This window comes from Neovison vison, chromosome 1 (assembly GCF_020171115.1).
Source record: "Neovison vison isolate M4711 chromosome 1, ASM_NN_V1, whole genome shotgun sequence".
In the NCBI taxonomy this organism is placed as follows: domain Eukaryota; kingdom Metazoa; phylum Chordata; class Mammalia; order Carnivora; family Mustelidae; genus Neogale; species Neogale vison.
The window spans coordinates 299,872,931-299,945,019 of NC_058091.1; the positions used below are offsets into that span (position 1 = coordinate 299,872,931).

Here is a 72,089-nt window from a genome sequence, read left to right on the forward strand (position 1 = left end):
TGCCAAACTAATTAGTTTTTGTTCTGTACTCCTATCTCTTATGTCTGCTTATTTCTGCTACGTTATTAAAATATTTTGTTAGGGCTGCCACAGACTGGGTGGCTTAAACAACAGAATTGTATTTCCTTGTGGTTCTGGAAGCTGGAAGTCCAAGATCAAGATGTCAGAAGAATCGGTTTCTTCTAAAGTCTTCTCTCTTTGGCTTGTAAATTTTCTTTCTCCTTGGCTTGGCCATTTTCTGTGTCTTCATATGGTCTTCCCTCTGTGCTAATTCCTCTTCTTTTAAGGGCACCAGTCATACTGAACCCCCTCACATGACCTCTTTTTAACTTAATTAACTCTTGAATGTCCTATCTTTAAACACAGGCATATTATGAGGTACTGGTGATTAGAACTTCAAAATATCAGTTTTAGGGGGACATAATTTAGCCCCTAAAAGCCACACAGATGTTAACAGTAAATTAAATATATATATGTATGTGTACACACACATATATACACATTTGTTGTAAATTATACACACACACACACACACACATATAATTTACAACAAATGAGGGAAAAAGTTTGAAAGAAATAACATCAAATGAAAATAATTTCAGGTACAGTAGGAAATCAGAGGAATGATATGGTGAAAAGAGGTCTCTTGGTGCTCATAAATTGGAATTATTATGGGTTATCTTTTAGAGCATTCAACACTTGTATAATCTTTTTTAATCTTTTAAATTTTTAAATTATTTTTAATCTTTCTTTCAATTTTTAATAAACAGTTCCTGGCCTTCCTTCAGGAATTAAACAATACTTTGAAAAGGATTAGAATTTACATGGGGAATTTTGGCTGTTAATAACAATCATATAAAACTTCTGAATTACATCGTAGATTTACCTTTACAGAAATATATATGCACATACTATATATAACATATGTATGATATATATATATATATATATATATATATATATAATGCAATCTTTGTGCTCAAAAAAGTATTAGATCAACATATAAGAGTGAAACAGTATAATATACTAAAAGTAATTTAAATTTCTTTTGTGGCATATTCTATCACTAACTGGAAATGTGCTATAGGGTAAGCACCTTTGCCTCCATGTTCTAGTCTCTTTGGCAAAATTAGTTTGTTGCCCTTGGTATTATCTAAGTTTCTTCTGTAATATCTTGATGCTTAAGTTCTAGCTACAATTACAGGAGTCTATTAAATTATTTGCATACTGATTACATAAAATTATGCAAAACATAGGGATTTTTAAGATATAATTAACAAAAATATTTGAAATATGGATTTAACTAATTATGCATTGGCTCACCATGTACCACATGTGGAGAGCTGGAAAAATATTTCCTAAGTTATAATTGTCAAAATTCTTCAGCAAAACAATGAAAGAATGCTTAAAAAGAGAAAGGTCCTTAGCCAAAGAGGAAAAACAAGTGATGGGAAGAAAATATTAGAAGGATGTGTCTCTTGTTCCTTGTCTTTAAGAGGAGGATATTTTAGAAATCTTTGGCAAAGTTTTGGTAACTAATGTACTAAAATGGGTATTTTTAAAAGCAGGTATAAAAATTCAGGGATATTTGAAGTGGGCCCCAAAGTATGATGAGGTATGAAAAGAGTTACTGAGATGTCAGTAACAAGATCAGTCTGTTTCCCAAGAAAAAGAGGAGTGGGAAGGTGACAATTTTACAACCCTATTTTGAAAACTTCTCTTGCCTCCTCCCCTAATTCATAGTTTAGCTAGCTATGCAATTCTCATTTGGATTTAAAAAAAAAAAACATTTTGGAGGTGTTTTCTATTATATTCTGGCATCTAACCCAGAGATGAATGTATCACTCCTTCCTTTTATGTGATATGAATTTTTTTTATGATGATATTCAGATTTTTTTTTCTTATCCTTTGTGTTATGAAATTTCACACTAATGTGTCAAGATAAGCCTTTTGTCATTCTCAGGACTAGACGCCCATGGTGTCCTTTCAATATAGAGCCTCAGATCCTTCAGTTCTGGGAGATTTTTTTTATTTATCCTCTAATGGGTTCCCACCCAATGTTCTCCTGTTCACTCTGGGATTTTTAATAGTTGACTGGATGTCTTAGGTTTAAGAATTAAGTGCATTATCTTTTAACTCTCACTATCTTATATTTTTATCCCATTGTCATGGCTCCCTTTTCATCTTTGTCTTCTAGGTTTTTTTTTTTTTTTTTTGCCTTCCAGTTCTGTTGATAAACTTTCCAGTGATATTTTTTTCCGATTTCAGGAGCTTGGTGGTATACTGTTGTTCTGTTCTGTCACTTTTCCTGTTATTCCATTCTTGTTTTTGGATAGTTTCTTTCTTTATTTCCTCTGATAGTATTAATTTTAGATCTTCTTAAAAATTTTTGTAACTTTTTTTCCCTCTGAAAAGTGTATATCAAATAGATGGGGTAAGAGAGAAATAGATATTCATTTTAGCTTATTCTATTTTGATTCATGTCGCATTCTAGTTCTTTGCCATATTTGATATGTCCAAGTCTTAACATATGATGATAAGACAGGTTCTTTACTGTTCTGTAACACTGGTTCTCTAATCTGCAATTTTATCCCTAATTTCATTAATCACCATTCTTTTAGCTTTCCAATAGTTTGCTCAAAATGCTGGTCTACTAATAGGCAATATGCCATTCTCTCTTTTGTTGAGGGGATGCACATACACAAACACACACACAAGTGAATACATATGTATATATGTATAATTTATAAATATTTTTCTATAGTTAAAGAATATTAGTATCTCTATAGAGAAATGATATACATATCATTTATAAATATATATATTCCCTTATCATTAAATTATGTAATTATTATAACTTTGTCTCAGCATGAAAGGACATTATCTATGTAAATGTAATCAATCATAATGACCCAAAACTTTGAAAAGAAACTGGTACTTTTTCTCATATCCATCATTATAAAGCAGATGAATTTAGTTTATACATGTACACACACACACACAAATATATATATGTAATTAGATGGTTGATAATTCCAATTTGCAATAAGTTTTGGACTGCCATTAAATTCCTTTACTCAAGTCCCTTATTTTTCTTAGTGTAATGGATTTTCATAACCGTCAGACTCACAAAATTTCTCAATAGATTTTAAACTTTCATAAGAGTTTACTTTTATTTTTTAATTGCACTTTGAAGAAATAGAAGGTAGGAGTGTCCAAACAACTTATGCAAATCCAAGAAATAGTAACCTAATGGGTGGCAAGTTCTTCAATTATGAAGTTGAAGTAAATCTTATCATTCTTTTATTCTGGGGTTCTTTCCACTGTTTTTCCAACTCCTACACTGTTACGTGTAATATTTCATTGATGAATGTAATTAACACACACTTTTGGGTATTCTGGGCCATATTACTTATCATTGTACTTCCTTATTACAAAGAAGAAAAAACCTGAATGTTGTTGATTCTATCAATATCTTACTCAAGAAACAGGGTTTTAAGACAGAATAGTATCCAACAATACAGTGAAAATATAATACAATTGAAAATATCGATCTATCTTTCTGAGAAGCAGGTTATTTAAAGCTATATCACTGTGCACCTCTTTATAAGCAACCTCATGCCTATGTATGGCTTTAACTTTCCTAAAGTTTTTAAACCAATTATTTCTTTTTTTCCTTCTTTTCACCCTTGTATACCTTAACCCTTGTTATCACTTAAATTTCCAATTTCCAAGTGCAATTCATTATGCCTTCCTTAATCCACTCTCCAGTAAATATGGTATTTGCCATGATTGAAAATTCCAATACGTTGTCACCGAAAATTATTTGAGAATTAGTCTTCCCTTTCTCCTCTTCAGCTGTGTCAACATTTTTAAAAATGTGATAACAATGACAGAAAATGCTGCTAATCACTGAACATATACTCTACTAAATATATGCGACAAACATTTAATGCTCAGAGTAACTTGGTGAGTCATTATTACCTTTATTTTACATGAGTGTAAACTAAGCTTCGACACATAAAGTAACTTGACTGTTTAGACACAGTTAACACGTGGTTGAGTCAGGACCTTAACATCATTATCATTTTCACACTCCAGTCCTTTCCAAGGGTATATGATACACTTCTTCTCCCATCCCCCACCCCCCTCACTTATAATTGACCATTTAACAACCTGAATTCTGTTTTTTCTTTCTACCATGCTCTTTTGAAGAATTGGTAACTTCATAACTGAAAAAACACCAGTGATACTTGTTTCACCTTTCTGGGATATCTTTAGAGTTAATTAAGCACACCTTCATATCTCAACTTCAAATTTCTGTTTCCACCTCTCAGTTCACCCATTTTTTCTTTAATCTTTTAATTCGTAATATACCACTCACACAGTTGATATAAATAATCCCACATAGTTCTCCCATCTGTTTTCATGTGTTTTTTTCCCCAAGTCTTTTTCATATCATTGACACTGGGAGAGCTTATTACAGTAGTGATTCTCATCTTTGTATAAATAGTTTTCAAATAATCCTTAAATCTGTATTTATACATTTCATCTTTTAACAAGGTAAAATAGTTTTACTTGCATATATTTGTTACTTTCTGAACACATACACCTGATCTATGCATTGACTTCAAATTCATCAGATCCCAATCTAAATCTTCCTCTTTCAGAGTTTAGTATATCTGTTGTTATAACACTATGTATATAACATGTTACATATAATTATATTACATTAATAATCATTTTTATATAGTACATAAATTACATATATAAAATTATTTGTTGCATTGTATTGATCTGTTTCCTCTGGGTTATTCATGATCCTCATTTCTAATTCTGTTAAACTCTTCCTGATAGACTCTTTCATTACATCACTATTTTACTACCAAAATAACCTTTTTAAAAAATAAACTTTTAAAATCACTAAGGTACAGAAAGTTCCCATGTACTTCGCACCCAGCCATACTAATAACATCTTATATTACTTTAATAACTTTGTCATAATTAGTGATAATATTTACACCTTTTCATTAAAGCCCATGCTTTAAGATATTTAAATTTTTACCTAGTGTACTTTTCCACTCCAAGATCCCATACTTGATAGCACATTACACGTAGCTATCAGATTTCTTCACGTTTTTCATGGCTATTATAGTTTCTCAGACAAGAGTTTTTTTTAAGAATTACTGATCAGGTATTTTGTAGAATATCCCTCAATTGGTATTCATCTGATTTTTTCCTCAAGTTTGGTCAAATTATATGGATTTTTGAGAGGAAGACCACAGAAGTAAAGTGCCACTGTCATCACATCATATTAAAGGAACACACTATTAAAATCATTTAATCATGTTAATGTAATCTTAATTCTCTGTCTGAGGTGTTTTGTCAATGTTTTCACTGTACATTACTCATTTTTCCCAAATCCCATACTGTACTCCTTGGAAGTAGGTCATTCTGTGCAACCCACAATTAAGAGAGTATCAGATTATGCTCCATATTTTGAGGGCAAATTATTAACAGAAAATATTTGGAATTTTTCTGCATAGGAGATTTGCCTATCCTTCATTCACTTATTTAACTAGGAATGCATAGCTGTATCTGATATTTTAGTTCATAATCCCATGCCTCTCTATTCATAGAACAATTTCAGTCATTGGCTGTGCCATTATATATCTTCATTACTGCTTAGTTTTTGTATGCCTTGAGCACTTTCTTAGTTTTTGCCACTACAGGCTTCAAGCTCATCTTGCATATTTCTAGCCCTAGATCTAGAATCTGTCCCTTCTTTGAAAACCTCCTTTCTTTTGTTGGAAAATTATGTTACAGATAAAGATCTGGATGTTAAATTGCTCCTTGCTACTGAGGTCTTTGTGTTTCTAGGATCTCTCAGATGACAGAACAACATACATGTATGTAGCAACCAGTGTGTGTGTGTAGGTAAATAAGTAGGTAGGTAGGTAGATACCTCTATATCTAACTGTCTGTACATTTATTGAGCTAAAACAGTTCATTTCATATATATACCATAATATATAATAATTATATATTACATATAATCATTATATATAGCCCTCTCTCTCTCACTTATATGTAACTTCTTATTCCAGCACTGGAAAAACCTTCTTTCCAACATTTGCTATTTATTCACTTAATTGTTCAATTCCAATATGTATGTATAGCATGTCAGAATTGATAACCAGTATTATCATGCAAAACATTATCAGAGTTCTTTTATCTTTAGTCTTGCAGACCTTACTCATTTCCAAAATGACTTGGGTCCCAGTCTTTTCACCTGCATCCCCTTCAGTAAGGTTCTTCTATCCATTTGTTAAGATTATTTTGTCACCTGCGTGGCTCAGTTGGTTGGACGACTGCCTTCGGCTCAGGGCGTGATCCTGGAGTCCCGGGATCGAGTCCCACATCGGGCTCCCAGCTCCATGGGGAGTCTGCTTCGCTCTCTGACCTTCTCCTCGCTCATGCTCTCTCTCACTGTCTCTCTCTCTCAAATAAATAAATAAAATCTTTAAAAAAAAAAAAAAAGAAAAAAAGATTATTTTGTCACAGTCTTCATTTAATCTTTGGATCCCCTAACCATCTAAAACATATTTTTTTTTTTAAAGTAAAACATATTTTTAAATTTTTCATACATTAATGTTTACATTTTCATTGTGAAGTTCAATAGATTTTGACAAATACATGGCATTTTGTATTCACCACAATAGTCCCATATAAAACAGTTTACCAAATTAAAAAAAAAAAAATTCCCTCTGTTTCAAAATGCTTAACAACTCCCTCTCTGACTCCTGGAAACCACTGTTACACATACTGTCTTTATAGTTTTGCCTTTTCCATTCTATCATCACATAAATGTAATCATACAGTGTGTAGCCTTTTCACACTGAGTTTTCCACTTAGTAATATGAAATTAAGGCACATCCATGTCTTTGTGTGGTATATAAAAATAGCTTAATTCTTTTTATTTCTGAATATCATTCCATTGTATGGTTGTACCAAAGTTTATCTATTACCTATTGAGGGACATTTTTGTTGCCTCAAGTTTTTTGCAATTATGAATAAAGCTGCTACAAATGTTTGTGTACAGGTGTTTCTATGAATATAAATTTTCAAATCACTTGGGTAAATAGGAGCTCAGTTGTTGGGCTGCAAGGTAAAACTCTTTTCCTTTGAAAGAAACTGCCAGAGTGTTTTCCAAAGAGGCATTTTGCATTTCCCCCAGCAACAAATGAGAGCTTCTTAGCTATTCATTCTTACCAACACTGGCATTAGCTTAGATGTTAGCAATTCAATGCAGTGGCACCTCATTTTTTTCTTTTAATTCACATTTCCTAATGATAGAGTATGTTTAGCAACTGTGTGTCTTTATATGTCATGCCAACTGTATGTCTTTTTTGTTAGGATGTTTATTCAGGGTTTTGTTTTTTTTTTTTTTTTGGTCCAAATTTTTCATTGTTTTTATTTATTTTCCTATCCTTTGATTTTAAGAGATATTTGTGTATTTTCAATACAAATCCTTTATGAGATATACACTTTGCAAATATTTTCTCCCAGTCTGTGGCTTGCTTTTTAGTTTTCTTAATGTGTCTTTTAAAGAGCAGACACTTTTGATTTTAATAAAGTCTCAGTAATTAATTTTTTCTTTCATGTGTCATGCTTTTGTCATTGTATTTCAATGTCCTCACCAAACCCAAGATTGCTTAGATTTTCTCCTATGTTTTCTTTAAAAAGTTTCATTATTCTAATTTCAGGTCTATAATCCATTTTGAGTTAATTTTCATAAATGTTATATTGTGTGTTAAGTGTATTTTATTTTTTAGCATATGGTCTTTCAGTTGTTCCAGCACTTTTTGTTAAAAAGTTTATCTATTCTCTTCTGAATTGTCTTTATGCCTTCGTCTAGGTTGAATGGTTATATTCATGTGGTTATGTTTATGGACTCTTCATTCAGATCCACTGATGTCTTTGCACACTTTTTTGCAAAATTAAACTGATTTGATAACTAACATTGTGTAAATCTTGAAATCTGGGAGTTTGAGTATTCCAACTTTGTTCTTCAGTGTTGACTGTTCTAGGTTTTTCCCTTTCTATATGAAATATAGATCCAATTTGTTTATATCTACAAGACAGCTTGCTGGAATTTTGATAGAAATTGCATAGAGTCTGGTTCAAAATGGAAGAATTAGCATTTAACTATAATGAGTCTTCCAATCCACAAACACACTTTCTCTCCTTTAATTTAGAAGTTCTTTGATTTTTTCATAATTTTTTGCAGTTTTCTGCATACATTTCTCATACATAACTTATTAGTTTATACCTAAATATTCATTTTTTGTGTTTTGTGAAAAGTATTTTTTAAAATTTAAAAGTCTCATTGTTGCAGATATATAGAAAATCAATTGACTAGTTTAGATTGAACCTATATGTCGGGGACCGCCTCCGCCCGGGAAAGTCCCTGCCATTACAAGATGGCGCTTGGCTCACTGCCAGCAAAATACGCTGCAAGTAAACAATGAACGTTCTGGTGAAGTTCGCCTAAAGGAGGACATAGTCATTGGCTGTTTCAAATTTAATCAGCATAGTAACTGGACTCTCATTGGCTCTCCCCATTGTTTGGCCCCTTATTGGTCACCTTGCTCACTGATTGGTCATGTAAACGTATATAAGTGTGTAGACTTGCGGAAATAAGGAGAGAGAAGAAACATCTGAACCGGGGCTTCTTGTCGTCCTTGCGGGTCGAGGGTGGCACCTATACTCTGTAATCTTACTATATTTGCTTATTATTTTAGGAGTTTTTTTTGGAGATGATATGGATTTTATACATAGACATGTCATATTCAAATAAAGTTTTTTTTTATTTCTTCCTTTCCATTCTATATATATATATATATATATATATATTTTTTTTTTTTTCCTATTTTACTAGCTAAGAATTCCATTATGATGTTGAATAACAATGATGATACAGACATCCTCCCCATGTTTCTAAACTTAGGGGTTTGTACAGTCCCTCACCATCATGTAATGTTAGATAATTATTTTAAAGATTTCCTTATCAAGTTGGAAATATTGCTTTTTATTTCTGTTTGCAAAGATTTCAAAAACCATGAATGGCTTTTGGATTTTGTCAGTGTTACTTTTTATATTGAATTTTCTTTTCCTTAAATCATTTATTTATTTATTTACTTACTTACTTTTATTTACATATTCTGTATTTTTCCCCAGGGGTACAGGTCTGTGAATCATCAGGCTTACACATTTCATAGCACTCACCATAGCACGTACCCTCCCTAATGTCCATAACCCAGCCATGTTATCCCTACTCGCACCCCCAGCAACGCTCATTTTATTTTATGAGAGTAACCATCATTAGGGTTTTTTTCCAGTGTTCCAAAATTCATTGTTTATGCACCTGTATTAAATTTCCATATAAAATTATTTTTGTTAGCTTATTGATATGGTGACTTATATTGATTAACTTTTGGATGTTGAAACAGTCTTGAACCTTGAATGAATCATACTTGATTATGGTAGATAGACATCATTCGAATATCAAAATCAGAAACTTCATTGATACAGGTGAAAAATACAAACATCCTAAATAAGTGTTAGCATATCAAATTCAGTTATATATAAATTATGGTAGTCTCTGTTTTTCTTTATATTAAACCATTTCTGGTTTTGATATTGGGGTACTCTTGGTCTCATAAAATAAATGAACTATTATTACTTCTCCTTGTATATTCTGAAAAGATTGGGCACAGTTGATATTATCTTTTCCTTAGCTCTTTGGTAGAATTCTCCAGTGATATAGTCTGGACCTGATACTTTTGTTGTTGTAGTTGGAAGCTTCTTAATTATGAATTTCATTAATTTTCTAGATATAGGGTTATCTAGTTTTTTTTTTTCTTGTGTGAGTTTCTTCAGTTGATCCATTTTATATCTAAATTATCAAATTTGTGAGCATAGAGTTTTTCATAGTACAGTAGTTCCCTTATACCTGTGGCTTTACATTCCAGTTTCAGTTACCTGCAGTTCAGAGACTGATGAACCTTTTCCAGATATATCCTCAGAAGGTCAATAGTAGCCTAACACTATGCCACAAGACTTACATCATTTATCTTACTTCATCTCATCACATAGGCATTTTAATCTACCACATCATCAGAGGGAGAAGTGAGTCTAGTGCAGTTTTGAGAGAGAGAGAGATCATGTTGACATAATTTCTATTACATATTACATATTACATATCTATTACATATTGTTACAATTGTCTTTACTTTATTGCTGTTGTGGTTAATCTCTTACTGTCCTTAATTTATAAATTAAATTATATATATATATTATATATGTGTATGTATGTATGTATGTATATATACATACATACAGAGTTTTTACAGAGTTTGGTACCAACTGCAGTTTCAGGCATCCACTGGGAGTCTCCCATGGATGGGAGGGGTTGATTCCATTTTATCATTTTGATATCTATATATCTGTAGTGATGAACCCCCTCCACTTATTTCTGATATTGTCTGTGTCTTCTCACTTATTTTTCCTGGTTAGTGTGGTTAGAATGCTGTCTACTTTATTGATCTTTTCAAAGAACCAGGTTTTATTTGTATTGATTTGTCTATTTCTTATTTTAAATTTCATTGATTTGTGTTCTAATTTTGTTTTAATTTTAATTCCAGTATAATTAACATACAGTTCTACATTAGTTTCCGATGTATGATATAGTGGTTCAACAATTCTATGCATTATTCAGTGTCAGACTAGAAGTGGATTCTTAATCCCTATTTATAATCCCTAATCTTCACCTATTTCATTAATTCTTTTTGTTCACTGATTTTAAGCTTACATTATTTTTTCCATAGTTTTCTAAGATAAAACTTCAGTTTGTTTATTTTAGATCTTTCCCCTTTTTAATCTTTGTATTACAGGCCATATATCTCTTTCTGCACACTATTTTCACAGCATCTCTTAAACTTTAATGAACACATTTTTGTTTTCATTTAGTCCACAATATATTTTTAATTAATCTTAAAATGTCTTCAATACATGTACTACTTAGAAGTGTTTTGTAACTTCCAAATATCTGAAAGATTTTTCTAGTTATATTTCTACTACTGATTTACTATAATTCCATTGTGAATTGAGAACATTTGCATGATTTTTAAAATTTATTAAAGTGTACAGGCTGGAATGAGGTCTATACTGGTGACTGTTCCATGGCACTTTGAAATGATGTGTATTCTATTGTCTCTGGATGGAGCATTCCATAAATGTCAATCAGATAATTTTGATTAATAACACTGTTTAGGTTATGTATATCTTTACTGATTTTCTTCCTGCTTTATCTAACACTTAATGACAAAGAAATATTGAAGTCTCTTATAAAAAGAATACTTTTTTTCTGTTTTTCCTTTAAAGTCTATCAGTTTTTACCTCATGTGTATATTTATAATTACAGGCTTTCTTGGAGAGTTAACTCTTTTTTCAATGGCTAGTAAATTCCCTTCTTTATTTCTGTTAAACTTCCTTGTTCTGAAGTGAGTTTTGTCCAATATTCATATAGTTACTGCAGCTTTCTTTCAATCAGTATTAGGATGGTATCCGTCTCTATCCCTTTACTTTTTTCCTCTTAGAGTCTTTATTGTTTTAACGTAGTTTCCATGCATATAAAAAATATCATTTTGTGTGTGTGTGTTTAATCCTCGCTGATAACATCTAATCTTTAGTATATTTAGAACATTATACAGGAACTTTATATGTGGTGGAAGGTGTTGAAGATGGAAAATGTTCTATAATCTCCTGATTAAATCTCAGTGTTTTAATAAGATTGGGTCTCAAGTGTGAGACCTTCATAAGTCTTTGTCCAGTGTCAGTGTCATAGCTTTTTTTTTTTTTTTAAGGTCATCCTTCCCCAAGCCCTTCAGTGTTTTCTAGTCTATTTTTTAATTTCTTGCATGAAAAAATTTCATTCCATGCTATTATATATGCTCATATATTGTTGCTATAATTTTCTCCATATAAAAATATGTAGTTAATATAAGGAACCAAATTTGCACTTCACTGAAAGAAACTAGAATAAAATTTAATGGATGAGACCTTAAGAAAAAAAAACCAAAACATATGAAACACTTAATTCTTGTATTTTTCCACATGAATTTTTAAATGTGATTGCTTATGTGTGTGTACACTTACATACATATATATCACTCAAAATATTGCAAATGGTGTATCTATCATTTGATGTTTCATATCTACTATATACATATTTTTTCAAGTCCAAAAATATAGCATATAAAGTTACCATTTAGGAAAGTAATGTGAGAATAGTCTTTTTTTTTTTTTTTTAAGATTTTATTTATTTGACAGAGATCACAAATAGGCAGAGAGACAGGCAGAGCGAGAGGAGGAAGCAGCCTCCCCACGGAGCAGAGAGCCGAAATGTGGGGCTAAATCCCAGGACCCTGGGATCATGACCTGAGCTGAAGACAGAGACTTTAACCCACTGAGCCACCCAGGCACCCCCCTCCCTTTTTTTTTAAACAAGTCATTAAGCTGATGGACACAAAGAATGAGTAGAGCAGAGGTCCTGTCTTTCCTCATTAGAGCTTATAATAAGCATTTATTATCACATCCCTTACATTCTTGAAACAGTGAAAAGATCATACACAAAATAAAATGATAAAAAATACTTTAGGTGCCTGGCATATGAGTGTTCCAGCTGTAGACACAGAGGAGAGAAATGTGAAATCATTACTTTAAAATTCTGGTTCATTATGACATCTGTAAACTAGCTTGATGAGGTAAAGTTTACATTCAGAAAGCATATTACAGATACGCTTAAATCTTCTATTCTTGTAAGGATCTTAGATTTTGGCACAGATATTTGTTCTCTTACAAATATTACCTTGTATATATTCAAGCAATATGAGTAATCTATAAAGCTTAGGGAAACCTTCTGTAGAAACAATCATGTAGTTCTTCAATTAAGAAAACTATTTAGACATTAATCTAATTCTTATTTTTATAGGTATATATACACTAAAGGAAGATTTGAATAAACATTTAGTGATAACATAATGTGTTCCTATCACAGCTATATATCTTCATATCTTTCAATTCATCCACACAATCCCTCTGAAATTATTACCTCCCATTTTATAATGCAAATACGATTTCTCAACCTAATTAAATAACATACCTGTAGTCACATTGCCTGTAGGCAACAATTCTGAGGAGAAAAGTAAAACCAAGTAAAAACAACAGCAACAAAAACAATAGTTATAAAACCACCCAATTGTTTACCTTGCAAAGAACTATTCCTGCATAAATGTAAAGGAATATATATGCTCTCATGACTGTTTTTTTTTTTTTTCAATATCAAAGATGCCTGGCTTCTGAAGTAGACCATTCTGTCAAAAGAATCCTAATTTAAAGGAAATCAGTACATTAGAAAAGTAAACCTCTTTCTTATTGCACCACAGATGTCGTATTTCACCTGGTAGTTCACTCAAAAGGAAAATGCATTTTTATCAAATTTTTAGTTATAGCATTTGAACCTTTATATATATATATTTTTCAAATGTGAACATTGAGGAACTGAGAAGTTATGTAATTTCCCATGGTCTCAGAGCTAATAAATTTTCAGAACTCTGCTGTGGACATTTGTTAGAATGACTTTAATGGTTAAGCTCTTTCTATATCATTTCTCTATCTCCTCTTGACATACCTAAGCTTGATAATCCCTTACTTATCTCCAGCCTATTTCATTTTCCATTCGTATGGAAGTTGTTTTAAAATTATCTGCTAAGTTCATTTCCAATCACTGCCACACAGTAGTCCTTCTCCTTTATAAAACTGCAGGAATCCAAGCTTCCAACTGTATGGAGTGATTATTAATTCTGTTTGTTCCACATATTTTCATCCATTCTTCTTCCCTTATCTCAGATCTTAGCGAGACTATTTACACAATTTTCTGGAATGCAACATTACAGAGCCTTGCGCAAGTGCATAATATTTGTGACCTAGAAGTGTTCTGGAATTTGAGGGATGAAGTTCCAAAGAGTATAATTTTCAGGCCAATATACTTTTTATAATTCTTCTTCTTATACAAGCTGACTTATGTATCTTTGGTTTTCTTTTGCCTATTATCAAGTTGTCAAGAATTTCAGTCTACTCTGTGCAATAATAATACATGTTTCTACTCTCTTGGTGCCTTCATTGTCATTCATTCTTTCATTCTTTCAAGAAACATTATTAATTGTGGATCTAATCTGCATTACTTAGTAACAAAACCACATGGGAGAGAATTATGTATTTTTTATATGATAAGGGCAGAATATATATTATAAAGAATTTTGAAAAAAATTCCATAGTTTCAGAAGTACTCATCCCCCCCTTTATAATTAATATAGAGCCAATTGTTCTTTCTTTAAATTACCACAAAGTGAAGAATGAGCCATTTAAACATACTTTAATATAACCCTCTTTCTTCTCCAAGCTTTCAGGGTCTGGACATTATGATTACTTAGTAAATGTTACTAGAGCATTTAAAACTAATTTTGTTGTGGGATTCATAGTGAGATGTTACAGTATGCATCAGTGAATTGGCAGTTTCCATGGCTGTATGAAATGTGAGCTCACTTACCTAACCAGATGTTAAACTCAGTTTCAAAATAATATACAGCAATATAATAATATTTCAATTTAATTATTTTATTTATACTTTTTCAACACTTTATTAAATTAGTGGGCATATTTATTTTTGTTATTACTCAAAATGCATTTATTCATATAACAAATATTTACTGATGATCTACTCTGGTTACAAACTACACTAAATGTTCAAGAAAAAAAGTTATCAAACATTTACATTCCCTGATACACACACACACACATCACATATCAAATAAAAATATAAAACTGGCACTTCTCTAAGTTCGGAGCCTTCAGAAAGGGAGATTCTTGGTCAATTCATTGTAAGAATAAAGTATAGACAAATTGTGTGTTTTCCTCTATGCATAGTACATCTCTTTAGAATCCATAAAAGGTAAATTGTAAACATCACCCAGCACACTCATTATTTATGAATTATATAGTTACATAATTAATGGGTTCCACTTTCACTTTATTATTTCAAGCTAGGACTTTTTTGTTTTTGAAAGATTTTGGTGATCCTTTCATTCAGTATAAAGTATAAATAGTATCATTTCATATTGTATCCATGAATGAAAAAGAAAGTAAATTTTAAAAGGACAAATAAACTGAGGGGTTTGAAGTGGAGGTTGGGGTACCAGGTGGTGGGTATTATAGAGGGCACAGCTTGCATGGAGCACTGGGTGTGGTGAAAAAATAATGAATACTGTTTTTCTGAAAATAAACAAATTGGAAAAAAAATTTTAAAAGGACAAATAAAACCACCAACTGTCTGACAGCTGTTTTGTGCATAGATCCAAACTTTAGTAGATTGGAAAAATAGTCAACAAAGCAATGGATTTTGATAAGAATATCTGAACAGGAAATTACTTGGCTAGCCTAGGAAGAAAACGTGATATCTGATAGCATCTCAGTTCTTCCCAACATCCAACAGTTTTCCTTTCCTTAGGTATCAACAAAATTGTCCAAGGAACTCTTTTATAGTGACAATATTTTTGATCAAAATACATTTATCAGTAACATTTTGGATTTTAAAAAGGTAGATAAAGGGGTATCTGGGTGCCTCAGTTCATTAAGCATCCACTCTTTATTTTGGCTCAGGTCATGATCTTGGGATCATAAGATTGGACCCCATGTTTGGGCTCCATGCTCATTGCAGATCTGCCTGGGATTCTCTCTCTCACTTTGTCCCTATCCCCCTGCACATACACACACATACACACACACACACACACACACACTCTTTCTCTAAGTAAATAAATAAAATCTTTTTTTTTTTTTTAAGTAGATTAAAAACACCTGTTTAGCCTAAGATGAAGTAAGAAGGTTTTAGTGATGGAACTGCAGATACCAGTATGCTGGGTATTTTGAAGTGCTGAATTTTATTTCTATAATAATAAGTAAGGGTTGTGCTGGATCCCTGATAGGTAATAAAAAGCACTTGTACTGACTCTGCATGAAATTTTTATAATGGATGAATCTGGAGAATTGTAACACTAATGACACCCAATGACATATGCTTCCCTAGATCCATGTCCTGGGGGCCTCATTGTGTGACAAAATGTCATTATTTGGAAGTTTAAAATGTAAGGCAAGCTGGGACTTGAAAATTAATTGGAAACTGGGACATGCTATTTTTTTATTACCTTTTGAATCTGATCACCATATAAAGATGCTTGGGTTGGTTCCCTGGAAACATGTGGCCAGTGGCAATTCGCTGGCATTATAAGAAAGACTATATTATGACCACCTAACCCAAATTGAATCTTCTGATAATTGCCATCTCACGAGTGACCACAGGAAACCATTTAAAGAACCAACCAGTTGTGCCCCAGGCTAAATTGCTGACTCACAGAATTGTGAGGAAATTAAATGTGGTAAGCCACTACATTTTTAGGAGTTTGCGATGTAGCAATATATTGTAAAGACTTACATTTAGATAGATTGCGTCACAAGGCCAATATGACGATTGTGGGATAAATGTAATACTAAGTAGCATCTGCATATCACTTTATACATAACACATCTTCATAGTAATTGTTTTATTTGTCCCCATGACCTTCTAAATTCCTATTGCATTTTGTAGTTTTGTTGTTCATCTGTTTCTTGCCACAACATATTCTTAAATAACTAATGATAGTGTATGACAGAGATAGAAAAAGCACTTAGTAGACCAGTTAGCAGAATCACAGTTATGTGCTAAGCTTCAATATGTCAACACTCAGACATTTGATAAATCAGCTCTTAGCTATTGTGGTAAGCTGGAAAATATCCCCCCCCCACCCCAAAGATATTCATAGACAAATCTCTGGCACCTGTGGATGTTATTTTATTTTTTAAAAAGCCTTTATAGATATGATTAAACTAAAGATCTTGATATGAGGCGAGGTTCCTAAATGTAATGACGTGTATCCTTAGAAAAGAGAGGTAGTTGGGAGATTTGAAAAACACAGGGGAGGAGGGTATGTGAGGACAGAATGAGTGAGGTTTGAAGATGCCAGCCTTGAAGACTGGAATGATGTGAGCACTGGCAAATCAGGCAGGAACCAGAATTGGGAAGAGGAAAGGAACAATTTCTCTTTTAGCGCCTTTTTAGGGAGTGTCTAGACCTTAATTCTGGGGAAGGGAAATTACTGTTGGACTTCTGGCCCCAATAACTATGAATGTAAATTTCTGTTGTTTAAATCTACCAGATATGGGTAATTTGTTATAGCAGATATAGAAAAGTAGTGGAGTTGCATTCTATTAAAATATTTCATCAAATTTGGAATTGTCTTTTAAATTTACATTTAAAAATTTCCAAAATGAATATAACCAATGACCCATTCAGGTAAGTAAACAGCACCCTGTGAATGTAAAATGCTAATAACCTGGATTATTCACCATTGTTTTAGTATTTATACAGAAAGTGTATTTGATGTCTTAGGTTCCCTTTCAATGCCTATCAATAATAAGTTCTGAGTCAGAGACACATTTAGAGTGGTGAGTCCAGTGCCAGGTTAATTATAGCCATGATATTATTACTATAGATTTTCAATAGTATTTTTAGTATGATGGAAAGCAAAAATAAAGTGGAAAGTTTTCATTGGGGAATTGACATATTTTATTTATATTTGGGAATTTTACTCTAGCTGGTATAAGAAAAATATTATATGAGGAAAGAGTGGAATCAGGGAAAATAATTAGGAGATTGTTACTGTATACCAGGTTAGGATGATTACATTTCATGAATATACCATGAGTAGTATTTTTTCCAGCTGTTAAAAATATGGGTGATTTCTGGTTTGGGGTTATTAATAAAGCTGCTACATACACTACTTAAAAACTTATTTGTGTTCTCTGTTTTCATTTGTCTTGGGTTAATAACCAAAAATAGAAATGCTAAGTCATAGGGTAAGTACATGTTTAATCGTATGAGAAACTGCCAAACAAATTTCTAAAGTTTTATACTATTTTACACTCCTAATACTCTCTCTTGTCTAAGATTCCAATTAAAAAATTAATAGTCGGGATGCCTGGGTGGCTCAGTGGGTTAAGGCCTCTGCCTTTGGCTTGGGTCATGGTCCCAGGATCCTGGGATCAAGACCCGCATTGGGCCCTCTGCTTGGCAGGGAGCCTGCTTCCCCCTCTCTCTCTCTGCCTGCCTCTGCCTACTTGTGATCTCTCTGTCAAATAAATAAAATCTTAAAAAAAATTAATAGTCACCATATTTTGTCCCACAAGTCATACAAGTTCTGTTTTTTGTTTTTTTCAGTTTTGACTTTTTTTCCTTTTGTACATTAGTTTGGATTGTCACTCTCTGATTTCAAGTTTATTGACCTTTAGTATTTTTCAATATTTAGGGCTTAATCTATTGTTTTCTAAGTTTTCTTTAGGGCCCACATCTGCTCTCAAGAAACTTCAGGGAACTTTTAAATTATTTAATAAATTAAATTATTCACTGGGAATTTCCTTTACTCATAGTTTCCATTTCCCAATTGAATTATTCTATTTTTAGTTTTTTATATTTTAAAAAAATTGAAACCTGATCACATTTTAATATTCTTTTTACATGCTGATTGTACCAACATATAAAAGATCATATCTGGACCTTTTTCTCTATTTAGTCTATCTCCTGGTTATAAGTCAAATTTTCTTGCGTTTTTAAAACTTTGATAATTCTGATTGCCTGTGGAACCTAATGAATACTACATTTTTATGCCTAGATTTTTGTAGTCTTCCTTCATAGAATGTTGTATTTTGTTCCAGTATACATTTAATTTATTTACAGACATCACATATTTTGGATGCTCATGTTTACAGACTGTTAGGACAGGTATGTTGCCTTTACTTCAAGACTAGAATAGTATATTAACCTAGGTTATTTCAGGGGTATACCAATGTGTTCCTAAAAGTCTCTTCACTCTGACTGAGTAGAACTCGAATATTCCTAAGCTTTATATGAGCTCCCCTGGTTGTACAGCTGAGAGTTACCCAGTAACGATCCTTTGCCTAGTTTTGTGAAGTCTTAATCTCTGCATGCAGAGTTTTGTGTTGTGGTAGAGTCTGACTGCAACTTTTTTTTAGATTCCTGGAAGTCTTTCTCTTTCAACTGCCTTTCCTCTGGTACCTTGGATTACACAAAATTTACCCTATTTCCATTCTCTGACTTCTGAATTCCTCTTTACTATGATCCAGCTTCAAAAATGCCTCTAAGCAGAAAACCTGGACGATGCAGGAGTCTGCTTCATTTTGTTCTTCCAGCAGGGATCACAGTCTTGCGGCTTCTTCTTCTTCTTCTTCTTTTTTCTTTTCCTCATGTCTAAAAATAGTTATTTCTCACATTTTGTCTTGGTTGTCGTGGTTTACAGTAGGAGGACTCACCTGCTACCAGCAACTCTACTGTAGCTGAAATAGCAAATCTCTGACGTAATGTTTTTGAACAAGTTAACAAAGAATGAATCTTGTGCATGGGGAAGGGGTTAGCTCTGAAAACAATCCAGAAAGACTAATCCAGAAACCTTGAACCCTTACAAAACCAAGCAAAATATTTTCTTATAAATATTTTCTTATAATCCTCCTCTGTTGTCTTGTTTTGTTTTATTTTGGGGGCGGGTCATACACTCTTTCTCGCCACAAGCCTTCTGACAGCAACCGTCATCTTTTCCTCCTTCCCTTTCAAATCCACTATCTGTGTCCTTAACATATCTGCCCCTTTCTCTACTTTTCATTGTAACTGTTTTAGCAAGGCTCTCATTACATCTTGACTTATCACTTACTTTATTATTACACTAAAAAAACATGGCTAGAATGTAATGAATTAAAAAAAAAATATATATATATGTTTCTCTATTCAGGCTGTCATAACAAAATGCCATTGACTGAATGGCTTAAAAAACAGAAATTAATTTTCTCACAGTTCTGGAGGCTACAAGTCCAGCCAGTTTAGCTCATGTTGGGGACTTTCTTCCTGGCTCATAGTTCTAGTTCTATCCTTACATGGCCTTTCCTCAGTGCTTTGTGGCTGGGATGGTGGGAGATATGGGAAGAGCTAGCTCTCTGGTGTGCCATCTTATAAAGAGACTAATCCATCAGATCACAGCCCCACCCTTAAGATATAATTTAACTTTAGTTACTTCCTTAGTATCCCATCTCCAAATACAGCCACACGGGGTATAGGGCTTCAACACATGAATTTGGTGAGGGCATGGAGACAATAATCAGTCTATAATAGACTACTACTGGGGCGCCTGGGTGGCTCAGTGGGTTAAAGTCTCTGCCTTTGACTTAGGTCATGATCCCTGGGGTCAGGCCTCGCATCAGGCTCTCTGCTCAGCGGGAAGCCCGCTTCACTTCCTCTCTCTCTCTCTCTCTGCCTGCCTCTCTGCCTATTTGTGATCTCTGTCTGTCAAATTAAAAATTTTTTTTTATAATAGACTGCTACTAAAATTAAATCCATAACACCATTAAAATATTATTTTTAAAACTAATATTAAAAAGTAAGATTTTCAATAACAGCTATATATATGAAAAGCAAAACCCAAAATTTCTTCCAATCTGTTCTATGATATTTCTTTACAAAATTGTTTATTGATTGGTGGCATAATAAATCATCTTTTCCTATAGGTTTAGGACATGGTAGCATACTTTTCTTTCATTTTGCAAACCTATTAGAAATACACATAAGTACAGAGATGGAAAGATATATAATATAAAATTATAGGTATGTTATATTAGTTACATACATTAGATACCAAATATGTAAAATCGATGTCTCTATATACCACTACCAGAATAATAAACTGATTAGGCTATAACTTTAAGATAACATTGGGAGAGGGGGAAATTAAATTATCTCTCCATGTTTACAAAGTAAAATCTTACAAATTGACATTCATAATCAGAATTATTTCTGCATGTTTCTTGTTACCTGAGCTCTGTGATAGATTACTACTAAATGAATGTGATGGACTTGATCTGAGTTCTACATAATTTATCATTGCCTAAAAATTCAAGGACATGACAGAAGAAAGTGCTGACAGTATAAAAATTTGGCATGTGCTTATCAGGCATATGTCTTTCTTATTCAGTATACCAGGAGAAATTTTATAGAACAAGATTATATGTATTACATAGCATTTTCTTCATTAAAAATTTGTAAAATAGAGAAAGAAAATCATTGAGGAACTTAGCATAATATCTCATGGAATATATTAAATTCTAACCATCAGTTTAAGAGACTATAAAACTAGAAATAAATATAGGAAATAATGAACATATCATTAGTACACATTTTCATGAAATTTTATGTTAATTTCCATAAAATGTATTAGAATAAAGACAGCTGAAGTTAAGAAAGCAATCATGATTAATCATAATAATTTATTCAAGAAGTAATACATTTCACAGATAATTTTGTATTTTGCAATTTTATTTTCACTTAAATATTTTGCAATAATTATAAAATCACATGCCATTCATGTAGATGTTGATATTTTTCATAAAATGGTAATAATGTGATTTTACACAGGTAGAAGTATGGACCCCAAGATGTGTATTACTTAAAATATATATGTAAATTAAATATATACATATACTATAAAAGAGAAAGAAATTGTGCAATTGTTAAGAAATGAAACTCATGCTAATTGAAACTGTTCTTTGCACAAAAGAACCTGATTACCAAACTTTCTTTTATTCTCTTTTGAGTATTAGATGAATTGTAACGCCTTACAAACCAATAATATTATTACATTAATATTTTTTAAATTTTGATCATTATTTGCAAATGTTGATCATCTTTTTCTCTTTATTCACCATCAAGTTAATTAAAAGCAAGTCAAGAGGGTGTTGGCTGCCAGCAGCTGTGGGGTAGGGTCTGGGGTTGGAGTCTGACCCCTGGGGAAAGGGGCTGTGCTGATTGTGTAATGCAGGACTGCATTGAGATGTCCCTACCACCTTTTCATGGCAAGGAAAATCATCTCCATTTTCCGGTGGGGAAACTTGAGGCCCATTGTAGCTAAGTGACTTGCCGGAGTTGACGCTGGGAGAGCCAATATCTGCCCGCTGGTCTTTTTGGCCACACCTGGCTGTCTGGTGGTTTTGAGACGCCAAGCCAGCTGTCAAGAGAACGCCTGTGTGCCACGGGGGTGCCACCACCAGGGACAGCAGGCCTGTTGAGGATGGAGTTCAGCTCATGGCCACCAGGGGAGGCCTGAAGGTCCTTCTGCATTGGGCTGGCCCCTGGTGGCAGCAACTCCTGGGTCACCTTCAGCAAAGCCATGCAACCTCAGAGAAGGTCTTCATCCACATTGCCCACAAAGTCGACATCACCCCATGCTTTTACTCTCTCCGCTGTCTTCAGTGCCCAGGCCCAGGTCTGGCTACGTGCAAACCCCATCTTAGAGGTCTGGGAGATGAGAACCTGATGGTGTAATTCCTTCCACGTGAGGTTTTAGTCCCAGAACTGACATGGCATGAATCCTCAGGAGCTGGCTGTGTCTGGCTGCGGGTCCACAGAGGCCAACTCTTCTATAGAACAAGCAGAGCAGGGGTGCCACTCCTGAACCCAGGCTCCTTTGAGTACCTCTCTGAGCAGGTAAGCGTGAGTTTGAGAACGGTTGGCATCCCTGTTGGCCAGGTTGTTGGAGGAGCTCTGTGACATCCAGGATAGCAGTCAGGGCCCTCCAGAGCCCAGGCCTGAGGTGACCACTGGATACCCCTACTCATGAGGTACTAGCGACACATTGGTGGGATCCAGTGGCAGTCGGTACAGGCAGAGTATCCCAGTGGGGATGGCAGCAGCAGGAATCCCCAAGCTAATTCATCTGGGAAGAAAACCAAGGCCCAAGAGGTAGGGGACCAGCCAGTGGGCAGGCTTCAGGAAGCACCATGGGCCTAGTGTATGACTTCCAGGTATCACCATGTGGTGAAAGGAAGCCACATCAGCATCCATGGTCAGGACAAGTGCCTGGAGCTGACCCTGCCTTCCTGGGCTGTGGCCCTGTCTTGGGTATCACTGGTTGATGGCTCTTTCTGACTGACAACTGATTGAAGTCACTGCTCATGCCCTGGGGTGGCTTCTCACCTCATCCTGGCAGATGAGCACCCAGGATGGAATCCCTGGGGCCCTGCTAGAGTCTTTCATGCTGGCCAAGCTGCAGCCCAAGGATGGCCTCTGCTTCATGTACTAGAGAAACAGCCACCTCAGCTGCCCTTCCAGTGGCCCAGCATGACTGGGCAACCAGCACCCAGCACTTGCACCTGGGTGACCTTCCCACTGAGCTGCAGGTTGGTCCCTCACTCTGGAGGGCTGGGACCTGTCCTTCCCCAGCAGGTGGGATTGCGAGCCACCCTTCAGAGCTACTTGCTGAGGGCTGGTGACAACTGTTTCTCCCCGCACCGCCGCTGCTGGTCATGGCCAGGAGATATGTCCAACCTCATCATCAGCCAGCACTAGGCCACCCAACCTCAGCCAGCTCAGCTTCCACCGGCTCCGCCAGGAAGACATCACCCAGCGGTTGCACTTGGGTCAAAGCATGAGGAACAATGCGCATAAGTGCATCTTATGAGTGGGGGGCCGAGGCCCCAAGTACCGAACTAGACCCATCGAGAGCCATGAGAAGGAGCTATTACTGGTACTCAGGGTTGTCACCAGGACATCACCTTGGCCTACTCTCCGACAGCCAGGCTTGGGAGCCAAGTCTCTCACACGCACCTGGACTTGGTGCATGGAATCCGCACGTGCAGCTCTGAGAATATCCTGCCGACACAATATGTGGAACGTGGGCCTCTGGACATGTGGCTGAGGTGGGAAAAGGGCCTGGAAAGTGGCAGTGGCCCAGCAGCTGGCCAGCACCCTCAGCTACCTGAGCAGGTAGAAGAGAACTCCTAGACACTCCCCAAGTGCCTGGCAGGGCAACAGCCTAACCCCCGCAGCCGATAAATGGAGCTTTGGTGCCACCGTCCTGGAGATCTGCTTCAATGAAGAAGCCCGTGTGCAGTGTGGTGACCCTCAGAGAGAGAGAGCTTCTACCAGAAGCCTCACGGGCTTCCTCCGCCCTCATGCCCAGAGCTGGCCCTGCTCATCAGCCAGAACCTGATCTCTGAACCAGCTCAGGGGCTCTCCTTCTGCACCGTCCTGCATGACCTCACTGACCTGCAGCCCTAGAGTACATCCCACCCCACAACTGGGGCCTGTGCTTATGCCAGCACCAAGCACCTGGAGGTTCTGCACAGAGACTGAACATGTGTGCCAGTTCTAATTCACTTAGCGCGGTGCAGATGCCTCTGCTCCCCTTTATGCATTATTTGGGGAGAGCCACAACTTCTTTGGACAAATTAGGCCCTTGCAATTTTTTTGCTTTTGCTTTTTTCTCTTAATGAAGTATGCCTTCGTTCATCTAATCAATCAATCAATCAATCCATCAAAACAAGTCAGGCATAAGATGTCTAAATGAAGGCCAGTATATCTGGAGAAACACCACAGATGTATTTGATAAGAAAGACCTTGAACTTTCATTTAATTTGTAAATTTTATCTAAGTGCCTACATAACAAAATACCTAGTCAAATTCAGTCTCTATTAGAGTTATCTAAATTAAAAATTCAGACAATCTACTCAAAATGAGTAGATAAAATACAAAAGAAACATAGTGTATAGATATTTATTGATTGTATTACTTTTTTATGTATTAGAAATGTTGTGGGGCACCTGGGTAGCTCAATGGGTTAAGCCTCTGTCTTTGGCTCAGGGTCATGATCTCAGGGTTCTGGGATCGAGTCCCGAATCAGGCTCTCTGCTCAGCGGGAAGCCTGCCTCCCCCCCCCCCCTCTGCCTCCTTGTGATCTCTGTCTGTCAAATAAATAAATAAAATCTTAAAAAAAAAAGTTGGATAGTAACAGCTTTTATTTGTCAATACTGACATCCACTTGGTTGTAAAAAATTGTTTCTTGTCATATATACACTTCTGTACACCAGGATTGATTTATGGGTTTTACATTTTTTTTTCATTTTTTTTTTCCCCAATTTATTTATTTTCAGAAAAACAGTATTCATTATTTTTTCACCACACCCAGTGCTCCATGCAAGCTGTGCCCTCTATAATACCCACCACCTGGTACCCCAACCTCCCACCCCCCCGCCACTTCAAACCCCTCAGACTGTTTTTCAGAGTCCATAGTCTCTCATGGTTCACCTCCCCTTCCAATTTACCCAAATTCCCTACTACTCTCTAACGCCCCTTGTCCTCCATGCTATTGGCTATGCTCCACAAATGAGTGAAACCATATGATAATTGACTCTCTCTGCTTGACTGATTTCACTCAGCATAATCTCTTCCAGTCCCGTCCATGTTGCTACAAAAGTTGGATATTCGTCCTTTCTGATGGAGGCATAATACTCCATAGTGTATATGGACCACATCTTCCTTATCCATTCATCCGTTGAAGGGCATCTTGGTTCTTTCCATAGTTTGGCGACTGTGGCCATTGCTGCTATAAACATTGGGGTACAGATGGCCCTTCTTTTCACGACATCTGTATCTTTGGGGTAAATACCCAGGAGTGCAATTGCAGGGTCGTAGGGAAGCTCTATTTTTAATTTCTTGAGGAATCTCCACACTGTTCTCCAAAGAGGCTGCACCAACTTGCATTCCCACCAACAGTGTAAGAGGGTTCCCCTTTCTCCACATCCTCTCCAACACATGTTGTTTCCTGTTTTGTTAATTTTGGCCATTCTAACTGGTGTAAGGTGATATCTCAATGTGGTTTTAATTTGAATCTCCCTGAGGGCTAATGATGATGAGCATTTTTTCATGTGTCTGATAGCCATTTGTATTTCTTGATTGGAGAAGTGTCTGTTCATATCTTCTGCCCATTTTTTGATGTGTTTGTCTGTTTCGTGTGGGTTGAGTTTGAGGAGTTCATTATAGATCCTGGATATCAACCTTTTGTCTGTACTGTCATTTGCAAATATCTTCTCCCATTCCGTGGGTTGCCTCTTTGTTTTTTTGACTGTTTCCTTTGCTGTGCAGAAGCTTTTGATTTTGATGAAGTCCCAGAAGTCTATTTTCGCTTTTGTTTCCTTTGCCTTTGGAGACGTATCTTGAAAGAAGTTGCTGTGGCTGATATCGAAGAGATTACTGCCTATGTTCTCCTCTAAGATTCTGATAGATTCCTGTCTCACGTTGAGGTCTTTTATCCATTTTGAGTTGATCTTTGTGTACGGTGTAAGAGAATGGTCGAGTTTCATTCTTCTACATATAGCTGTCCAGCTTTCCCAGCACCATTTATTGAAGAGACTGTCTTTTTTCCACTGTATATTTTTTCCTGTTTTGTCGAAGATTAATTGACCATAGAGTTGAGGGTCCATATCAGGGCTCTCTACTCTGTTCCACTGGTCTATGTGTCTGTTTTTATGCCAGTACCATGCTGTCTTGGTGATCACAGCTTTGTAATAAAGCTTGAAATCAGGTAAGGTGATGCCGCCAGCTTTATTTTTGTTTTTCAACGTTTCCTTAGCGATTCGGGGTCTCTTCTGATTCCATACAAATTTTTGGATTATTTGCTCCAGCTCTTTGAAGAATGCCGGTGGAATTTTGATCGGAATGGCATTAAAAGTATAGATTGCTCTAGGCAGTATAGACATTTTAACGATGTTTATTCTTCCGATCCAAGAGCATGGAATGGTCTTCCATCTTTTTGTGTCTTCTTCAATTTCTTTCATGAGTGTTCTATAGTTCCTCAAGTATAGATCCTTTACCTCTTTAGTTAGGTTTATTCCCAGGTATCTTATGGTTCTTGGTGCTATAGTAAATGGAATCGATTCTCTAATTTCCCTTTCTGTATTTTCCTTGTTAGTGTATAAGAAAGCCACTGATTTCTGCACATTGACTTTGTATCCTGCCACGCTGCTGAATTGCTGTATGAGTTCTAGTAGTTTGGGGGTGGAGTCTTTTGGGTTTTCCATATAAAGAATCATGTCATCTGCGAAGAGAGAGAGTTTGACTTCTTCATTACCAATTTGGATACCTTTTATTTCTCTCTGTTGTCTGATTGCTGTTGCTAGGACTTCTAATACTATGTTGAACAAGAGTGGTGAAAGTGGGCATCCTTGTCTTGTTCCTGATCTCAACGGGAAGGCTGCAAGCTTTTTCCCATTGAGGATGATATTTGCTGTGGGTCTTTCATAGATAGATTTGATGAGGTTCAGGAATGTTCCCTCTATCCCTATACTTTGAAGCGTTTTAATCAGGAACGGATGTTGGATTTTGTCAAATGCTTTTTCTGCATCAATTGAGAGGACCATGTGGTTCTTCTCTCTTCTCATATTAATTTGTTGTATCACATTGATTGATTTACGAATGTTGAACCATCCTTGTAGCCCAGGGATGAATCCCACCTGATCATGGTGGATAATCTTTTTAATGTGTTGTTGGATCCTGTTGGCTAGGATCTTGTTGAGAATCTTAGCATCCATATTCATCAGTGATATTGGTCTGAAATTCTCCTTTTTGGTATGGTCCTTGCCTGGTTTGGGGATCAGGGTAATGCTGGCTTCATAGAAAGAGTCTGGAAGTTTTCCTTCTGCTTCAATTTTTTGAAACAGCTTCAGGAGAATAGGTGTTATTTCTTCTTGGAAGGTTTGGTAGAATTCCCCAGGGAATCCGTCAGGTCCTGGGCTCTTGTTTTTTGGGAGATTTTTGATCACTGCTTCAATCTCGTTATTAGATATCGGTCTATTCAGGTTGTCGATTTCTTCCTGGTTCAATTTTGGTAGTTTATATTTTTCCAGGAATGCATCCATTTCATCTAGGTTGCTAAGCTTATTGGCATATAACTGTTCGTAGTAACTTCTGATGATTGTTTCTACTTCCTTGGTGTTAGTTGTGATCTCTCCCCTTTCATTCATAATTTTATGAATTTGGGATTTCTCTCTTTTCTTTTGGATTAGTGTAGCCAGTGGCTTATCGGTCTTATTGATTCTTTCAAAAAACCAGCTTCTAGTTTCATTGATACGTTCTACTGTATCTCTGGTTTCTCCCTCATTGATCTCAGCTCTAATCTTGATGATTTCCCTTCTTATGTGTGGAGTTGGTTTGATTTGTTGTTGATCCTCCAGTTCTTTAAGGTGTAAAGACAGCTGGTGTGTTCTGGATTTTTCAATTTTTTTGAGCAAGGCTTGGATGGCTATATATTTTCCCCTTAGGACCGCCTTTGCTGTATCCCATAGGTTTTGGACCGAAGTGTCTTCATTCTCATTGGTTTCCATGAATTGTTTCAGTTCTTCTTTGATCTCCTGGTTGATCCAAGCATTCTTAAGCAAGGTGGTCTTTAGCTTCCAGGTGTTTGAGTTCCTTCGGAACTTTTCCTTGTGATTGAGCTCCAGTTTCAAAGCATTGTGATCTGAGAATATGCAGGGAATCATCTCAGTCTTTTGGTATCGGCTGAGTCCTGATTTGTGACCCAGTATGTGGTCTATTCTGGAGAAGGTTCCGTGTGCACTTGAGAAGAATGAGTATTCTGCTGTTTTAGGGTGGAATGTTCTGTATATATCTATGAGGTCCATCTGGTCCAATGTGTCATTCAATGCTCTTGTTTCTTTATTGATTTTCTGCTTCAATGATCTGTCTAATTCTGAAAGAGGCGTGTTAAGATCACCTACGATTAGTGTATTCATATCAATATGACTCTTTATCTTGATTAACAGTTTTCTTAAGTAATTGGCTGCTCCCATATTGGGAGCATAGATATTTACAATTGTTAGATCATCTTGGTGGATAGTCCCTTTAAGGATTATGTAGTGTCCTTCTGTATCTCTGACTACAGTCTTTAGTTTGAAGTCTAATTTATCTGATATGAGAATCGCTACCCCAGCCTTCTTTTGAGTCCCATTGGCATGAAAGATGCTTCTCCACCCCTTCACTTTCAGTCTGCGTGTATCTTTAGGTTCAAAATGGGTCTCTTGTAGACAGCATATGGATGGGTCCTGTCGTTTTATCCAATCTGCAAGCCTGTGCCGTTTTATGGGTGCATTTAGGCCATTCACATTGAGAGTGATTATTGATAGATACGTTTTTATTGACATCGAGTTACCTTTGAAGTCTTTCTTCCTGTAGACTGTCTCTATATTTCTGTTCAATGCTATTCTTGGGATTTTTCCTCTTTTATAGAACCCCCCTTAATATTTCCTGCAGTATCGGCTTGGTGGTTGCATAGTCTTTTAAGTCTTGCCGGTCTTGGAAACTCTTTATCTCTCCATCCATTTTGAATGTCAGTCTTGCTGGATAAAGTATTCTTGGCTGCATGTTCTTCTCATTTAGTGCCCTGAATATATCTTGCCAGCCTCTTCTGGCTTGCCAGGTCTCTGTGGACAGGTCTGACGTTATTCTGATGGGCTTCCCTCTGTAAGTAAGGAGCCTCTTTGCCCTGGCAGCTTTCAAGAGATTATACCTACAATTATAATTTCTCAATTTGACTATCAGGTGTCGTGATGTTTTTTTGGAGTGTATAATCTTGGGTGGAGACCGTTCAGCCTCTAGTACATGAACGCTGGTTTCATTCGCGAGATTCGGAAAGTTTTCATGAAGGACTTGTTCCACGACATCTTCTAGACTTCTTTCTTTCTCCTCCCCTTCGGGAATTCCAATAATTCTGACGTTGGAACGCTTCATGGCATCACTTATTTCCCTAATTCTGCTTTCGTGGGATCTAAGCTGTTTGTTCCAGGCTTCCTCCTGATCCTTTCTCTCTATCTGTTTGTCTTCCAGATCACTAATTCTATCTTCTGTCTCAGTTACCCTAGCTTTGAGAGAGTTTAGATTAGATTGGAACTCATTGAGAGCATTGTGGACCTCCTCCCTGGTAGCTTTAAGCTCCGCCCTAACATTGTGAACATCCTGTCTGGTCGCTTTCAGTTCGGCTCTAATCAATTCTGTTTGGTCATCCATGGCTTTCTCCAACCTAGCTATTGCCTGGATAATTGTTAGCCTGAATTCTCTTTCCGACATATTGTCTATGTTGATAGCCGTTAGCTCTGTTGCAGAAGGTCCATCCTCTGTATTTTTCTTCTGTTGGGCATTCCTCCTCCTAGTCATTTTGGTGGGAGAAGACTGAACAGATGTAGCTGGATGTATCAACTCTGGTGCAGTCAAGGTGTACCCTGGAGCACTTCCTGATCTCCGTCTCAGAAGCCTCAGTCTGGGTGCAGAAGCTGAATAAATTCCCCCTTGGACGCTGGCAGTGCAGGTTCCAAGTTAAAGACCCTGGGGGCGCAGGATCTTTTGCTCGTCCCCAAAGCCAAGGCAGTGGCGGCTGTCTGGGAGCTCCCGACCGCCAGAGACGTTCCAAGCAGCGATCGCACACTGAGATTTTGCCGCCAGCCCCAGCTGGGAGTGCCCGGCTTGCGCGCACCTCTTTTCAGAGGCGGCTGTGGGTCGGGCGCGCGTCTGGGGCACTGAGAACGGGGAGCTGGTCCGTAAGCCGCAGGCTGGGCTTTTGCGCGCCTCTGTCCGGGGAAGAGTTTCGCGGGCGCGAGGCTTAGACTTTGAAACAATGGCCCGGGTCAAGAAGCGCCCCAGGGCCTTAGAAACCCAGGAGAGCTGGAGCGACGTGCACGCGCATCTCAAGCTTTGTGGTAGGGCTAGCGCGCGTTCTGCAGACCGGCTCCCATCCCCTCACAGGAGCCGGAACCCCGCGCTCTGGGGCACGCTGGCGGCTTAGGGACCAGGAGCCGGTTTCTCCGCCGCACTCTCTCTGCCTCCGCGCCGGGGAGGCCGTCTGGGACCGGGGACTCAAGCCCCTGTCCCTAGCCGCCCCGATTCCCACAATTTGCCCCCGCGATCCTTTGCTCTTTTGGAGTGCTTTCAACCAGTCTCCGAGTTAATGCTGGTCCCCAGACGCAGGGCACTCTCGCTCGTATCGGGGTATTACTTTTGCACCGGTCGCCTCTGGTGGCTCCCTCCCCCTTTTGTTTATCTTCCGATATCAGTCCGCTGTTCCCATTCCGCTTTACCTGCTCACTGGCGTCTTCTGCCCCTGTAGAGATCCAGACGTGTATAATTCTGATCTCAGGCTGATTTCATGGGTGATCAGAGTTCTTTGGTAGGTAATCAGCTCACTTTGGGGTACCAGCTGAAAAGACGCCTCTTCCTAGTACCCCGCCATCTTGTCCCCCCCCCACCAGGATTGATTTAAACACAAACTTCCGTTTCAAAGAAATGACAAAAATATTTCACTTTAGTTGCTATTAAGCAAATGCTGAATATATTTCCTCGTACTATTTTTTATATTACTGATAGGTAGGTACATACACATGCATCTGCTCTTGCTTTTGATAATTCTATATGATAATCTCACATTCAGAAGTATCTGTGATTTAAAAAGAAATACTTGTTTTCTTCATACTGTCCTATAACATTACTTATGTATATAATACTTTGCAAAAACATGCAGTATCAAAGAGAATAGATGTTAACTTTCTTACCTCGTATCCTTCGTGTCATAGGAAATTGCTATGCTCTGCTTGTGAACCTCTCCTTCCAAGGGCTCAGCCCACTGGCTCTGGTGTTGCTGACCATATCACATTCCACCGACGGCCAGGCCATCCAGCTGTGACTAATTGGTGAGATCACATTCCCATGCAGATTGCTCGAAGGTCAGGAACAGATTAAAGCTATGAGCAAAACTATTCTGACTTTTGTTCAAAAAAAAAGTACTCTTGGGACGCCTGGGTGGCTCAGTTGGTTAAGCAGCTGCCTTCGGCTCAGGTCATGATCCCAGCGTCCTGGGATCGAGTCCCGCATCGGGCTCCTTGCTCAGCGGGGAGCCTGCTTCTCCCTCTGCCTCTGCCTGCCTCTCTGTCTGCCTGTGCTCGCTCGCTCTCCCTCTCTCTCTCTGATAAATAAATAAAATCTTTAAAAAAAAAAAAAAGTACTCTTGTGTTTTATATGGTATGAACTTGGAAGCAACTCTCAGCCACAGGGTCACAATGGAGTGTGAGATTGCCCGCTCACAGGACCACCAAAGAAAAGCCACGCAGAGGGGCAGAGAGGCAGAGAAGCAGAGTTGAATCCTGATGCCATTTTTAGAGTTCCTAGACTTTACCAGGAGCTAGCGAGGCCTATGAGTCATTTATTTTAAGAGCCCATGAATTTCCTCTTTGGCTGAAAAGATTACGGATTGGGTTTTTAGTACTTTCCTGTAGGTGAAGAAATTTTAGATTAACCAAGGTAAATGATTTGTCCTTTGTTGAATAGTGAAAGATTGTATAACTAAACTTTTACCTTTTTAGAACTTTCTCAGTTCATGACTCTAAATATTAGTTTTAATTACATTAATAGATCAATGTTATAATGTGAGTGTTAATGTCACCTCTATAATAAACTATTAACACAATCAGAGAATTATTTTATGTTGAAACTTATTATTATTTGTTGCATTTTGTCTTATTATTTTCCTTATTATTTTCGCTTTATTACATTATGGCTACTCATACGCTACAGTAACTTGGGGGGTTGTTTGTTTATCCTTTGAAATTGCTTAACATTTCAATCTGAGAAAGGGAGAGAGAGTCACGTGTTCTCAGAATTACTTACAGCTCTCCAGTCATGTCACCTTGAGGAAAACCAGCTCGCAATTTTGGATTTCCATAACTACGTATAAAATAAGAAAAACGATCAGATTATCCATAATCAATTTTTCAGGTTTATTTCGTATTAAAACCAGTGTGTTATTAAGACACATACACAGCATTACAATCAACCATGTTGCTATTTCAGAGCTCTCAAAATCGGGGCATATTTTATTTTGCCTCAGATGTAGGGCCTTTAACAAAGTCAACATTTGGAGAATTCACATAGAACTAAAGATTTTGCACCACATAAAGAAAAAAATTAAAAATGCAGAAGTTTGGCTTCAGTGGAGCAGCGGGACCATATGTGAAAAATTAACCGCAGCTAAATAGCAGATGTGCCATTTAGTTAGGGCCTGCGTTCTGAGTCACGGTTCACACAGACTCATATTTTTTGAACTTACTGATTATTAATAGGGTGTGAAGAGTGGCTCTTTTCCAGACTAAGCATTTCACTGGTGGCCTTTATTGCCCAGATCCCGAGGACATTTGGTTTTGTAACCCCTTGGATGAAAGTTGATAAGTATGGACAGTGTTCTTTAGGAATGCAAGAACCAGGCACATAGATGCAAAATTATATTCCAGGTTGGATTTTGATCAACTTCCGAAATTAAAACTGTGTGAACAGTATACACTGTGGCTTCAGGGTCTAATTAAGTGATGGGAACGGATGACACTGATGCAAAACTGTGTACAGTTTAGAAAATTAGATATATTTCACAGTAAGTGGTGTGGGCAGAACAATGCACAGGAGAGAGTGTGGCATTATATTATGTTGATGTAAACTATAGAGAAATAACAGCAACAAAAGAGACCTGCTGTGGCATAGAAAATGGAGATTAAGCAGAACACCAAATTATATGTACGATTTGATTACAACTGTGTTTAAAGTACTCTACTAAGACTGGCAAAAACACAAAAATCAAAGGATTTGCTCTGTTTGGATGATTTTATTTCTTTTATTAAATTTCACCTAATAGTCTCCATTTTGTGATAAAAGGGATCAAATTAAAAATATAAGGTAAGTCACCCGATTTGAGAATAAACAGCCATCTTTCTATTTCTGAAGTACATCACCGTAAATTCCATTCGTTGTGTAGAATATTACAGACCTACTATGTCATTCACTCGACTACATTCATGACTTAAAGATATAGATAAGAAAAATATTCTCAAAGTGACGTGTTTCAGAACAGTATTTTCCAAAATTTTTTATACATGAATTATACAATAAAATTGTTATTTTTTTAGTTTTTAAAAAGTGAACCGTACGCATCCATTTGTAAATCATAAACTTGTTTTGCAGTTAATTTATCTTTGAAGTATTTGTAACACTTAACCTTTCTTTCCTTAAGATTAAAACTACATGTTAGCGATCCAATAGTTTATTTATATTCATACACCATGGTTCTAGAATCCGAGGACCTACCATGGAAAGGTAGACTCTACCTGAGAAAGATATAACTAAGGAATTACAAAAAAATGTATCAAGGATTCTATGGTATAATACAATTTTTAAATAATTTGTGTAGTGGTATTTGAGAAGGCCAACAAATAAGACATTTTTTATTCATTCAAGCTCATGACCATTTCAAAGATAGTTACAAGAGAAATGGAAATGTTATCATGTTTATTACTGTCAAATTATTGCATCAGTGATGTGAGATGGGTTCTGAGGGGTTTTTTTAAGCAAGAACTTCAGGGACATTTGGACAAATGAACTTTGTTCTAATTCTACAAATCCAAGTTCACAAATAAGCTTGGACTCATTTGTCCAGGCTCAGCCGAGGAGGTCTAAATGATACAAATGAGCACTGGCCTCCTACCTGGGAGTACTGCTAGTATTCTAGTCAACAAATATTTATTGTCACTTACAATGGAAACTACATGTTTTTTATAATGAACACAGTGATTCTAAGAGATCCATTGCTGCTTCGTTTCCAATTTTGTCAAATTTTCAAAGACTTGATTCAAACTTCATGTGGTTAAAAAAAACATAACCATGTCTACTGTACATCACTGCATTTGTAATTTTGTTTACAGGAAGACTGTCTTTTTAGCTGAAAATAGTTTATATTCAGACATGATCCAGGCATATGAAGGACTATGAGAGATACTGATATCTACTACAATAGATGTGAATTAGGGACCAGATTGGTTTTCTTAGAAAACTGAGAAGTTAAGTAGAGCAAAAAGGACGTAGATTCTAAGAAAACCAGGGTTTATTTCCTTTTTTTTTTTTAAGATTTTATTTATTTATTTGACAGCCAGAGTTCACAAGTAGGCAGAGAGGCAGGCAGTGGGGGGGGTAGACTCCCTGCTGAGCAGAGAGCCAGATGCAGGGCTGAATCCCAGGACCCTGGGATCATGACCTGAGCTGAAGGCAGAGGCTTACCCACTGAGCCACCTAGGTGACCCCCAGGATTTATTTCCTAATTAAGAAAACAGAAGGAAAAAGAGAACTTCTTGTAAGGTCAAGGCAGCAGATCACTGAAAAAGGAAAGCAAGGGCTCTGAGGTATATGTGAACATGTGTGTGTGTACAGCTATACGTGTACACAGTATGTCTCAGTGCGTGTGTGGGTTTGTGTGTTTCCGGGCTAGACAATAAGTTAATACACATCCAGGCAATTCTAGGCTCCATGCTATGTGCTGGCAGGGCTCCAATTCATTTACAAGGATTTCATCACTGTGCCTGCTCAGGGGTCCTGCTCAGGGCTGACATTTTTGGTAAGTTTTTAAGTGCAAGTTGTGTTTAATTAGTTACCAATTAATTTATTTCTGTTCCTTTATAAACTCTGCATGAAGATAATTTGGTGTTTGTTTAAGTAACAGTCCAGGGCGAAAAGCTTAATTGGAATAAAAATATGAATGAACTGGCATTATTTTGATAGTAGAAATACTCTGGATTTGGCAACTGCAGTGTTAAAAGGCTTTCGGGAGTTAAGACCGAGAACATCAACACAGAGGACTTCAAAGTTCAGTTAAGCAATAAAAATATCAAGTCGGATTCCAGTCAAAGCTTTCTGTTCATTATTCATAATTAACATAAATGTGAAAAATCTGTCATTAGTAAATTATATTGTAAAACATTCAAAAAGCTATTCTTCAAAATAATTTTCATATTGAAATGTAGACAAAATATACCAACTCAAAAAGTTGTGTATACCATGCACACATTACATTTTAAATAAAATAATTAGCATGCATCTATTTATAAATGATAAAGTTGCATTGCAGTTAATTTAAATATGAAATAGGAGTAAAACTTCATCTTTTCTTGCCTAAGATGAAAACTGCATACAAATAGAAAATCAAAATCATTTTGTGAGGTTTTTGTTTTGTTTGTTTTATTTATAGACCACAGTTCTAAAATCCAGAGGACCCACCCTGGGTAAGTCACATAAGCAGCTTAGAATCCAGCTGGGGAAGACGGTTATGATCCCGCGATGAGTAGCTGAAGATCCACGTGAGACGCTGAAGACACTGGTAGGAGTTAAAGTTGACTTGATAAGAAGATGAACATTTTCCTGGATAGCATTCTTAGGCCTGGCTTACCATTTCTACTTTTTTGTTGCTTTCATCCCCCAACTTTTCTTTAAAACTTTACTTCTCTTGAGAATGATACATTCTCAGATGCCCCATCCTCCTCCCTCTTTATTTGGTTCAGCTATTGATATATTTATAAAGTTCTTCTTAAAAAAAGAACTCCTTGTTGACCTTAATGAGATTTTGAAAGAAATCTTGTGTTTTAAACACTGCTGCAAGATATAGCTCATCTCTCATTTTGGGTAAGCTGAAGAGTGATCGTTTTTATATATTTACATATTCATTGTCCCTTAGCATCAACCTCACTTAGTGAATATACAATAAAAGTATTTTACATTGGCCTTTAATCTGGTTCCTCAACTTTTTAGGAAAGATCGACAATTCTATCGGAGAACATTCCTGAACAAATTGTGACATAAGGATTTGTCATTAAGAGTAAATCTTTCTGGGTGCCTGGGTGGCTCAGTGGGTTAAGCCACTGCCTTCGGCTCAGGTCATGATCTCAGGGTCCTGGGATCGAGTCCCGCATCAGGCTCTCTGTTCAGCAGGGAGCCTGCTTCCTCCTTTCTCTCTCTGCCTACTTGTGATCTCTCTCTGTCAAATAAATAAATAAAATCTTTAAAAAAAAAGAGTAAATCTTTCCAAATAATTTCTTTATAATTAATATTCTGGAACATCTTTTCTTATAAAATGTCATGTTATAATTCTTTGGTATTATGAAAATATTTGTTGAGATCTTTCATTATGAATAATCATGTATTACTTTATCTTTTACTCTTTTAATATGTTATATTACATTACTTACTTTAGGGTTAAATCCAACATTATGTGGTCCTTGGACAATCCCAGCATCTCCAACATTTTTACAAACATCCAACACATAAACTATATAGAAATATAATATTCAACAACACAAACACACTGCACTTCTTATACAGAAGTGTAAATATAAAACTCTGTATTTCACCAACCTCACTTTACTATCACTCACTGTCTCATGTAGAATATAACTTTTCTTTAGTGATTTTCAAATGACTGCATAAAATGTACTTCTTTACTAGGCTGAAGAGACACATCACCTTTCTAGAAATTTTCCCCAAATATGACATGAGATAGTAAAAAATATAAAATGATCTCAGGATATGACCATATCTTTTTATTCCTAGCAGCTCTCTGAATCTAGCATTTTTACATTGCTGAATTGAGGTAGAATATTGAGAGGTGATGTACCAAAGTGGCATGTTCATCATTCTAAATCAATTTAATAATAATTTGGAATACACTAGGAGAAGGCAATAGACTAAGTGTTAAATATTCCAGTTACACTCTTGTATAAGATGTCTTTTGTTCTAAATTTAATCATAACTTAGATGTTTGTTTCCAATATCACCATCATTTTCTCTTTCAAGGAAAAAAAGTATGATATAAAATAAGTTGTTATCTTTATAGCATTAAAGAATGAAGTGTTCTTTTAGGTATTAAAAATGTGTAACATAACAGTGTTGCAATATTATAAGATATAATATGGCACAAAATGCAAATATCAAGAGAAATAGAATTTGCAAGATAAGTTAGTGGAATTTTGTGAAATTAATTCTGCAAGGAAATGAGTTGATGTAGCTGCTGATTTGCTTGATTAACAACCCTATGGACTTCTGAAGTATTAAAGTGCTTGGAAGCCAAGCATCATCAGCTAAAGGATTCATGATCAAGGAGCAGAGTTGTTTTTTGGTTGCTTTTAAGTTACATCAAACATCAAGTTCTAAAGAATAAAAAGCAGAGAGTAGCTAAATTCTGGAAAGATGAATATTTCCAAATCTACCTGAGTTGAGGAAAGCTTCTATTACTACACTACTGAAAAAAAAACAAAAAAAACAAAAAAAAAATCACAAAAAACAAAACAAAACAGAATTTGCAAGACTTGAAGGAGTAACTAAGGACTGATTTTTTTGTCTAGTGGGAAGAGTGGAGGAAAGAAGTAGGTAAACTGGAAGAATGAGGGATGGTTTAAAGTACAACTTTGGGAAGGAAGCAAATAAGATATTGAAAAGATTAAAGGAAAAAAAGAATAAAAGATTGAAAAAGTTCGAGTTTGATGAAGTATGCAAATCAAAGATCTTCCAAAGGTGTCAATTGCAAGGCTAATCTTTTCCCTAATGGTTCAATAAGGGTGTCAGTTAGATATCAGTTTGGTTCCTACTCCTCATACATCATGGTTTTTAGGAAGTGTAACCTTTTAATAATAATCTATTTAAGCCTCCGTTAGATATGTGTTTAGCTTGTTTATGAGGGTATAGTAATACACAGAAAAAGTCCAGAGACTAGTTACGAATCATGGGAATTCTGCCAGAGATTTGAGGAAGGAAAGTGACTATCTGCCCGTAATCTTTGAGTCAGAAAGACCAGCCAAATATCCCCAAAACAAGGGCCCACAGGCTTCCTGTACACTTAACATTCCAAAAATAATGCAATTCAGAACACCATGATCGCTATGCATCACAATAAAATAAATATATATTTAAAAATAATTCATTTACTTACACTGCACATCATCTGTAATAGCAACTTCCAAACAAACTCCTGATGTATGGAACATTTTGATTGGCATACTGAGGATATAGAAAGACTCGAATTTGAATTCTCATCTTTGTTGTGGGCCAAGACGACTTCTCTGTAACTAAAGTGCTTGTTTCTTAAATCTAACACTGAATACACTGGCTTTCAATCTTTTTAAAATTCATCTTGAACTCAGGATCCAAGACACTAATCTATTTTGTTCACGTCTTCACTAATAGTCCTTTTCATATAAAATATTAATACAGACTAGTGTCATTTATTTAAAACTTCATGAGTGTAGTGTCTTTAATTAGTGATCTCCCTAGGAGGAATCCTAAACATTTCTTTGTATTATTAAGAATTCTATAATTTGGTGCATCTGGGTGGCTCAGTCAGTTAAGAAGCCTACTCTTGATTTAGCTCAGATCGCAATCTCAGCGTCTTGGGATGGAGCCCCACATCAGTTTCCATCCTTAGCAGAGAGTCTGCTTCAGAATTCTCTCTCTTTTCCCCTCCTACCACTCTCTCTATCTCTAATATAAATAAATACATTAAAAAAAAAGAATTCTATAATGCTGTTAGGTGCCACTTGCTTTTAAAACTCTATCTCATTCATGAAGAAAGAGAAACCAACTTACTGGCTACATCTTCCAAACTGCTTTTTCCAAACTACATGATCTTGTCCAGGAAATCCAAATTCAAAGTAGACTATTTTACTTTACCTGCTCCCACCTTTCTTATTCTCAGGTGGCAGAAGGTGGAAGCTACCTACCTGTGCCCCTGGATTCTGCTGTTATTTATGAACTTGGTTCTATTCAGTTCCCTGTCCAGTCTAGGCAATGATAGGCTAAGGTATGGACAGGATAAAGTTTGTTACAAATAGATTACCTATACCATCAGTCCAATGATGTCCAGGGACTCCATTGTTTCCAATATATATATATTTTTTTTTCCAAACGTTCACAGCCTTTTGTGGAACTTCCAAAATTGTTGTAGGGTGTCCTGGGTATTGCTAAACCTAGCACTCTCAGACCACTGAGGTCTAATTTATACAGATTTATAAGTTTTAGATTCTCATTGCCTTTACTGCTTTCATCTGCCATCATCCAACTTTTCCACTATATTTTCTTTTTTTTGCTAATAATTATAAATTTCCTTCTCTCTCCCAAGTTCCCTGTAACTTCTAGAATTTGGTTTATGTGTGGTTCTCTTTCCTCCATTGCTCTTCCCTTTTGTAATTTTCTCTTCAAGCAAATACCACAAATCTTTCCATAATATAACTGGTTTGCTCAGTTTTAGAAAGAAATTTGTACAGCATTCCCAAATATCCTGTGCAAAGTTTATTCACTTTGTTTTCTAAAATATGCTCTAACTCCACCACAAAAATCTTGACTGCTACCTGGAAGGTCTAACTAAGCGCTGGTTTCTCTTTCATGGCTGAGTTCAGACCCTCTTTGGGTTCTCAGCGCTTAAGCAGCCATGGGGCAAGCTAACGCCTGCCCTTCCCCAGAAACAATTTAGAGAATTTTATAATTCAGATATATAAACTACCTTCCATTGGCTCCTTCCTGTAATACGTTGTCCAAAAAATTTCCTGAAGGGATCAGAGTGATAAAATTATTTATGAAAGTACAGTTCCAACTTTCTAGTTGGGTTGTCTCTTCTGGATATGTGCATTTGTCCTACTGGCTGCAATGTTGTGATGAAAACTGGGTCCTTTTTCTGAAAGAGTAATAATATAGACACCATTGCTGCTTATGTTTCTATTAACATCCTCAGCACCATCCTGTCTAGGATTAGCTGACTTATAGGAATCCCCTCCCTTGGTTCTGTAGAGGGTTTTAATTTCAGTGAAATTGGACACAATGTGAAAGTTTACTATTCCCATATATTGAGGCACTGATGCCACAATTTTTTAAATAATGCCATACAGTGGACCAGGATATCTAATTACCACTTCATTATCAGAAATCTTACTGCATATGAGATTGACTATAAAAGGTATTCAAAGGTTAATACAGTGTTTGGCTTATTTCCATTAGATCATACAGAGTTCACCTCAGATGACTCCCTGGTTACCTCCTCTTTCTTTGGTCTTTTTCTAACTCTCTTCTCCCATGATCCTCTAGCTTTGTGTATTCTAGTTATCCTCCTTCCCCACCTTCCACCCTTACCTTCCCCTTTCCTATTGCCTGTCTTTCTCATTTCTGCCCTCTGCCTCGGCTCTATCCTGCTTGAGGAAAGTTAGAATTTCTTAAATTGTGGGTCTCTGAAGGCAGCTCTTATTCTTTTGGATTCTTCAGTTAAAATAACCTGGATGAAAAACAAAACTTTTCCTGGTTCGTATTATCCTTGTTTCAAGCCTCTCTCTATTCAATTTTTTTTCAGTTATCAGAGAAGGCAAAAATTTGGGTGAGCTAGGAAGGATAAAATGTCTTTCCATCATATATCCATTTTTACCATATTTTCTAAAACTGAGGTTATATGGAAACACTTTAGAAATAATTATATTAATGAAAGCATTTGTGAATGCCTGAAGTATCCATATTATATATGGAAAACAAATTATTTAAATTAAGTATAATTAGTATGCATCAGTATTAATCATAGAAGTCAGGCAAGACTTTATTTTTTGTTAAAATTGTGAAAAACATGTTTAGACTAAAATTTATAAAGAATTATCAATTTAAAAAAAAAGAATTATCAATTTAGATGATATCTCATGTAAAAAGTATGAATTTTAATATGTTTCCATTAATTTGGTTTTTATTTCGCAACTGTTTATTGAGCATTTAATGTGTAGAATATATATAAGAATGGTCCCTGAATTTATGTCACCTGAAATAATTAATTGAACTAGTGTTTTAAACTAGGTGAATAACTTTAATTTAAAGACATATGTTTTTGTATAAGAAATATATTTAAGGGGCACCTGGGTGGCACAGTGGGTTAAAGCCTCTGCTTTCGGCTCGGGTCATGATCCCAGGGTCCTGGGATCGAGCCCCACGTCGGGTGCTCTGCTCAGCAGGGAGCCTGCTTCCTGCTCCTCTCTCTCTGTCTGCCTCTCTGCCTACTTGTGATCTCTCTCTGTCAAATAAATAAATAAAATCTTTAAAAATATATACATATGTATATATTTCAGTGTAATACACATTCTTTGACTTTTAGAACTTTGTATTAAGAACATAAAAATAGCATTTCATTGAAAACCATTTTATTAACACTGAGGTATAGCAGCTGATTTTATTATGAAATTGGTCAAAGATAAGAAATTTTTCCAACAAAAGCAAAGAAAAACAAGAGAGACATATTTTATTTTAATTGTTGGACTTCATAATATACTACAGTCATTGTTTCTTTCTTATTAGAAATATAAGCTTTGACTTACCAATTCCTTCAGAAGACTGTTTTCCCCCTTTTGGTAACACTATTGTGGGTTTCAGATTAAGTTGCTATGTGATGTGCTGTTAAATAAAAATTCAACTTCCAGTTGGTTTAAAATAGAAAGTCACTGCCTGACTCCAGGCTATCTGCCTGGTAATTGCAGAAAGAACTTCGTTAGGTCCATGTAGAATGAATGAGCACAGGCTCTCTGAAATGCTGTGCAGACAATCCATCCAGCTGAGAAAAGACTTTGAAGATGATTGCCTTAGGAATTCTTGAACACATAGGCCAAAGGAGTGACTCTAATTCAAAGAATGCAAACCTTCTTGATTTTTATGAAGATAACTACGAGAACCACTGGGAAGTAACTACTTCCTACGGGACATAATTGGCATTTTAAAAACATTTTATCTGACTGAGTTAGCAATGCAGGTTGAAATAGAAACCAATTTACACTTGTTGGAGTTTTATAACCACATCTATGTTACATTTAAAAATAAGAAATATAAGGGTGCCGTCCTGAATTGAAAGTTAAATAGTAGCATAAGCCAAACATAAAAATGAATGGTCAATGGTATGATGTCCTTGCATATCACTTGTTAATCATATTTTCAATTAGGTAAATCAAATGACAATAAAAGAAAACGTTTAAATAGTAAAGGTTGTAAGATTACAGTTTTCTTTTCTTTCTTTCTTTTTCTTTTTTAAGATTTTATTTATTTATTTGACAGACAGAGATCACAAGTAGGCAGAGAGGCAGGCAGAGACAGAGAGGGGGAAGCAGGCTCCCTGCTGAGCAGAGAGCCTGATGCGGGACTCGATCCCAGGACCCTGGAATCATGACCTGAGCTGAAGGCCAGAGGCTTTAACCCACTGAGCCACCCAGGCACCCCAAGACCACAGTTTTCATAGAAACTCATAGTTATGCCCCAGTATCCACATTTCTTCTTCCTCACAGAATCTTTGATTATTTTGTGGACAAATGGCTGCTATTGAGGCGCAACCACACTCAACCTGCGGTTAAGTTCTGGTCAAGGAGATCTTAGTAGAAAACGTGAGTAAAGCTCGTTTTCAAAGGGAAGAGAAATGACTTTTGTCCTTTTCTCCTCCTTGTAGCTTAATAGCGTGGACTTAATTGTGAAGCTCAAAAAGCTTCTGAGAACTCCCTAGTGGAAGCTATTTGTAGAATTGAGTGATTAAATACAAGTTGCCACACTCCCCTTTTCCTAGATCAGCTACTTCAGATTTTTCTGTGTGACAGAGAAACTTCAACTGTGGGTATTTTGATTATCACTCACAAGCAAACTTAGTCCTCAAATAATGCAGATTTTATATGATCATGACCCACTCACTCATTGCATTTGTCAACGAATTTTAATTCAGTAGTTTTTAATGGACATAAAATTAAACTGCCTCTTTCATCAGTGTTCTGTTGATGGACTTGATCCTTGACCAGTTTGAATAAGAGCCTATATCCCTTCCCTTTTCTGAATATTCCTTTCAAGAAGCAGTCCCTGAGATTCTCGCCAGAAAACTTAGGTTCCATGCCTTAGGATAAAGGACTCCAACACTTGATGAGCTTTGAAAGATTAAACAAAGTTACACCAGCTCCTTTAGTTGAGAGGAGTATTTTATAATGTGATGAACTAGGAAGCTGAGTCTCCACATTCTAATTAGTAGAAAGCAGCTACTTGGAGGGAGATGTAGTTCATATTTCTCTCTTTCCTTTGAAATTCTCAACAGTCTATCTGCTAATGAGAGAGAGAAAGAGAAGTCAAGCTAGAGAATCAACATGAACATGAAGTTCCTTTGAAATCATAAGTCTTCTGCAGTTGGGATTTTTATTTAATTAAAATCCAAAAATTAAATGAGTTTGTCTTGTGCTTTGGCCATGACAGATTTTCTACACAGCAGTGGTTCTAAAACTGAAGTGTGCAGCCCCTGAGGGCTTGTGCAAACACTGATTGCTGTCTCCCCACACCACCCCCACCCCCGGCTCCCAGAGTCCATTTGGCAAGTCTGGGTGGGGCCTAGGGATTCAACACAATCCTGTATCAACCAAACCAATGTGAGTTCGCTCCTTGGTGAATCAGCTCCTATACCAGGTAGAGTTGTCACACAAGGAAACCTTTTATTTGCAGCAAATAAGGAAATCATGGGTAATGGCTTTCAAAGCCATGATTCCCCAAACAAGGGTGAAAGGGTTCCTTTAGTTTAGGGTTAGGAGGAATATTTAGATAGGGAGTCCTTGTCATCGTATGTAGAGGTGGGCATAAGATCGCGTATGTGGAAACATGCCTATACATACATTGTATGCTATGTAAATGAGGCAGAGGCTCCTCTCTGGGTGGAGATTTAATATTATAATGAGGTAAAGACAGTTGTTCTAGAGTTTACTCCATTGTCCATGTGGAGGCAGGAGTGACAGGGGTTAGCTTAAAAGGTCTGGGTACTCTGTACTCTGTCTGGGCATTTTTTATAATCTGAGCGGTGGTTTTGTGTTTCAATTGCCTGGTTTAAGGGGTAAGCAAGAAAGAAAAGCTTAAGCAAAAAGGTAAGACAAAGTTAGTGAGGTGGGCAGTTAATGTCAGGTCTTGGGACCTAATTGGTGACACTAGGTGATGCTGATAATGTGGACCCATGGAGAACATTTTTAGAAATTTTTCTCTAGGAGCACCTGGGTGGCTCAGTTGTTAAATGTCTGCCTTGGGCTCAGGTCATGATCTCTGGGTCCTATTCAACAGGAAGCCTGCTTCTCCCTCTCCCACTCCCTCTGCTTGCCTTCCCTCTCACTGCGTCTCTTTCCATCAAATAAATAAATACATCTTTAAAAAAAAAAAAGTTCTCTAAAGCTCCGAGGATTCGTGTCTATTAATTCAAATGAGTATAAATTGCAAGATAAAAGGGAGGTCAGTTGTTCTAAGCCTGTGTTCCGCGGAATTCATATGTTGAGGGTCTAACCTTTCTTGTATTGGTATTAGGATGTGGAACAATTGGCAGGTGATTAGGTCATGAGGGTGGAACCATGGATGGGTAGTGCCCTTATGAAAGAAAGCCCAGAGCGTTTTCTCCAAGCTCACCGTGTGAGGACACAGGGAGCGGATGGTCTGTGAATCAAGAAGTGGGCTCTTACCAGACACCAGATCTGCTTGTACTTTGATCTTGGACTTCCTATCCTACAGAACTGTGAGAACATTTCTGATGTATAAGCCTCTCAGACTATGCTAATTTCTTATAGCAGCTCAAAGACAGTAGTATAGAAAAAAAAAAAAAAAATCTGTTACTACTACCCAAACCATCCTATAGTGTTTTTGAAAATTTATGGCAGTTGTGCCAAAAATGGACTGAATAAAAGTCAACCCATTTGTATTTACAATGAAAGCCTGAGTTTAGGTGCTGACATAAGACAAAGTCTTTAAAAAGCAACAACAACAGTATAATATAGAATGACCAGGATGACCCCCTTTTGTTGGCTCCTCTGACCTGCCTGTGGTTACAGACAAGAATGGAATTGAGGTCTAGGTGGGGTGTAGATTATTAAGATAAGTTTTCTGTAGAAGAGTGGATACAAAACTTAAGCATGCGTGAGAATCATGTGGGGTGCTTTGAAAAAATTCAATTTTTTTTTAAAGATTTCTTTTATTCATTTGGCAGACAGATCACAAGTAGGCAGAGAAGCAGGCAGAGAGAGAGTAGAGGAAGCAGGCTCCCCTCCAGGCATAGAGCCCCGAGAGGGGGTCGATCCCAGGACCCTCTCATACCTCAGCCGAAGGCAGAGGCCTCAACCCACTGAGTCACCAGGTGCCCCTGAAAAAATTCAATTGGAAATCCTTACCTAAACCACTGATGAAATTTATGGGGTGTAATCTCATTTCGTTTTTAAGTAAGGATTGCAGGTGATTTTGTTGCAAGAGACAGTTAGCACTGAGAAATGGTGCTATTAGAAACAAACAAACAATAACAATAACAAAAATCCAACTTTTAGAGGCAGCCCCAGTACTTAGTTCTCCATTCTCTTCCAGCAATGGAATCATTCAGAGTTAGTGCCTCCTTGGTCAAATCTTCTTGCTTGAACTTTCCTGCCTTTCTGATAAGGACCTTGTAATTACACTGGGCCCATCCGGATATTAAGAGGAAAAATAAACCAAATAAAAAATGGGCAAAGATCTATGTAGATATTTCACCAAAGAAAATATACAAATATCTACTCACATGAAAAGATGTTCAACAACATTAGGCATTAGAAATATGCAAATTAAAAGCAAAATAAGACAGCACTTTCCATTGACAAGAAGGGCTATAATCCAAAACGCTGTTAATACCAAGTGTTGGTAAGAATATGAGGAACCAAAATCCCCATATGTTGCTCTTAGACATGTAAAATGTACCTTCTTTTGGGAAACAGTTTGACAGTTGCTTCAAGTTAAACATATATTTGTATATGATCCAAGATCCTACTTCTAGGTATCCACCCAGGCAAAATTAAAATCTATATTCACACGAAGACTTGCAGCAAATGTTCCCAGGAACAAACTGGAAACATCCAAATGGTCACCAACTGGTAAACAGAAAAACAAAATATTGTTTATCAATACAGTGGTATACTCTCAGCAATAAAAAGAAACAAGCCACAGATACATCTAACAGAGTGGATAGATCTCAACAACTTTAGGTAAGAAGGAAATATCAAATATGAGACAATTTTAAGCAATTACTGCCTTCAGCTCAGGTCATGGTCTCAGGGTCCTGGGATTGAGCCCCACATCGGGCTCTCTGCTCAGCAGGGAGCCTGCTTCCCCCTCTCTCTCTCTGCCTGCCTCTCTGCCTGTGAAATAAATAAATAAAATATTTTAAAAATTAAAAATAAAATATTTTAAGCACTTTCCAATAACAGGTATTAAAAATTTAGATAAGGAAAGAAAAATACACTAATTCACATCAGAAGAACCTCAAGCTCATATACTCCGAAAAACAATTTGAAGCGAGTTCTCTAGCTTCCTGCTAAGAGCAGTTTTTTCAGGAAACACATTAAGAAGCTTAAATTTCTAATCCTTCAAACTGACTGGGTGCTTGAAATCTGGAAATGCCACAAACCAGTAAATTGAAACTAGTCCTGTATAACATAAAACCCATGGAGAGAAACCACAATTAAGAAAGTAAAAGATTTAGAAGCAAGGCTTATTTTTAACAAGTGCTATCACGTTATAAAGCTGACTGACAATGGAAAGAGCTGAACAAAAAAATGTCTTTAGACTCTAGGGGCTCCTCACTTTTCTATTACAAAAATATTTATTAGAATTAATCGTTTTTAATATAGACATACTGTGCAGCTTAGTAAAAAATCTTTTAGTTTTACTTCCTCTTAAATACCTAGGTTTATTTGCCAATACCCATGCTCTGATTTAGCTTGGAGTCTCATGATGTATGAGTTGTATAAGCCGACATGCCTGGGATTAAATTCAGATTCAGCTAAACGAACTAATCCAAGGCAAATAATAATAATAATAATTAGCCTCAATTTTCTCACCTACTAAGGGGAATAGTAACATTCACTTTGGCATGGTCTTTATTTTGGGAGGCTGAAGTACATATTTAATTGTCTTCCCAACAGCATATATAGTAAATATAGTAAATATGTGTTTAGGGTAGGCAGAATTCTAAAGGTAAGCCCTACCTCCCCAGTTTCCCGTTGCTTGCTTATTGAAACATACATGAAATTAGGTGCTGTTATAAAGGGATTTTTCAGGTGTAAATCAAAACCAAATCCAGTTGACCTATAAATACTCTACAATACAGATGGGCCTGGCTCAATTAGGTAAACTCTTTTAAAAACAGAATTGACTTCAGCCAGTAGCAAACAAAAAATGCTAGATTCAAAAACTAGGAAGGATATGATGCACCATCACTGTCTTGAAGAGGGAGGGAGCCATAGGATAAGGAATCATGTGGGCTCTAGCAGGGAGTGTGGTTTCCATCTGGCAGTCATCAGGGAAGTTGGGATCTCTGAAACCACAAGAATAGGATTTAGCTAACCCCTGAATGAGCTTGGAAGTGGATTCCTTCTCCAAAGGCCCCAAGATGTATGATACTAAACAAAGGACCCAGCCTTCAAAGTTGTGTGACACTAACCAAAGAACTCAGTGCCTACCAAGTCTTCTCTACTATAGATCTGTGATGAAGTAAATGGCTGTTGTTTGATACCTCCAAATTTGTGGCAAGGTGATATGTAACAATAGAAAACAAATATAATGTTTATTAAAATAGAGTTCCTCCCTCTCTTTTGCAGAGCTAGATAGAAACGATTGTTAACTTTTTAAAACACACACCCTGCTGTGTGTGATGACTGCATACTGATATACTAATTATTGATAAAATTGTAAAACCCCTCTCTAGAGCTCTTTTAATTTCTTACAACTGTCATATGAAAAATATTCACAACCAATTTTAAAACCTATTGCACAGATGAAGTCATTCTTATAATCAGAGTAGTTTAATATATGAAGTTCTTTTGGATCCCTAGTTAGCTGTTTTTCCACTGGATTATATAACTTCCATATTTGAGTAAATATAGGAAATTTCAAAGTTGAAGTATAGACTGATAATGTAAATATTTAGAATCATGATGAAGCAAAATGATAATTTTACCTGGCAAGTTTTTTGAATAGTTAGAATTGATTGCTGGTTAGATAAATTGTATTTGACTTAAATCAGGCCTATGTAGGGGCACTTGGGTGGCTCAGAGGGCTAAAACCTCTGCTTTCAGCTCAGGTCATGATCCCCAGGGTCCTGGGATCAAGCCCCTCATTGGGCTCTCTGCTCAGCGGGAAGCCTGTTTACCCCCCTCTCTCTCTCTGCCTGCCTCTCTGCCTACTTGTGATCTCTGTCTGTCAAATAAATAAATAAAATCTTAAAAAAAAATCAGAGATATATACATTGTAGAGATACATCAAGCCAGAATACAGCTGTTTCTAATCCATTCCTATTGACTCTTTCTTCCTATTTGATACATTGTCCAAGTGGCAGTCAAAGAGAATGCCTCAGTCTATGCAAAGGTCTAGTTTGGTAGAAATTTATAAGCTAGTGAATACTTTTCAGTATTTCCATAAATATAAATATACATCTAAAAAATTCACAACAAATGTAGATCCAGGCATAATTAATTCTCACTGTCAGAGAAAGTTCTTTGGTTTGCTTTGACTGTCCATTCCTTGTCCCTCTCTGCCACAGCCATTGTCATTGTGATTGCCTTGACTGACTGCATATCACCTCAGCCTCTAATAGAGAAAGTCTTGAGTCATTGAGACCAAGGATCAGCATATCTGAAGGGACTGATGGCAAAGTGGTCACACTAAATCCCTGGAAACTAATGGATAAGTTTCCTGTGAAAAACAAGGAAGGATGAGTGCAAGTCAGAGAGAGCAGAATGCCTTGAGAGTACAAAAGGCTGAGACCTTGAGCAACTTGAGAATCCTGGTGATGCCAAACCAACCAATAGGAAAGTGGAGAGAAGGGGAATGGAACACGACCATAAGAAGGAAGATAAGGAATTAGAACATGGTGGCCGTTTGCCTAGAGGTGATGAAGAAGAAACAGATGTCCTTGGAGATACTCATTTTCCCTCAAACTGTTTTTGGTTTGTTAGTGAAGATTCTGCCTTTGTAGTAAGTCACATTGCTTTCATGGAGTTAAATAAAGGACCGGGGGACTGACGATGATCCCAGCATTCAGTGCCTGCCAGGATGGGGGAGTCACAGCTAAGGTCACAAGGAAGCTTCAACTACAAGGTGTCCAAAGAGAAGCCACATTCTACATGGAAAAATAGTGATCTTGGAAGAAAGAATGTAGATCTCATTCTTTGTGAGTTTAACTTAAGTATTCCAGAAGATGCAGTAAATGGAACTGATGTTGAAGAGGAAGTGGATTTTTAAAATGAAAAAGAAGTTTGAGGAGGACAATAGAATTGAAGACTCCAGATCATCTGTCTCTGCACATTAGGACTGCACCTAGGGGATGTTTCCACATCACCACAGTCTAAACCTGGAGTTATAGATCTTAAGTGGAAGCTTACTCCAGAAGTAAAAAACATATTTTTAAAAGCTTATCTAGGGTCACGTGGGTGCCTCAGTGGTTAAGCATCTGCCTTCGGCTCAGGTCATGATTCTAGGGTACTGGAATCAAGCCCTACATCAGGCTCCTTGCTCAATAGGGAGCCTGCTTCTGCTTCTCCCTCTCCCACTCCCTCAGCTTGTGCACCCTCTCTCTCTTTAAAATGAATAAATAAATAAATAAATAAATAAATAAATAAAAAGCTTATCTATCACTGGTCTAGTAATAAGGAAAAATGGTTTTAGTCCTATAATTGCTGTTAACCAGTTGAGAAACATTGTTTACTGTAAACCTAATGTTTACTGTTACTCTTCACATTACTGTTTTATTTATAAAATGAAATGTTCAGTTTATAGATGACATCTCTAGTATCTATTTATATATCTCCCTATATAACCTATTTTAGGTGGGGATTAACTTTTTATTTTTTATTGCATGAACTTATTTAACTTCCCTTCTCTCATTTATCTCCTCTGAATTATCTCAATTATCTCCTCTGAAAAAAAGAAAGTAATTTCTACTTCACATAAAAACAAATAAGATTGTATGTGAATAAGTAAACAAATACTACTTGGAGCACATTTTTTCACTAGAAGCTCATATATCTATATAAATTTTAAAATACAATGATAGAATATAAATGTTCAATATTCTCTTCAATAATGGACAAATTTGTATAGCATACTGTTATTTATATATATATATATAATTAATAATATATTACAAATATTTTTCTAGTATACCCTAAACTTATATATTTCTTATGTTAAGATTTGTTTATGTAATACTATTTCTCAGAATGTGAATGAAAAATCAACTATTTTTAAAAATTGAGCAATTCATTTTCCGAGAAAGTATATAGTAACTTGACATGAATGATCATATTTACTGGTTTTCAAATATTTATTTTTTAAACAAATATTTATTTACTTTTAAAGCTAAATGAAAACCATTCTTTAAATTTGTTGTAGGTAAGGATACCAAACAAAGAACAATAAGAACTTAACATCAAACCCATTAAATGCTTTTCCCTACTATAATCTATTTGACACTATTAACACAAAATGTAACCAGCATCATTTGGTATGCATTTCAGATGAAAATGCTATTAGTTTTTTTCAAAATTGAAATGAATTTAATCACAAACTATTAGTGTACTTTAATTTGGTTTGCTACTGGAGAAGGTAATGGCTCTATTTTAAATTCAGTTAGTGAAATAGTTACAAATAGCAGAATTTAACAATGAAGGACATTTTCTCTAATTTCATGAGGTATTGTTTAAAAGCTTATAACTGAGAAAATAGATAATTAAATGACATTTTTATTGTTAGTACTCACACACTAAATTATTAAAGCATCAGCCTTAATAATCAGAGTAAACATAAAGGGCTTACATTTGCTTTTCAAGGCTTGGACATTTATTTAAAAAACATCAAACCTGGGTAGAATGATCAAATACCAATATGCATATCTCTCAATAGATATTTCCACAATATTAGAATGACTTAATAGGGAACACTAGAAAGCTTATAATTAGAAACAATGGAAAAAGATTATCCTTGTTCATAAAAATACCAATGTGAATGTCAACTGAAAAAAATAACTCTAAAGTCATTACCTTTGTTTTAAATTGAATAAATACTTACATCGATCTCTTCTACTTACCTTAAATGTATGAATTTATTACTGAATTTTTAACTTTATTAAAAATATTATCCTTATTTGGCTAGTTATCATAATAGAAGTGCTATGGTTTATCACAAGGTAATAGGAATGGAAATAACTGAAATAATGGTAATACCTTCTTTTGGAAAGCTTGATGTAATTGTTTCATAAAAATGAGCAAATTTTTGAAGTGGTGGGGGGGTGGGAGGTTGGGGTACCAGGTGGTGGGTATTATAGAGGGCACGGCTTGCATGGAGCACTGGGTGTGGTGAAAAATAATGAATACTGTTTTTCTGAAAATAAATAAATTGGGAAAAAAAAAAAAACCACCTACCTGTATTTTAAACCTTGTGCAAATTATACCATTTTTCTATGTGGAAAAAAAAAATGAGCAAATATAAGCACAGTTTAATTGGCTTTGGTGAAGAGTGTGTCAAGGAAGGTGAATAAAAAGAAGTGACTGAAATTCATTGGATATAAAAAGAAGAAATATGAGAATAGGAAGATAATTTCAAGCAGATAATGAATATCAGATTAATGAATATAGATTTTATTAAGTGGACATGGGGATAAAGTAAAATCTTTTGAGAAGGGTGGCGATTAGGTTATTGCAATATTTCCAGTAAGGATGAGAAATGACAATTATTAAGCTCCCTGTTTTCTGAGGGCTAGAGGTCACATACTAATAAGTAGAAGGTCTGGAGTTTGAGCTAAGAAAACCTCCCTTCCCTCACTTACACTGCATTGCAAAACAATACAGAATGAATGGAAAGAGAACTGATATCGAAATTTCTAGAAATATCTACATAAATGAAAGGGCTGCTTTAGGAAATGAGGTCAGGAAAGAGAGGGGATGCTGATTTTGGGTTTGAAATATTTGCACAGGGAAAACAAGAATGAAGCAAAGAAACTGTCATGATCCACATTTAGTAATTCTTCTTCCAGTATGTGTTTGGAATCTGGTCAAGATGGGAGGTTATAGGGCATGGAAAAAAGCAGGAGTAAACCTCCTGGAAACACAGAATGTGAAGCTGTTAAAAGTAGAAATCTGGCATTAAGACAGAATTAGTCCCAGGACACACTATAAGCTGCAATGAACCAACACACAATTTTTTTCAATGACAAATTTGAAAAGGACAATAACTAAAAAAAAAATAAAAATAAAAAATAATGCTATTTTATTTGTAGATTAGAAAGTCACTTTTGTCAGTTAGACATGGAATTAGGTGTCAACATAAGATCATTCAATAGAAATGAAGAACTAGTTGAAGTTTGATAAAATGAATTTTTAGAACATTTTCCTTAACATACTTGAGCAATTTCACCAAATGCTAGAGTAAGAAAAGAGAAAGTCAAAGATGTCTGATTTTAGGACTGACTTGCTAACCATTTATTGATTCAACTTTAAGACAACTGACTTGTTCATTGGAAGAACACCAGGTTCGTCACACTCTCTGTTTCTTATTTAGATGAAGGAAATGAGAGATACTAGATAATCTTATGAAAATGTTAATGGTGTTTACCATTAGAAAGATACTGGAGCCCCTCTCTAGAAGATGTTTTTAGCAGGATATATCTAGTCTCTATGCATTGCTTAATGGAAACCTAGAAATCATTGATTTTTGAGGCATGACTGACAAACAACTAGGGCATTGTGATATAAGCATATTCCTATTTAATGAACATTATACAAAGTAGGAGTTTAAAAATCAAAACAGCTTTTTTGTGTGTGTGGCCCATTACTCAGAACCTCTTCCCACTAATAGGTGATCACAACCTGTTTCAATAAGGGATAAAGAGAAATTCTGGGATGCCTGGGTGTTACAGTGGGTTATCATCTTGATTTCAGCTCAGGTCATGATCTCAGGGTCATGAGATAAAGCCCTATGTCACGTCCCACAGCTAGCAGGGAGTCTGCTTGAGATTCTCTCACCCTCTGCCCCTTCACCCCCTACTACACTCTCTCTTCTTCTCTTAAATAATAAATAATCTTTAAGAAAAAGAGAGAGAAGTTCTTAGAAGTTGGTTCAGACACTTTTAGTTCCTCTAAATAAAGAAAATTCTTCTGTGTTTTTTGCTTTTCTCTGATTTGAATCATTAGTAAAGTTTGGTATGAAAATGTCTGTGTGCCTGATTTGACAGTTAACCTTTCTTTTAACACAGGTAATTATTTGAGAGTCTTCAAAAAATGAGCATTCATTTTTATTCATTGAGAATAAAGGCAATGTTTAGTATTGTTTTTATTACCTCTGTCCAAATTATACATATGGGGGAAAATGGAGTATCTTTTTTCCTCCACTTTTGTCCATCCTTTGAAGAATTACCCTTTCACTGGGATTTCTTATTTAAATGTTCTTCTAATATTTATATTTGGCTCAACTACTTCAGAATTGCTTTACACATCCCTTAATTCAATAAACCTTATCCAAGGTAAAGCTAAGTTTCATTGAATATCTAAGATGTCCATGACATTTTACACACATTGGCAGAAATAAACCTCAGAACGCTCTGTGAAAAGAAAGTTTGATTGATTTTACCCAAGAGACTAATGAGATATGGAAAGTTAAGAAAATATAATTTAGCTACTCTCAGCAAATCTGAAACTTTTTTTGCCCTGGGGTTATATCTTCCCTCATATTTTGCAGTTATTAGAAAATATTGCATATTAAGTCACAAAATTCCCCATATTTTAGTCCATGGTCACCCCTTCATTTCACTTCACCTCCTACAGTTTTTGGCTTGGTTTCATTTTCATCTTTTCTTCTTTTCTGCCCTGTCAAATAGGTCGTTTTTGTATTCTACTTGTCCTGCCTACCCATATCTTTAGAAATTTGTTGGTTTCATCAAATAATCATCTGACATGCCTCTAAGGGCAAAAATGTAATATCTAGGGAACTATGGGCTTGCTTTAGATCTGAACTTATGTGAGTAGCAACTAGGTTTCCCTAATTTGATCCTTTGATGTATCAAGAGAGCCCTATTATGTCACTGCAATAATTATCCCACAGACCTTAAAACTCAACGATTCGGTGGTTAGACAGTGGGCTTTTCCCCTGTGTCCTTACTCCAGGATCCAGATGCCATTAAATTATTTTTTTTAATTGGAAAATAATGGTTCTTCACTATTTCATCCATTTTGTGGTTTACGCATGTAACACACCGTCATGTATAAAATATTAATTCATAGCTACATGTCTTCCTATCTTTTCAGGATTAAAAAGTGTATTTATTTGTGTGACATGTTGTTCCAATGTGTTCAAATGAATATAGCAGCTTATTTTAGAAATACATATATATAGCTTTGGTTTTAAAAATCCTTTTTTCCCCAAAGATTTATTTATTTATTTGAGAGAGAGAGAAAGAGAAACAGAGCAGGTTCGGGAGAAGGGCAGAGGGAAAGGGAAAGAAGCAGATTCCCCACTGAATGCAGAGCTGGACATGGGGCTCAGTCTCAGTGTCATGAGATCAGGATCTGAGTTGAAATCAAGAGTCAGGCCCTTGGGGTGCCTGGGTGACTCAGTGGGTTAAGTCTCTGCCTCGGCTCAGGTCATGACCCCAGGGTGCTGGGATCGAGCCCCCGCATCCATCCGGCTCTCTGCTCAGCAGGGAGCCTGCTTCCCTTCCTCTCTCTCTGCCTGCCTCTCTGCCTACTTGTGATCTCTCTGTCCAGTAAATAAATAAAATCTTAAAAAAAAAAAAAAAAAAAGAGTCAGGCCCTTAACAGACGGTGCCACTGAGGCACCCCAGTTTTAAAAATTCTTAATAAGAAAGCAAAGCAGAATTATGTACTAATGGGGATTTACCCATTATACACATATATTAGACATGTGCTCATGTCTTCATATGTTTATGTACAAATTATATGCATGTAATATATATCTTCATGTTTATGTGTACATTATGTGTATGTATGACTCACATATATAAAATCATACTCATATGTGTATATATACACTATATACATGAAGTATACATATACACACAATATATGTGATTATTTATAACAAATAAAAGACAAAAGAGCAATATAATGATAAGAATGAAAAAACTTGATATTTTAAAAAATAAACTAAAATATATGGTACTGATGAACTATCACTTTTCAGCTATTAGATGATTCACCATGATTTGCCCACTAACTATTCCACATATCTCAAGAAACAAGAAATTTCATCAAATAAACTACTGAAGAGTTTTACCACTCCTTGATCTTCCAAGCAGAGATGAACAAACCTCAGATCAGCAAAATCAATGCTCATAAGCTGTATTTAAAAGCACTTAAAAATGAAGCCTATGCATAAATCTACTTTGGGTTAATATGTGAGCCTCAGTGTTAATATTATGGGGTGAGTTATGTTTCCCCCAAATTAATATGCTGAAGTCCTAAACCTTTAGTAACTCAGAATGGAGATGGTGTCCATAAAGAATTATGTTAAAGTAAGGGCATTAGGGTGAGCTTTAAGCTGTTACGACTGGTGTCCTTAAAAGAAGGGGAAATTGGGACACCTGAGTGGCTCAATGGCTTAAGCCTTTGCTTTCAGCTTGGGTCATGATCTCAGGGTCCTGGGAGAGAGCCCTGCATTGGGGGAGGGAGGAGGTGTCTCTGCTCAGCAGGGAGCCTGCTTCCCCTCGTCTCTCTGCACGCCTCTCTGCCTACTTGTGATTTCTCTCTCTCTGTTAAATAAATAAATAAAATCTTAAAAAAAAAAAAAAAAAAGGAAGGGGAAATTAAAACACAGAACAGATACTGGGAGAACCATGAAAAGACACAGGAAGAATAGGGCTATCTGAAAACCATGGAGAAAGGTCTCAGAAGAAATCAATCTTACTGACACCTTGATCTTGGACTTCCACCTCCAGAATTGTGAGGAAATACACTTCTGTTTTTTAAGTCTGTGACATTTTGTTATGGCTGCCCTCACAGACTAATGCAGTTGACATTTAAGCATTTTTGTCTTTACACAGTGTACCTATTCTTTAAAATATTAATTTGTCTTGTTTTGTCATAAATGTTAACTTGTCAAATTAATAATATGTAGGTTACGAAATTATCTTTACAGTTACACTGCACCATGAATTGTGTTCTAGAAAGATTAGTGGGCTATGTATCTAAAAAACATATTTTATATTTCCAAATAATGATAGTATGAAAAATAATCTGTATATAGTGTACAAATACAAATCTAAATACTATTTTATAATGAAATACATACTTTACCAGATAACAGATAGCATTTATTTATTTATTTATTTATTTTTAAGATTTTATTTATTTGACAGAGAGAGATCACAAGTAGGCAGAGAGGCAGGCGGAGAGAGAGGAGGAAGCAGGCTCCCCACAGAGCAAAGAGCCCGATGTGGGGCTTGATCCCAGGACGCTGGAATCATGACCTGAGCCGAAGGCAGAGGCTTTAACCCACTGAGCCACCCAGGCGCCCCAACAGATAGCATCTTAAAATTTAACTTCAATTTAGGAATAACCACCATGAGAAGGAAAATAGCTAAAGATTTTTTTTTTTTTTTTTTTTTTTTTTTTTTTTTTTTTTTTTTTGAAAACTTATTTTTATTTTTATTTTTATTTTTTTCCCCAATTTATTTATTTTCAGAAAAACAGTATTCATTATTTTTTCACCACACCCAGTGCTCCATGCAAGCTGTGCCCTCTATAATACCCACCACCTGGTACCCCAACCTCCCACCCCCCCGCCACTTCAAACCCCTCAGACTGTTTTTCAGAGTCCATAGTCTCTCATGGTTCACCTCCCCTTCCAATTTACCCAAATTCCCTACTACTCTCTAACGCCCCTTGTCCTCCATGCTATTGGTTATGCTCCACAAATGAGTGAAACCATATGATAATTGACTCTCTCTGCTTGGCTGATTTCACTCAGCATAATCTCTTCCAGTCCCGTCCATGTTGCTACAAAAGTTGGATATTCTGTGATCACCAAGACAGCATGGTACTGGCATAAAAACAGACACATAGACCAGTGGAACAGAGTAGAGAGCCCTGATATGGACCCTCAACTCTATGGTCAATTAATCTTCGACAAAACAGGAAAAAATATACAGTGGAAAAAAGACAGTCTCTTCAATAAATGGTGCTGGGAAAGCTGGACAGCTATATGTAGAAGAATGAAACTCGACCATTCTCTTACACCGTACACAAAGATCAACTCAAAATGGATAAAAGACCTCAACGTGAGACAGGAATCTATCAGAATCTTAGAGGAGAACATAGGCAGTAATCTCTTCGATATCAGCCACAGCAACTTCTTTCAAGATACGTCTCCAAAGGCAAAGGAAACAAAAGCGAAAATAGACTTCTGGGACTTCATCAAAATCAAAAGCTTCTGCACAGCAAAGGAAACAGTCAAAAAAACAAAGAGGCAACCCACGGAATGGGAGAAGATATTTGCAAATGACAGTACAGACAAAAGGTTGATATCCAGGATCTATAATGAACTCCTCAAACTCAACCCACACGAAACAGACAAACACATCAAAAAATGGGCAGAAGATATGAACAGACACTTCTCCAATCAAGAAATACAAATGGCTATCAGACACATGAAAAAATGCTCATCATCATTAGCCCTCAGGGAGATTCAAATTAAAACCACATTGAGATATCACCTTACACCAGTTAGAATGGCCAAAATTAACAAAACAGGAAACAACATGTGTTGGAGAGGATGTGGAGAAAGGGGAACCCTCTTACACTGTTGGTGGGAATGCAAGTTGGTGCAGCCTCTTTGGAGAACAGTGTGGAGATTCCTCAAGAAATTAAAAATAGAGCTTCCCTACGACCCTGCAATTGCACTCCTGGGTATTTACCCCAAAGATACAGATGTCGTGAAAAGAAGGGCCATCTGTACCCCAATGTTTATAGCAGCAATGGCCACAGTCGCCAAACTATGGAAAGAACCAAGATGCCCTTCAACGGATGAATGGATAAGGAAGATGTGGTCCATATACACTATGGAGTATTATGCCTCCATCAGAAAGGACGAAAATAGCTAAAGATTTGAAAGACATTAGTACTACCTGGTCTGCACCTCAAATATCCACAATCTAAAGACGATCTTATTTGATAAGTTACAACCCTTGCATGTAGCTTCATACAATTTAATTGGCTTAAGAAAACAAGGTATTCTAACACAGAATATAATCACTTAATAAAATGAACAATGATATAATCATGAAAAATTCTAGTAAAATTTCTACCCAATTAATTCAACTTGATTGTTTTAATAATTTGGCTTTTATTGATATATGTATGTGTATATTATATAGCATATGTATGAATGCATATTTGTGTGTATATATATGTATTTGTATATTTACATTCATACATAAACATATTTGTGCTGTCTAGTAAATAAAGAGAATAAATTGATCTAGGTTTGGCTCAATTCTGCAAGATATTAATAAAAAGAAACATTTGTTCATGAAATAATTTGAGAAGGCATTTATCAACCATTAACATGGCATTATTGTGGAAGCTGTCTCATTTCTCTAAAGTTATTGAAAATATATGCATTTTAATAACTTTGCTGGGGATGAAATTAAAAACTGATAACCAAAAATTAAGCATTTAACTTTTTCCCAAATTGATAAACTAAACTTTATATATGACTGAGATCACATCAAATTAATGTAGAAAAAAATGGCACCATAAGAAAAATGAAGTGCAAATGTGCATTGCCTATTGTGACTTTCAAAATAAATGCATCTAATATATTTAGTAAGACCTGAGCATGAGTAAAGTGAATAATTCAAATTCCATCTGAAAATCCAAATGAAATAATATGCTTCACTCCATTTCATGACTAGTTTGACAAGCTTTCTTTGAAATACATTGTAAATAATAATCCTGCCTTATTAGCCATTTTTGGACCTGATTGTGCATGTAAAAATAGAAATATCCAATTGGTCTTTGAATCCAAACAAGAATGGGTAACCTCACGAAGCAGTAAATTTATCAGGAGATTCTCAAAAATCATCTATAAGACATTCTTTCTAAGCTTTTGGACATCTATAGGCACATATATGTACAATTCACAGATCAGAAGTGTATTTATAGATCTCATTCCCTTAAATACAGTCTTCTTTTTCCTAACAGAAATATAGTTTAAGCAGAGAGAGACTTGGGCACATAAAATATTTTCAGTTTGGAGGGGGTGGTGGGGATTTCATTCTTTTGGAGTGAAGTAAGCACTAAAGAATGTAATCATGTCTTTTTACTAAGGAATCAAAATTACTAATGGTCTTATTCTGTCAGCAAAAGAATGGTTTCTATGTATATGTCCTTTCCTGTTTCAGGTACTTTGAGAGAGAGGGGGACGGGAGGAAATGATTGCTGAAATCTTCAGGGAGATATTTTGGAACCAAACATTGAAAAAAGAGATGCGTTATTCTTTGAATTGAATTATCTATGACTAGTGCATGAGAAGACTTATAAGAATATTTTGGCAAGCTCTCATGATCCCCAAAGCAAATTGTAGGCCTTAGGGATGAATTTTGATTACATATTGGATTTCAAACTAAGCTGGAGAAATTTTACTCAAAGCTTTTGCTTAAAATTGAGCTTGGAATAAGTGAATAGCACTAAGGAATTATTATGAAAATTTCAAAATTGTTGCTTGGAGGGTATATTGCAAAATTTCAAAATGTCTCCTCTATAAAAATGACCTCCATTTTAATAGTTCCTATGCTTCTCTATTTCAATGATATATATATATATATATATATATATATATATATATATATATATTCTTAAAGAATTTATAGGGGCACCTGGGTGGCTCAGTCATTAAGTGTATGCCTTCTGCTCAGGTCATGATCCCAGGGTCCTGGGATTGAGCCCTGCATTGAGCTCCCCACTCAGTGGGCAGCCTGCTTCTCCCTCTCCCACTCTCCCTGTTGGTGTTCCTTCTCTCGCTGTGTCTCTCTGTGTCAAATAATAAATAAAATCTTTAAAAAAAAAGAATTTATAGATATCTTTATCTCAGTCATATCAGCACGCAGAATAAGCACATTTGGCCAAGATATTTACTGTCATGGATTGGGCCTAGCTGAAGGAAAAGGACAATAGAGAGGAAAGATAAATTTTTTTTAAAAAGATTTTTATTTCATATTATTCACAAGTAGGCAGAGAGGCAGGCAGAGAGAGATGGGGAAGCAGGCTCCCTGCTGAGCGGAGAGCCCAACTCAGGCCTTGATCCCAGGACACTGGGATCATGACCTGAGCCGAAAGCAGAGGCTAAACCCACTGAGCCACCCAGGCACCAAGGAAATATCAATATTAATGATAAATTTTGAGTTACCAAGCCAAATGTTAAAAAAATTCCCCATATTTCCAAAAGGATTTGGGATAGATTAAAAAAATGCATATAATATTGAAACATTAGAGATTGTCAGGATAGAAGCAGTAGAGTCCTATTAAACCAGCAAGAGCCTGAACATAGAAATCTTTGCAATGAAATTTGGCACAGTTTTTAAATTTGGATAACAAAATTAGCTTATAGATTTCTGGCAAGCAAAGCACAATGAGAATTGGGTTCAGGTACAACTTTCAAAACTTGTAACTAGGATGTTAGTTTTATGAACAAGTTTCAAAATTCATAACTTGTTCATAAAATTAATATACCAGTACACTGAGGAATCATAAGGAAATAGTGCAATTCTGACTTAAGTAAGGTGGAGATGCCAGCAGAAGGAAAAACAACACCATTGCCCAGAGATAAACAAGACAGTATTGAATTCACAAGGTTCTCTAGAAACCTATAAATAACTGAAATTACTTTCCCTTATAACTGAGTCAGTTTGCTCCAGGGAAAACTGCTCTTCTTGATAGTTTTCAGCAAATCAGTTTGCCAAGGGAGGGAAAAATAAAATAAAACAAATTCTTACACATTTCTCTTTTCCATAAACTCTCTCCATTTTTTTTTTTTTTTGATTTATGAAACTTCATTTTGGTGACAGTTTTTGGGATTAATTTATCTTAACAGAGTAATTTCAGTTATATGTATAAGTATATTAAATAAAATATATTTTTAAACACTTTTTGGAAAAGTAAAAATTGTATCTCTTATTGACACCTGGAAGAATTAATTCTGGTTACTTCTTTAGTAAAGAAAATCCTTAGTGATTTTACATGATATATTCAATAGCCTTCTTATAATAAGCACAATTAAGTTTTGTATGTAAAGTTATAATATTGCTCAATTAATTAAATTAGCAGTTCTATGTAGGAATAAGCTACTGTGTTGCTGTATGATAGTCAGCATGATTTCACAGAAAAATTTGGATGACCTCTATCTATACCTCTAAAGGTTGAGTTTGAGTTAGATTCACTCGGACAGTTTTTAGAGTGCTGATCCTTTTTTCACAACTTCTCATTACAATTCTGCTATTAGGATTACCTTGTAAACCTAGATTTTTAAATAACTAACAAGATAAATCTGATACCTAGGGCTTCAGGACAACAAGTTGGAAAACATTGATTAGGGTTAAAAAAAAAAAAGTAATAGAGGCAGGGTTTTTAATTCTGTAAGAAAATATTTTAAGATATTTTTTCCTCCTAACTGAGAAATTTATTAAAATACAAGTAGCAGGGGACCTAGGTGGTTCAGTTGGTTAAATGTTTGCCTTCAGCTCAGGTCATGATCCCAGGGTCCTGGAATTGTGCCCCACATTGGGCTCCCTGCTCAGTTGGGAGTTTCTCTCTCTGTCTGCACTTCTCCCTGGCTCATGCTCGCTCTCTCTCAAATAAAAAAAATAAAGTCTTAAAAAAATAAAGTAAAATGTAAGTAACAGTTTATATTCTCAATCTTTGAATTGATGTAGTCTGTGATCCAGTTAAAACATATCCATTTGAAAAAAAATCAAAGCAGAAAAAATGATATTTTCAACATACTTAAAAATAAACCTCAAATCTATGAGGATCAAAACAACATGAAACAAAAAAATTTACTTTATCAAGGAGACAGAATGCAAATTTGTAAGTTTAAATATAAAAACAAATAAGTGAATAAATTGGTTAATAAAGAAATTTTATTTCTAAATACTACAAATGGAAAAGGCAATAAAATATAATTCTACTTATAATTCCATTCCAATAAAAACATGAAATACTAAGTGGTACATTTAATAAAATATGTGCAATACTTGTACTTTAAAAATTATAAAACATGGCTGATATAATTTAAGATCTAAATAAATAAAAACATACACTATGATCATGGATTGGAAGAATCAATATTGTTTAGAAATCACGAACTTCCAAATTGACCTAAAGGTCAATCAACACGAATCAAAATTTGTCTAGTAGAGGACCATCCTTGTCCAAAAAGATGCTTGACTTTTAGTCTCAGCTCCTGTGAGGTAATGTCTAAACCTTTGTTACTTCCTACCTGATAAGAGTATCTTTGTTTAACTGGAAACCTATGGCTTCTCGGCATAATCTCTGCTAACAATGTGATTTGTGGTGGAACACTGAGCCACATGGTGTTAATTTGACCTCTGAAGTGTCTGGAGACCAAGGTCATCTACTTGAATGAGCAACCATTTCCATGCGATCTTGACATAGAAAACTCTTGACACTAAGGCTGAGTTGAGGTTCTCAGGTTGGCATACTCCACTCATATTGCCACACATTATTGCTTGGAAAAATTGGTGGTTCTATGCAAGACATCACTGAGAGAGTACAACTAGAAGCTCTGTACCTTGGTATCTCCTGGATTTTGCCCTATGCGCTTCTTCCCTCTGTGATTTTTACCTGTATCTTTTTGTTGTAATAGACTACCTATGAGTTGAACCTGAGAATAATCTCAGACCATCATCTCTTATTGGCATCAGAAGGGAAACTTTGGGGACTGTACCAACTGTAGAATAGTCTTCCCCCTACATTCATGTTCACCCAGAACTTTTGAATGTGAAGTTACCTGCAAATAAGTGAATAATGTGAAGTTACTTGCAAATAAGGTCTTTGTAGATGTAACCCCATTAAGATGTATTCATACTGAGTTATAGCAGGCCATGAATCCTATATGAATTGTGGATTTATAAAAAATAAAAATTTAGCACAAAGACACAAATTCACAGGAATAATGACACATAAAATTAGAGGCAAAGATTAGAGTGATGCTTCTACTGGCCTAAAAAAGTCAAAGGATTTCCAGTGACAACAAGAAGATAGAATGAAGCAAAATGATTCTTCCATAGAGCCTTCAGAAGGGTTAGGACAGTGCTGATGTCTTCATTTTGGATTTGCAGACTCCAGAACTGTGAAAGAATATATTTCTGTTATTTTAAACCATGTAATTTGTGGTTACTGCAACAGTATTAGGAAACAAATATAAAGATTCCCAAATTTAGCAAAATTCCATAAAGATATTTATAGAAACCATTTTATTCTAAAATATTTATGGAAATCCAAGTGACCTAAAATGCTCAAAACAATTTTATATTAAAAAATAATAATATAGGAGCGCCTGGGTGGCTCAGTGGGTTAGGCCTCTGTCTTTGGCTCAAGCTCTGCATGGGGCTCTTTGCTTAGTGGGGAGGGTCCTTCCCTCTCTCTCTCTGCCTGCCTCTCTGCCTACTTGTGACCCCTCTCTCTTTCTGTCAAATAAATTAATGGAATATTAAAAAAACAAAAAAGAAAAGAAACTCTAAAGATTAAAATAATAACAATAGTAATAATAATACAGCTAAAAGAGTCACACTGATTTCAAGGCATTCTGTAAAGCCACTTTAATGAAGACAGCATGATATTGGCATAAAGAGATACATTCAGATCAATGGAAGAGAACAGAATCCAGAAAAAAAGACTTACATGTATATAATCTGTTGACTTTTCATTTTTATTCTTTATTTTTAATTTTTTGTTGAGTTAACTTTTGAAGTATTATTCCAAAGGAAATTGAGGAAGAGAAAGATAATCTTTTAACTAAAAATTCTGGAAAAATGTGATAACAATTAGGGAAAAAAATATCAATCTTTGCTTATGTTATTCCATATATGAAAATTTGCATGACATATACTTCTAAATATAAAATGGTTAAATTGTAAGATTTATGGGGAGGGTGGAAATAGGAGAAAATCTGTGTGTCCTTGGAGTAAAAACATACGTCTTCAGATGCAAAAGGAAAAAAAAAAAGGAAAAATTGATATAAAAATGTAACACATCAACTGTTTGAAAGGCAGTTCTTAAGACAAAAATAGGTCAGAAGTGGAAGAAAATATCCCTAGTTTTTATATTTGGCAACAGATTTTATACAGGATAGATATGCTAACATTTCAATAAAAGCTCAACAATTAAAAAAAAAAGTGGGTCAAATTTGACATGAAATTTTATAAAAGAATATATATGTTAATATGAATAGCCAATAAACACATATAAAAGTGCTAAACATCTTTTGTAATCAGAGAAATGCCTTACATTTCAACCACATTACAGTGTGATACACTATGCACCCATCAGAATGTCTGAAAGTAAAGAGTGATAATTGAGGCCAGAATGTGGAGTCACCACAGTACATGTACATTGCAGGTAAGAATGTAAAATGATATATTGGCTGTGGAGACCTTTCAAGATTTTTATAACTGAGCATACACACTGGCCATTCTACCAGTCATTTTACTATTCTGTTCATACACAAGTCTGCACATGTGTTGGAGTAAATGTAGAGCATGAAATCAGCCATAACACCCGGCTTGCTAAAATGTAACAGGGAGGCCACTGGGGGCAAGGAGAGGTTTTGGAGGTAGGCCTTTGGAAGGCCAAAGCCTGTGGACCCCTCTGCCCTAGGAATGTGGGGTTGGGGGTTTGCCTTCCCTGAAGCTTACTTAGCCCAAACAGCTCCCCAGTGACCTAAGAGATACAAGCATTGTCCCTTAGTCTATATTTAGCAGAATTCATTGAACACACAGATTAGCATGTCGTATCTTTCCGGTAAACAGATCCTCCCAGTTCCAGGAAGACCCCTTTTCACACATCACATGCTTGAGAAACAGTGATAAGGAATAAAAGCATGAGCAAGGAAGAGCAAAGGGTATTTGCCTCTGAGCGTTGACCCCTTTGCCTTCTCTCTGTTTCACAGCAAAGTTTGGAATAATTTTTTATCCACAGGTGGGGGATTGCTGGCCATTCCTGGCACACATGAATGTTCATAGTAGCTTCATTCAGAACCGTCTCAAACTAGAAAGAAACCAAATGTCTACCAACGGGTGAATTGGTACACAAACTGTTGTATAATCATACAATGGGATGTTACCCAGCAATAAAATGGAATGATCTACTGCACCTATGCCACAGCAAGGAGGATTTTTAAAATAATTATGTTGAGTCAAAGAAGCTAACATGTGATCCTATCTATGTAAAATGTTATAAAATGTAAATACATCTACAGTGCATCATATATTTACATTTTTCCAAGTAGTGAAATAAATCATTATCTTTATATGGTAGAAGTTATACATTTCATAAATACATTTAAATGTATCATTAATATACATGCTAAATGTTTGAGTAAGATGAATATGTCTGCATATATTCATGGATATCAAACTTGTTCTTTACTCATTTGGATACTTTCCAGTTTTGGAATAAAAAAAAAAAAAACACTTTCATTTGTAAAAGCAAATTCAATAGAGTTGCTAAAATGTACAATAATTGACTAAAATTACTACTTTAAAGGTACTTTATAGGTTTCTCTCAAGATAGACACTAAGAGCTAAGCACTTCTTTTTTCTTATAGAATCATAAAACTCTTATTATCACTTTATCAATTTATAATGATTTTCTGACAGTAAAAGGCAGAAAAGGAATCAAACTACCACCCTAATGACAGTATTCAAGGCCACTGGGAAATTTTAATACTTATAAAACAAATGATGTGATTAAAGAGGTCAGATGGAGCAAATTGTTTTATACTCTATACGTCTCATTTCAAGAACCTCATGAAGTAAAAACTGTCTTCAAAGCAATTATAAAATGTGAAGTTTGTCAGGCACTGCAATAAATTTTATTTTTAATTTATTAAGTCAAGTAAAAATTTTCTCTTCTTTATGTCCTTCTTTAGTAGATTACTGTAAAAAATCTACACTATACATCATTATAATTTTCTCATTTACTCTATGATTTTTGATAGATTTTTCTTTCTACAGACATTAAATTAAGCCAGTTTTAAAATAATGAAAAATATATTTTGCTATATTCAATTACATTAGTATTAGTATATGAGTATATTCAATACATTAGTATATTTAATACATTTTAAATGTTAAGTCCAGTAAATAAAAACACTGAATTAAATCATTCAATTTAGTTAAATTATGTGTCAACTTCCATTAAGTGTTCTTATTTTATTTAGTAAATTTAGATAAGCCAAGTCTTCCAAATTAAAAAAAAAAAAATAGTCTCAATAAATCTTCAATACTGATTATATTAGGGTCAAAGTCCTTGGATAAACATTTGATTTATTCTACATAAATTTTCATTATTTCCATATATATGGAAATATATAGAAATGTTTATGTAATTATAAATATATAATATATTAATCAATAATATACAAGCATTTAATTTATAGTTATATAATTTAACAAGTATATATGAATATGATAAATAATATTAATATTATTAATATTAATAAAATAAATATATGCATATATATGCAAGTATGCAGGCAAGAAAAAAATATATATACTTTATATATATATATATACACACACACACATATATAGCATACTTCAGCTGAAACATTTCCTAACTTTTCTTTTTCACCTTATCTCATTTTGAAATGTGATATATTGCAAAGTCATTATTAAATGTTATCTGTTTACACATTTATTATCTATTCCTGATTATATAAAATGTCCATGCTCACTGAAAATAATATCGCACCTTCAGAAATATTAGAAAATAAAAATCCATCATGATGTCAATAGTCAATTACACTTTATTTACATACATAATGATATATGATAATATTCTGAAAGCAAAAAGGAAAAGAGGATAGAATAGCATATCCTGGTTTTTAGTTTCCTACTTGCTCATATAGCACATTACCAAAATCATACTGGCTTAAACTACAAAAAATTATCTTACAGTTCTGGTGGTCAGAAATTCAAAAACCTAAATGGTCTTATGGGACTAAAATCAAGATGTCAGCAGGGCTGCATCCTTCCGTAGGCTCGAGGGGATAATGCATTTCTTCCCTTTTCCAGTTCTGGAGGCTGCCTATGTTCCTTGGCTTGTGATTCATTTGTATCTTCAAACCCAGCAATCTCATGTCCCTCATCCTTCCTACCACTATTACATCTCCTCTCTAACTTTCTTGCCTCTCTTTCCTATGTTTTAAAGGCCCTTGTTACATTGACCTAATCCAGATTATCCAGGATGATTGCCTTATATGAATTGTTTTTAACTGAATCATTTCTGCAAAAAAACAGTTTTGAATATATGGTAATATAGTTATGGATTCCAGAGGTTAGGATGCGTACATGATTGGAGAGCACTATTCTGCTTACCTATGCAAAATAAAAATAGTCATTGAAATTAATAAAATGTTTAGGAGGCTTAAAATGGAGCTTCCAGTCAAATTTTCTTTTTGTTTCATTTTAAAAATTTAATCCTATCATAGTTACTTTCTATTGTCAGCAGCCAAAAATCCTGACAGATTTGAGTATTTCTTAGACTAAGCATAAACAATTTCTCTCTCCCCAAATGTTCTGTAAAATTATGTCATACACATAATATTGTGTCAATGGTAATAAATAAACAAATAAATAAATACCAATAAATTGGTAAATAAGTGGAGAATAAAATTAAGTGTTTTCTATACAGTCATTTATAAAGATATAGCTAAAGAGAGTGACGGTGACATAATGATAAAAATGGAAGGAAATAAAGAAGGAGAGAAGAGGAAGGGAGAGGGACGAAGAGGGAAAAGGAAAAGAGGGAGGGAAAAAGATCAAGATGAACTCATTAGGTCAAGCATTCCTAAAAATATTTGGTAAGGAACAAAATTTCCTTCAGCAACATTTGTGTTCTGGATTATAGTTTATGTCTCTCTCTCTCTCATCTATCTACCTATGTCTTTATCTAACATCTATCTAACATCAGTTTTTCCTGAAATACTTATATTTATTCGTATACTAAAAAGATGTATTTCCCATTCAGAAATAATACCATTTAAAATAAGTAGCTTTTCTTTTTCTACAAAGTCTCAAACAAGCGCACCACACACACACGCACACACACTCATACACACATGTACACAAAACCCCTTCTGTCTGAAAAGTGGTAATATAAAGTTGCTCTGTGAGAAGGAAAAATGTGAAAATAGAAACATGAATATCTTTTAAGGAAAGAATTCAACTTTAATTAAATAACAACTATAAAGCCTGTCACCTGAAAATAAATGTATTTTATTTACACATACACTGTGCTGTCAGGAAAACAGAATATATGGTTAGGAAAATAAAAGCCTTGCTTAGCTATCACATTGAAGTAAAGATCCCTTGTAATAATAATTTGACCATATTTTCTTTTTCTGAATAACAAGTAAAGGTTTTTCATCTTATTTTTTCTTGCCATGAAATCAAAAGAGATAAATAAGCTTGGTGTGAACCAGTTTTTAATGTAGACAACTTTGCCAATTAAAATGATCAACTTTATTGGCCTAGATATCAATATTTGTGGAGTAAGACTTGGATAACTAAGAAAAAGAAACAATAAAATGAAGCTGGTGTGAGTTAGTGATAATTGTTAATTATCTCAAACACAATTATAAAATTCCGAGGATGTTACTATTGGATTTGTCATTGCTTTTCTGCTTTGTTATAAAAGCTATATAACATCACAATCTACGGCATATTATTATTTACTTATATGTTTTACTATTTAGATATTTAGGTTGTTTACTTTTTAAAAAAAGTACTTTTTTAAATTTTTAAAAAAATTTAACCTAACGCTAGAGTTATTAGGTATATACATGAATCTTTGTCTCCGTATGCCTTTGGTAGTATTCCTAGTATCCTAGTAGAGATGCAATTCATGTGTTCTGTTGAGGGAATCCTCTTCAGGAAAAATCTCTGTGAGACTGAAGCAAGCAATATAGTTATAGTAAATGGGTACAAGATAAGAAAAAAAATATAGTCTCAGATAAATCAGTCTTGGTCTTATTCACAGGAGAATCTGGAACATAAATCACCCAAAAACTTGCCTTTATTTTAAAGCAATGTGGCTGGTCTTTTGTATTGTGATATAATTCAATGTTGAAAGCAGGATGCCCCTGGCAAAGGAAGGAGTTCTCCAGAGTAAGGAAGTTCTTTTCAGCCTACAGGGCAATGGTCCTGATAAAGGGGATCACCATGTCCTTAGCAGCCAGCACTTAACCAGTAGAAACTGTGTATAGGGTACGAACAGGCATTTACTACAGCTCACCTCTTGTCTTTCTTATATTCACTTTTTTCTAAGATCACTGTGTTCAGGAACAGCTACTTTCAGATTCTAGTTCATCACGTTCATAGGGACAGTTAAAGAGAGGATTAATGAGATGAACAATAGCCCTCACTGCTTCAGTTAGTCCTGCGGCCTTAACTGATAACATCTTCCTTCTCTATCACCCATTTTAATTATACTGACTCTTGACTAGTATTTCTGTTGGTCCAAGTGCCTTGGTTGGTGGAGACCCCCAGAGGTCTGAGACCCTCATTACCATGCTTTATAAGGTACGGTTGTTCTGCTTGAGCACTGAAAATGAGAACTGAGCATGGGATCACGAAGAAACACTGTAGTGGATCACCTGAGTGCCAAATGGACTCTTCAATGTATATATTATCTAACAGTGAAGCAGTCTCACCTTCCCATGAAGGGTCAATGGCATCTGCTGTTTGGTAATTCCTTTTTATGTCTCTTAAATTTCTGCTTGAAGATTCCAAAGAAAACTGATGGCAACTTACGTTTAATGAGATTCTTAGTCTCCAATTAGGATGTACAACGCAAATTCCTAAAGTGATGGTGAACAGTGTTCTTGCTACCTCCACTCCTGGTCCGTGGATCCACACATTGTACTTCCTGAGGATGGTACCTAATAATAGCCATTAGTCTTAGAATTATACAGAATCATGAAGCATAACTTCCTTCCCCATTTAATTATGTGCATTATGTAATTAAATGTGCATACAGTGGAATCCATTCACCAGCATTCTTAAAGTCTTTGTTAGTACCTGTAATCTCTGCTGTTCCTCTGGGATGCTACCTCCTTTTTAACTTACTGCATTGTCCATGGGCAATGGTAGTATATTGTAGATATTCCAGGGACTGCCATTTAGCTTTTCTAATGGTGGAACCAATGTAAGGGACATAACTGCTAAACACGCCCATTCTGAATTTAAGTCAGGAAAAATAACCATTTTTGCTTGCTGGTTTCAGTGAACCTATTCTGAGGTGGACCTAAACAAGGGCTCCATTTGCTAAGTGCTACTTCACTAGGTGGGGATCGTGGTGTGCTTTGGGTCCAAGGATTGGAGCATACACTCAGACTACATCATCAGTAATCCTTATAAGCTGTAAGTACTGCTCTTTCCCAAAGTATGGATATTTTAGTAAATGGTTATGATTTTAGGAGAAAAAAAGCTGGGATAACATGCCCATATACTCGCCATGCTATTGCAATGTCTTTCTTCATGGAGACCTAGCATTTCTTTGGTAGATGAATTCTGTATCTGAGAACTTATCTGAAAACTGCCCAAATACCTGAATTTTTATTAGATATTTCAACACATTTTATTTTTCAGCATGCTTTGCAGACATTCTGATCTTGTTGTACATTATAATAATTATGCCCACTTTGATTCTGTTAAGTGCAGTCATTTGGATTTTGCTATGTTAAGATTCTCTCATTCTCATGGCTACAAAATATCCCATACTGTAAAAGCATCTCCTACTGTCAACTTAATCTTACAGAGACTTTTTAATTTAAACTTAATTCCTTTGTTGTGAGATTGTAATGATATCAACCGTTTACA

General features: G+C 35.7%; 1 pseudogene; it reads left to right on the plus strand.

Moving 5' to 3' along the window:
* Nucleotides 1-17,496: 17,496 nt before the first annotated feature.
* LOC122895658 lies at nt 17,497-24,328 on the plus strand (annotated as a pseudogene).
* Nucleotides 24,329-72,089: the final 47,761 nt, after the last annotated feature.